The sequence below is a fragment of the Sprattus sprattus genome (genome assembly GCF_963457725.1).
Source record: "Sprattus sprattus genome assembly, chromosome: 8".
Taxonomy (NCBI): domain Eukaryota; kingdom Metazoa; phylum Chordata; class Actinopteri; order Clupeiformes; family Clupeidae; genus Sprattus; species Sprattus sprattus.
The window spans coordinates 25,866,150-25,938,238 of record NC_137927.1 but is presented as its reverse complement, the minus strand read 5'-3'; the positions used below and the strand labels follow the sequence as shown (position 1 = coordinate 25,938,238).

The 72,089-nt window shown below is 42.1% G+C and overlaps 3 protein-coding genes across 3 annotated transcripts; all 3 read left to right on the top strand.

Annotated features, from left to right (window-relative positions):
• Positions 1–14,013: 14,013 nt before the first annotated feature.
• Positions 14,014–18,605, top strand: LOC308369341 (intestinal mucin-like protein; the record flags this gene model as incomplete). Its single annotated transcript, XM_080843747.1, has 15 exons — positions 14,014–14,227; positions 14,518–14,701; positions 14,834–15,009; positions 15,106–15,175; positions 15,265–15,395; positions 15,573–15,607; positions 15,915–16,086; positions 16,363–16,461; positions 16,638–16,678; positions 16,824–16,946; positions 17,132–17,230; positions 17,495–17,623; positions 18,009–18,051; positions 18,169–18,280; positions 18,401–18,605. 15 exons carry the CDS (start codon positions 14,014–14,016, stop codon positions 18,603–18,605), a joined length of 1,833 nt encoding a protein of 610 aa, XP_080699873.1.
• Positions 18,606–54,690: 36,085 nt separating this feature from the next.
• LOC308369209 (malignant fibrous histiocytoma-amplified sequence 1) lies at positions 54,691–59,108 on the top strand (the record flags this gene model as incomplete). The annotated part of the gene is made up of 10 exons (XM_080843551.1): positions 54,691–54,706; positions 55,058–55,919; positions 56,033–56,330; positions 56,417–56,603; positions 56,731–56,912; positions 57,134–57,621; positions 57,731–57,885; positions 58,072–58,264; positions 58,889–58,956; positions 59,045–59,108. The coding sequence occupies 10 exons, from the start codon at positions 54,691–54,693 to the stop codon at positions 59,068–59,070; spliced, it is 2,475 nt and encodes an 824-aa protein (XP_080699677.1). The 3' UTR covers positions 59,071–59,108.
• A 1,385-nt stretch (positions 59,109–60,493) lies between these two features.
• On the top strand, positions 60,494–61,099 carry ascl1b (achaete-scute family bHLH transcription factor 1b; the record flags this gene model as incomplete). The annotated part of the gene is made up of 1 exon (XM_080843750.1): positions 60,494–61,099. The coding sequence occupies one exon, from the start codon at positions 60,494–60,496 to the stop codon at positions 61,097–61,099; it is 606 nt and encodes a 201-aa protein (XP_080699876.1).
• Positions 61,100–72,089: the final 10,990 nt, after the last annotated feature.

Here is a 72,089-nt window from a genome sequence, read left to right as displayed (position 1 = left end):
TATCTTTCCATAGCCAATGCATTTCCACAACCATCAGCTGCAAAAATGATACCAGAGGTGAGCGTCACCATACCAGTTCATATTGAATCTTTGTTATAAGGGCATTTAAGAGCATTAGAAAAGACAGGTTTTAGTCAAATAACATTTTATTGAACCCACAGCTTGCACCTGTACCTACCGTCATAAGGAGTACCACTACGGCGAAAGTATTTATAACACCACTGATGGAATGGGTAGCTGCTTAACAGCTGTTTGTGCAGAGAATGGGATTGTTGTCCGGACAATGCATCCTTGTCCCACAACCCCAAAGCCAACAACAGTGCCAACACCAACAGTGTTTAAATTCACCACCCCGCAACCAACAGCAGGTAAGAGCACATTTAAAATGATAGCTTGTTTAAATCTGGAGTCAAATTAAAATAGTAGCCCAGTAATACTTTATTTCTATTTCAAATCAACATTGTTTATTTTATATCAACAGAAACAACACAATATGTTCCACCAACTTCAACAACTAAGCCTAAGTATTGTGAAGTATGTACATGGTCACAATGGATAAATGTTGATTATCCATTATTTGGCCCTGGAGGAGGTGACACAGAATCCATTAGTAATATCATTAAGAAAGGTTACAAAATATGTGAAAACCCAATTAATATCAGTTGTCAAGCAGTGCGTTATCCACTCGTTCCTCTGTCAAAACTGGATCAAAAAGTTACCTGCAACACTGAAGTGGGATTAGTTTGTAAAAACATAGATCAAAGTCCAGACCCAATGTGCCTTGATTATGAGATCAAAGTTGAGTGTTGTAAGATGGAGCTATGCAAACCAACAACACCAACAACGACCACAAGTACACCTACGACCACAACAACAACATCCACTACATCTACGACCACCAAAACACCTTCAACACCCAGTAGCACTGTGACTGTACCAACATCACCAATGACTGCACCAACTCCCAAGCCATGCACTTGTGAATGGTCTGACTGGATTGATCTTGGAGCCCCAACACCTGGCCCTGATGGAGGAGACACTGAATCAATTTCACAACTCATCCATTCCAGACGTATCGGTTGTACACAGGCAACAAAAGTTGAGTGCAGAGCCAAACAGTATCCCACATTACCACTTTCGCAAGTGGGCCAGGATGTGACATGCAGTCCTTCTGTTGGACTTGTTTGCTTAAACAAAAACCAAGGGCTCCAAAAGATTTGCTTTGATTATGAAATTCGAGTACAATGTTGTGCACCATGTCCACCAACTACTTCAACGACGACGACAACCCCGACACCAACAACCACCACAACTACACCTACGACCACAACAACAACGTCCACAACATCTATGACCACCGAAACACCTTCAACACCCAGTAGCACTGTGACTGTACCAATATCACCAATGACTGCACCAACTCCCAAGCCATGCACTTGTGAATGGTCTGACTGGATTGATCTTGGAGCCCCAACACCTGGCCCTGATGGAGGAGACACTGAATCAATTTCACAACTCATCCATTCCAGACGTATCGGTTGTACACAGGCAACAAAAGTAGAGTGCAGAGCCAAGATGTATCCAACCTTACCCCTTTCTCAGGTGGGCCAAGATGTGATTTGCAGTCCATCTGTAGGACTTATTTGCTTAAACAAAAACCAGGGAAATAAGCAAGAGTGTTTTGATTATGAAATTCGAGCACAATGTTGTGGAGCATGTCCGACAACTACTACGACGACGACAACTCCAACACCAGCAACATCTACAACTACACCTACGACCACAACAACAATGTCCACTACATCTACGACCACCGAAACACCTTCAACACCCAGTAGCACAGTGACTGTACCAACATCACCAATGACTGCACCAACTCCCAAGCCATGCACTTGTGAATGGTCTGACTGGATTGATCTTGGAGCCCCAACACCTGGCCCTGATGGAGGAGACACTGAATCAATTTCACAACTCATCCATTCCAGACGTATCGGTTGTACACAGGCAACAAAAGTTGAGTGCAGAGCCAAACAGTATCCCACATTACCACTTTCGCAAGTGGGCCAGGATGTGACATGCAGTCCTTCTGTTGGACTTGTTTGCTTAAACAAAAACCAAGGGCTCCAAAAGATTTGCTTTGATTATGAAATTCGAGTACAATGTTGTGCACCATGTCCACCAACTACTTCAACGACGACGACAACCCCGACACCAACAACCACCACAACTACACCTACGACCACAACAACAACGTCCACAACATCTACGACCACCGAAACACCTGCAACACCCAGTAGCACTGTGACTGTACCAACATCACCAATGACTGCACCAACTCCCAAGCCATGCACTTGTGAATGGTCTGACTGGATTGATCTTGGAGCCCCAACACCTGGCCCTGATGGAGGAGACACTGAATCAATTTCACAACTCATCCATTCCAGACGTATCGGTTGTACACAGGCAACAAAAGTTGAGTGCAGAGCCAAACAGTATCCCACATTACCACTTTCGCAAGTGGGCCAGGATGTGACATGCAGTCCTTCTGTTGGACTTGTTTGCTTAAACAAAAACCAAGGGCTCCAAAAGATTTGCTTTGATTATGAAATTCGAGTACAATGTTGTGCACCATGTCCACCAACTACTTCAACGACGACGACAACCCCGACACCAACAACCACCACAACTACACCTACGACCACAACAACAACGTCCACAACATCTACGACCACCGAAACACCTGCAACACCCAGTAGCACTGTGACTGTACCAACATCACCAATGACTGCACCAACTCCCAAGCCATGCACTTGTGAATGGTCTGACTGGATTGATCTTGGAGCCCCAACACCTGGCCCTGATGGAGGAGACACTGAATCAATTTCACAACTCATCCATTCCAGACGTATCGGTTGTACACAGGCAACAAAAGTAGAGTGCAGAGCCAAGATGTATCCAACCTTACCCCTTTCTCAGGTGGGCCAAGATGTGATTTGCAGTCCATCTGTAGGACTTATTTGCTTAAACAAAAACCAGGGAAATAAGCAAGAGTGTTTTGATTATGAAATTCGAGCACAATGTTGTGGAGCATGTCCGACAACTACTACGACGACGACAACTCCAACACCAGCAACATCTACAACTACACCTACGACCACAACAACAATGTCCACTACATCTACGACCACCGAAACACCTTCAACACCCAGTAGCACAGTGACTGTACCAACATCACCAATGACTGCACCAACTCCCAAGCCATGCACTTGTGAATGGTCTGACTGGATTGATCTTGGAGCCCCAACACCTGGCCCTGATGGAGGAGACACTGAATCAATTTCACAACTCATCCATTCCAGACGTATCGGTTGTACACAGGCAACAAAAGTTGAGTGCAGAGCCAAACAGTATCCCACATTACCACTTTCGCAAGTGGGCCAGGATGTGACATGCAGTCCTTCTGTTGGACTTGTTTGCTTAAACAAAAACCAAGGGCTTCAAAAGATTTGCTTTGATTATGAAATTCGAGTACAATGTTGTGCACCATGTCCACCAACTACTTCAACGACGACGACAACCCCGACACCAACAACCACCACAACTACACCTACGACCACAACAACAACGTCCACAACATCTACGACCACCGAAACACCTTCAACACCCAGTAGCACAGTGACTGTACCAACATCACCAATGACTGCACCAACTCCCAAGCCATGCACTTGTGAATGGTCTGACTGGATTGATCTTGGAGCCCCAACACCTGGCCCTGATGGAGGAGACACTGAATCAATTTCACAACTCATCCATTCCAGACGTATCGGTTGTACACAGGCAACAAAAGTTGAGTGCAGAGCCAAACAGTATCCCGGTTTACCACTTTCGCAAGTGGGCCAGGATGTGACATGCAGTCCTTCTGTTGGACTTGTTTGCTTAAACAAAAACCAAGGGCTCCAAAAGATTTGCTTTGATTATGAAATTCGAGTACAATGTTGTGCACCATGTCCACCAACTACTTCAACGACGACGACGACGACGACAACTCCAACACCAGCAACATCTACAACTACACCTACGACCACAACAACAATGTCCACTACATCTACGACCACCGAAACACCTTCAACACCCAGTAGCACAGTGACTGTACCAACATCACCAATGACTGCACCAACTCCCAAGCCATGCACTTGTGAATGGTCTGACTGGATTGATCTTGGAGCCCCAACACCTGGCCCTGATGGAGGAGACACTGAATCAATTTCACAACTCATCCATTCCAGACGTATCGGTTGTACACAGGCAACAAAAGTTGAGTGCAGAGCCAAACAGTATCCCACATTACCACTTTCGCAAGTGGGCCAGGATGTAACATGCAGTCCTTCTGTTGGACTTGTTTGCTTAAACAAAAACCAAGGGCTTCAAAAGATTTGCTTTGATTATGAAATTCGAGTACAATGTTGTGCACCATGTCCACCAACTACTTCAACGACGACGACAACCCCGACACCAACAACCACCACAACTACACCTACGACCACAACAACAACGTCCACAACATCTACGACCACCGAAACACCTTCAACACCCAGTAGCACAGTGACTGTACCAACATCACCAATGACTGCACCAACTCCCAAGCCATGCACTTGTGAATGGTCTGACTGGATTGATCTTGGAGCCCCAACACCTGGCCCTGATGGAGGAGACACTGAATCAATTTCACAACTCATCCATTCCAGACGTATCGGTTGTACACAGGCAACAAAAGTAGAGTGCAGAGCCAAGATGTATCCAACCTTACCCCTTTCTCAGGTGGGCCAAGATGTGATTTGCAGTCCATCTGTAGGACTTATTTGCTTAAACAAAAACCAGGGAAATAAGCAAGAGTGTTTTGATTATGAAATTCGAGCACAATGTTGTGGAGCATGTCCGACAACTACTACGACGACGACAACTCCAACACCAGCAACATCTACAACTACACCTACGACCACAACAACAATGTCCACTACATCTACGACCACCGAAACACCTTCAACACCCAGTAGCACAGTGACTGTACCAACATCACCAATGACTGCACCAACTCCCAAGCCATGCACTTGTGAATGGTCTGACTGGATTGATCTTGGAGCCCCAACACCTGGCCCTGATGGAGGAGACACTGAATCAATTTCACAACTCATCCATTCCAGACGTATCGGTTGTACACAGGCAACAAAAGTTGAGTGCAGAGCCAAACAGTATCCCACATTACCACTTTCGCAAGTGGGCCAGGATGTGACATGCAGTCCTTCTGTTGGACTTGTTTGCTTAAACAAAAACCAAGGGCTCCAAAAGATTTGCTTTGATTATGAAATTCGAGTACAATGTTGTGCACCATGTCCACCAACTACTTCAACGACGACGACAACCCCGACACCAACAACCACCACAACTACACCTACGACTACAACAACAACGTCCACAACATCTACAACCACCGAAACACCTTCAACACCCAGTAGCACTGTGACTGTACCAACATCACCAATGACTGCACCAACTCCCAAGCCATGCACTTGTGAATGGTCTGACTGGATTGATCTTGGAGCCCCAACACCTGGCCCTGATGGAGGAGACACTGAATCAATTTCACAACTCATCCATTCCAGACGTATCGGTTGTACACAGGCAACAAAAGTTGAGTGCAGAGCCAAGATGTATCCAACCTTACCCCTTTCTCAGGTGGGCCAAGATGTGATTTGCAGTCCATCTGTAGGACTTATTTGCCTAAACAAAAAACAGGGAAATAAGCAAGAGTGTTTTGATTATGAAATTCGAGCACAATGTTGTGGAGCATGTCCGACAACTACTACGACGACGACAACTCCAACACCAACAACATCTACAACTACACCTACGACCACAACAACAATGTCCACTACATCTACGACCACCGAAACACCTTCAACACCCAGTAGCACAGTGACTGTACCAACATCACCAATGACTGCACCAACTCCCAAGCCATGCACTTGTGAATGGTCTGACTGGATTGATCTTGGAGCCCCAACACCTGGCCCTGATGGAGGAGACACTGAATCAATTTCACAACTCATCCATTCCAGACGTATCGGTTGTACACAGGCAACAAAAGTTGAGTGCAGAGCCAAACAGTATCCCACATTACCACTTTCGCAAGTGGGCCAGGATGTGACATGCAGTCCTTCTGTTGGACTTGTTTGCTTAAACAAAAACCAAGGGCTCCAAAAGATTTGCTTTGATTATGAAATTCGAGTACAATGTTGTGCACCATGTCCACCAACTACTTCAACGACGACGACAACCCCGACACCAACAACCACCACAACTACACCTACGACCACAACAACAACATCCACAACATCTACAACCACCGAAACACCTTCAACACCCAGTAGCACTGTGACTGTACCAACATCACCAATGACTGCACCAACTCCCAAGCCATGCACTTGTGAATGGTCTGACTGGATTGATCTTGGAGCCCCAACACCTGGCCCCGATGGAGGAGACACTGAATCAATTTCACAACTCATCCATTCCAGACGTATCGGTTGTACACAGGCAACAAAAGTTGAGTGCAGAGCCAAGATGTATCCAACCTTACCCCTTTCTCAGTTGGGCCAAGATGTGATTTGCAGTCCATCTGTAGGACTTATTTGCTTAAACAAAAACCAGGGAAATAAGCAAGAGTGTTTTGATTATGAAATTCGAGCACAATGTTGTGGAGCATGTCCGACAACTACTACGACGACGACAACTCCAACACCAGCAACATCTACAACTACACCTACGACCACAACAACAATGTCCACTACATCTACGACCACCGAAACACCTTCAACACCCAGTAGCACAGTGACTGTACCAACATCACCAATGACTGCACCAACTCCCAAGCCATGCACTTGTGAATGGTCTGACTGGATTGATCTTGAAGCCCCAACACCTGGCCCTGATGGAGGAGACACTGAATCAATTTCACAACTCATCCATTCCAGACGTATCGGTTGTACACAGGCAACAAAAGTTGAGTGCAGAGCCAAGATGTATCCAACCTTACCCCTTTCTCAGTTGGGCCAAGATGTGATTTGCAGTCCATCTGTAGGACTTATTTGCTTAAACAAAAACCAGGGAAATAAGCAAGAGTGTTTTGATTATGAAATTCGAGCACAATGTTGTGGAGCATGTCCGACAACTACTACGACGACGACAACTCCAACACCAGCAACATCTACAACTACACCTACGACCACAACAACAATGTCCACTACATCTACGACCACCGAAACACCTTCAACACCCAGTAGCACAGTGACTGTACCAACATCACCAATGACTGCACCAACTCCCAAGCCATGCACTTGTGAATGGTCTGACTGGATTGATCTTGGAGCCCCAACACCTGGCCCTGATGGAGGAGAAACTGAATCAATTTCACAACTCATCCATTCCAGACGTATCGGTTGTACACAGGCAACAAAAGTTGAGTGCAGAGCCAAACAGTATCCCACATTACCACTTTCGCAAGTGGGCCAGGATGTGACATGCAGTCCTTCTGTTGGACTTGTTTGCTTAAACAAAAACCAAGGGCTCCAAAAGATTTGCTTTGATTATGAAATTCGAGTACAATGTTGTGCGCCATGTCCACCAACTACTTCAACGACGACGACAACCCCGACACCAACAACCACCACAACTACACCTACGACCACAACAACAACGTCCACAACATCTACGACCACCGAAACACCTTCAACACCCAGTAGCACTGTGACTGTACCAACATCACCAATGACTGCACCAACTCCCAAGCCATGCACTTGTGAATGGTCTGACTGGATTGATCTTGGAGCCCCAACACCTGGCCCTGATGGAGGAGACACTGAATCAATTTCACAACTCATCCATTCCAGACGTATCGGTTGTACACAGGCAACAAAAGTAGAGTGCAGAGCCAAGATGTATCCAACCTTACCCCTTTCTCAGGTGGGCCAAGATGTGATTTGCAGTCCATCTGTAGGACTTATTTGCTTAAACAAAAACCAGGGAAATAAGCAAGAGTGTTTTGATTATGAAATTCGAGCACAATGTTGTGGAGCATGTCCGACAACTACTACGACGACGACAACTCCAACACCAGCAACATCTACAACTACACCTACGACCACAACAGCAACGTCCACTACATCTCCGACCACCAAAACACCTTCAACACCCAGTAGCACTGTGACTGTACCAACATCACCAATGACTGCACCAACTCCCAAGCCATGCACTTGTGAATGGTCTGACTGGATTGATCTTGGAGCCCCAACACCTGGCCCTGATGGAGGAGAAACTGAATCAATTTCACAACTCATCCATTCCAGACGTATCGGTTGTACACAGGCAACAAAAGTTGAGTGCAGAGCCAAACAGTATCCCACATTACCACTTTCGCAAGTGGGCCAGGATGTGACATGCAGTCCTTCTGTTGGACTTGTTTGCTTAAACAAAAACCAAGGGCTCCAAAAGATTTGCTTTGATTATGAAATTCGAGTACAATGTTGTGCACCATGTCCACCAACTACTTCAACGACGACGACAACCCCGACACCAACAACAACCACAACTACACCTACGACCACAACAACAACGTCCACAACATCTACGACCACCGAAACACCTTCAACACCCAGTAGCACTGTGACTGTACCAACATCACCAATGACTGCACCAACTCCCAAGCCATGCACTTGTGAATGGTCTGACTGGATTGATCTTGGAGCCCCAACACCTGGCCCTGATGGAGGAGACACTGAATCAATTTCACAACTCATCCATTCCAGACATATCGGTTGTACACAGGCAACAAAAGTAGAGTGCAGAGCCAAGATGTATCCAACCTTACCCCTTTCTCAGGTGGGCCAAGATGTGATTTGCAGTCCATCTGTAGGACTTATTTGCTTAAACAAAAACCAGGGAAATAAGCAAGAGTGTTTTGATTATGAAATTCGAGCACAATGTTGTGGAGCATGTCCGACAACTACTACGACGACGACAACTCCAACACCAGCAACATCTACAACTACACCTACGACCACAACAGCAACGTCCACTACATCTCCGACCACCAAAACACCTTCAACACCCAGTAGCACTGTGACTGTACCAACATCACCAATGACTGCACCAACTCCCAAGCCATGCACTTGTGAATGGTCTGACTGGATTGATCTTGGAGCCCCAACACCTGGCCCTGATGGAGGAGAAACTGAATCAATTTCACAACTCATCCATTCCAGACGTATCGGTTGTACACAGGCAACAAAAGTTGAGTGCAGAGCCAAACAGTATCCCACATTACCACTTTCGCAAGTGGGCCAGGATGTGACATGCAGTCCTTCTGTTGGACTTGTTTGCTTAAACAAAAACCAAGGGCTCCAAAAGATTTGCTTTGATTATGAAATTCGAGTACAATGTTGTGCACCATGTCCACCAACTACTTCAACGACGACGACAACCCCGACACCAACAACAACCACAACTACACCTACGACCACAACAACAACGTCCACAACATCTACGACCACCGAAACACCTTCAACACCCAGTAGCACTGTGACTGTACCAACATCACCAATGACTGCACCAACTCCCAAGCCATGCACTTGTGAATGGTCTGACTGGATTGATCTTGGAGCCCCAACACCTGGCCCTGATGGAGGAGACACTGAATCAATTTCACAACTCATCCATTCCAGACATATCGGTTGTACACAGGCAACAAAAGTAGAGTGCAGAGCCAAGATGTATCCAACCTTACCCCTTTCTCAGGTGGGCCAAGATGTGATTTGCAGTCCATCTGTAGGACTTATTTGCTTAAACAAAAACCAGGGAAATAAGCAAGAGTGTTTTGATTATGAAATTCGAGCACAATGTTGTGGAGCATGTCCGACAACTACTACGACGACGACAACTCCAACACCAGCAACATCTACAACTACACCTACGACCACAACAACAATGTCCACTACATCTACGACCACCGAAACACCTTCAACACCCAGTAGCACAGTGACTGTACCAACATCACCAATGACTGCACCAACTCCCAAGCCATGCACTTGTGAATGGTCTTACTGGATTGATCTTGGAGCCCCAACACCTGGCCCTGATGGAGGAGAAACTGAATCAATTTCACAACTCATCCATTCCAGACGTATCGGTTGTACACAGGCAACAAAAGTTGAGTGCAGAGCCAAACAGTATCCCACATTACCACTTTCGCAAGTGGGCCAGGATGTGACATGCAGTCCTTCTGTTGGACTTGTTTGCTTAAACAAAAACCAAGGGCTCCAAAAGATTTGCTTTGATTATGAAATTCGAGTACAATGTTGTGCACCATGTCCACCAACTACTTCAACGACGACGACAACCCCGACACCAACAACAACCACAACTACACCTACGACCACAACAACAACGTCCACAACATCTACGACCACCGAAACACCTTCAACACCCAGTAGCACTGTGACTGTACCAACATCACCAATGACTGCACCAACTCCCAAGCCATGCACTTGTGAATGGTCTGACTGGATTGATCTTGGAGCCCCAACACCTGGCCCTGATGGAGGAGACACTGAATCAATTTCACAACTCATCCATTCCAGACGTATCGGTTGTACACAGGCAACAAAAGTAGAGTGCAGAGCCAAGATGTATCCAACCTTACCCCTTTCTCAGGTGGGCCAAGATGTGATTTGCAGTCCATCTGTAGGACTTATTTGCTTAAACAAAAACCAGGGAAATAAGCAAGAGTGTTTTGATTATGAAATTCGAGCACAATGTTGTGGAGCATGTCCGACAACTACTACGACGACGACAACTCCAACACCAGCAACATCTACAACTACACCTACGACCACAACAGCAACGTCCACTACATCGCCGACCACCAAAACACCTTCAACACCCAGTAGCACAGTGACTGTACCAACATCACCAATGACTGCACCAACTCCCAAGCCATGCACTTGTGAATGGTCTGACTGGATTGATCTTGGAGCCCCAACACCTGGCCCTGATGGAGGAGAAACTGAATCAATTTCACAACTCATCCATTCCAGACGTATCGGTTGTACACAGGCAACAAAAGTTGAGTGCAGAGCCAAACAGTATCCCACATTACCACTTTCGCAAGTGGGCCAGGATGTGACATGCAGTCCTTCTGTTGGACTTGTTTGCTTAAACAAAAACCAAGGGCTCCAAAAGATTTGCTTTGATTATGAAATTCGAGTACAATGTTGTGCACCATGTCCACCAACTACTTCAACGACGACGACAACCCCGACACCAACAACCACCACAACTACACCTACGACCACAACAACAACGTCCACAACATCTACGACCACCGAAACACCTTTAACACCCAGTAGCACTGTGACTGTACCAACATCACCAATGACTGCACCAACTCCCAAGCCATGCACTTGTGAATGGTCTGACTGGATTGATCTTGGAGCCCCAACACCTGGCCCTGATGGAGGAGACACTGAATCAATTTCACAACTCATCCATTCCAGACGTATCGGTTGTACACAGGCAACAAAAGTAGAGTGCAGAGCCAAGATGTATCCAACCTTACCCCTTTCTCAGGTGGGCCAAGATGTGATTTGCAGTCCATCTGTAGGACTTATTTGCTTAAACAAAAACCAGGGAAATAAGCAAGAGTGTTTTGATTATGAAATTCGAGCACAATGTTGTGGAGCATGTCCGACAACTACTACGTCAACGACAACTCCAACACCAGCAACATCTACAACTACACCTACGACCACAACAGCAACGTCCACTACATCTCCGACCACCAAAACACCTTCAACACCCAGTAGCACTGTGACTGTACCAACATCACCAATGACTGCACCAACTCCCAAGCCATGCACTTGTGAATGGTCTGACTGGATTGATCTTGGAGCCCCAACACCTGGCCCTGATGGAGGAGAAACTGAATCAATTTCACAACTCATCCATTCCAGACGTATCGGTTGTACACAGGCAACAAAAGTTGAGTGCAGAGCCAAACAGTATCCCACATTACCACTTTCGCAAGTGGGCCAGGATGTGACATGCAGTCCTTCTGTTGGACTTGTTTGCTTAAACAAAAACCAAGGGCTCCAAAAGATTTGCTTTGATTATGAAATTCGAGTACAATGTTGTGCACCATGTCCACCAACTACTTCAACGACGACGACAACCCCGACACCAACAACCACCACAACTACACCTACGACCACAACAACGTCCACAACATCTACGACCACCGAAACACCTGCAACACCCAGTAGCACTGTGACTGTACCAACATCACCAATGACTGCACCAACTCCCAAGCCATGCACTTGTGAATGGTCTGACTGGATTGATCTTGGAGCCCCAACACCTGGCCCTGATGGAGGAGACACTGAATCAATTTCACAACTCATCCATTCCAGACGTATCGGTTGTACACAGGCAACAAAAGTAGAGTGCAGAGCCAAGATGTATCCAACCTTACCCCTTTCGCAAGTGGGCCAGGATGTGATTTGCAGTCCATCTGTAGGACTTATTTGCTTAAACAAAAACCAGGGAAATAAGCAAGAGTGTTTTGATTATGAAATTCGAGCACAATGTTGTGGAGCATGTCCGACAACTACTACGACGACGACAACTCCAACACCAGCAACATCTACAACTACACCTACGACCACAACAACAACATCCACAACTACACCTACGACCACAACATTGTCCACCACCTCTATAACCCACAGTACTGTCACTGCCTACCCTGCCTCAAATACAACTGTTTCATCAACCACATTTACTGTGCGTACCGGGTCTACCACCACAAACAAACCACATCCAAGTTGTAATGGTTGCGAAGATGTAAATGGAAAGCTTCACCCTCCAGGCAAGTGTCTCTAATGTTCATGTATTTTACACATAATGAGAGTATTACAGTAGAAATTCTTAAACCCAATGTACGTTTTTTTACACAGGTTCCGTTATTTATAATAATACCGATCATGATGGATGCAGATACTTTGCCCTTTGCACTAAAAACTGCACAATAGTGAAGGGCATCACATGTACCCCTACAAGTGCTCCACCCACAACTACTGCAACTCCTCCTACCACTGTTTCTTCAACACATGTACCCAAGCCCATTGACTGTGGTAGCAATAAGGTATTGTTAATGAACTCAGTCAAATAATTAATATGCTTGCTTTGTTTGGAATGTCAGTGGACTCAATGTCTACTTTTTTTTGCAGAATGGATCAAGTTGGAACTCTACCAAGCACCACTGTATGACTGAAAGATGTGACAATGGTGTTATTAGCCTGCACCCTAAGGAATGTCCACATGTACCTGAGCCTAATTGTCAGAACGGGTACCCTCCAGTATCTGTTCAAGATGAATCAGGGTGCTGTTACGTACAGGAATGTCAATGTGAGTATTTTTAATGCCAAAGACAAAAATTATTGGATTCATGATAATAATCAATACATCAGGAAAAAATGGGTTATGCAAAGTTTCTTTTGAAGCACTTAATATTACCTGTTTATTTGTTTATCAAAAACCAACACTGAACAACACTGACATGATCTACATTTCCTAATGAATCTTTCCAGGTCGCTGCATTGGGTTTGGAGATCCTCACTATGTGACCTTTGATGGAACTTACTACGGTTTCCAAGGAAACTGTTCATATGTCTTGGTTAAAGAGATTGATCCAAAATACAACTTCAGCATCATCATTGATAACGTGTACTGTGGTGCAGTAGATGGTCTTTCATGTCCTAAATCATTGACCATTCACTATAAATCTTTTGAAATCTACATGAGTCAAGAGGTTTCTCCAGGAAAAGTCACAAACTTGGTAACGAAATCTTTTTTATAATTCTTTCCAACAAATATCTGTTTTATGAAATGTAGATTGCCTTCATAATGGAAACGTCTGTTTTCTTTTTCGCACAGGTTTATGTCAATCACAAGCGCGTCTACCCAGCTTACAGTAACAATGACTTCCAAATCACAGACAATGGCATTGAAGCTTTACTGGTCATACCTGCCATTGGCGCACAGATAATGTTCTCTGGTCTCCAGTTCAGTATTGAACTCCCATGGAGTAAATTCCATGGCAATACCGAGGGACAATGTGGTAAAAATGAATTCTTATTATTGTTCCCAGAACATACTAACTATATTTTGTCATCTCTGGAAGAATACAATTACAGTACTCTACAGACAACAATTCAATATTTAACCTCAAACATTTAAACACAGGAATGTGAAAAACAAAATGTATGTATGACCATAACTGCAGGAACGACACAGTAAAAAACAGAATTATCATAGCATGGCATTACATTATTTTGTCAGTAGTTCTGTCAAAATGAAAAATAATTGGCCTCTGATAATACTCAAATATGTTTTTTTCATGTCTCACAGGAACATGTGACAACAATCGCAAAGATGACTGCCGCTTGCCAAATGGAACAATTGATTCATCTTGCCCAGATATGGCCCACCATTGGAGGGTTAATGATAGTAGCTGTCCAGAACCCCCACCACCACCCCCAACCCCCACCTGTAAACCTGAAACTTCATCCATCTGCAAAATCATTTCGAGCAAGTAAGAAAGTGATGAACAAGATGACACATAATGTCTGAACAAATTAAGTGATTTATTTCTAATGTATTTCTACTCAATTTAAAATAACTAAATAAGTGTGCTGTTGCTGACTACGAGATGTTTTCTTCTAAGGATCTTTGAAAGGTGCCATGAAGTTCTACCCCCTATCCCATTTGAGCTGGGATGTGAGTTTGATGTATGCCATATAGGTCCCCCTAGTGGATGTGCTAGCCTTCAGTCTTATGCTCAGCAGTGTGCATTGAATGGTGTTTGTATCGACTGGCGATCTGCCACAGATGGAGTGTGTGGTAAGAATGTTTATATTTTCTAATCTCAGAGTTAAAATGATAGCTTCACATTGGTGATATTGCATCATGTGGTTTGTTTTCTGTACCTTCTCACAGACTTCAAATGCAATGCACCCTTGGTGTACAAGGCCTGTGGTCCACAAGTTGAACCTACTTGTGATTTAAGGTATATTGAACTGATATGCCTAGAGCGTGTTTAAAATCTTTTCAAATACAAATGATATCATCTTATTCGATAAACATTTTTCCCAACAGGTATAATTTTAGATTCATTCAAGAGGAAACCCAATTCACTGCTTTATCATCCATGTTGTGGGAGGGATGCTATTGTCCTGAGAATACTCATTTGTTGAACCATGAATCTCATACGTGCCTTCCCAACTGCGGTGAGAAAGTCATACAAAATACCAAAAACATCTGATTAATTAAAAGCATTAGCAACTTGGATGCATCACTTGTACTATATTGTCTGTAGTGAAAAAAATGAACAGAGCACATTTTTAACTCACCATTTGCATGGAGGACGTTATTTCTCAACAAAAATGTCCTTCTTTTTTAATCAGATATTTGTCACCTACCAAATGGAAAATGGAAACAGGTAAGGAAATGTCTCCTTATTAGAGTACTTGTAAAGACCTTTGTCTGTAAACAGGAAAACAAATACTTTGACCAAAATGTCTGTAGGCATTAATTGTGAGGCGTCGATGCACGAATAATGTGTGCCTGGCAAAAATCTACATTTATTGTATGTACATGTGTTCCTGGTACACAATCCTACATGATGTCCAACATTTGTCCAACATAAAAAAAATTAACCGACAGGAAAATACATTTAGGCTACATAATTATTTAGTATATAAAGTGGGTATTCTTGTGTTCTAACACCTGCTTCATTGTCAAATCAGATCAATGAAAGTTGGGTCAGTGGCTGTGACCTTTGCAAGTGCGAGTCAAAAGATCCAGCTGCAGTCATCTGCGAACCGTTGCCCTGCCCAATTGAACCCCCAGTCAAATGTGATCAGGTTGGCCAGGTTACAGTGACTGAAACAGTGGGATGTTGTACAAAAGACAAATGTGGTAAGTAATCCCTGAGAGATGGAAGGGAGTGATTGCCAGTCACTACAAAACTTTACAAGTGAAATAGCCTTCATTTTTGCAGGTACAAATTGATTCGTGGATTCAATGTTAAATAAGCAAAATCATGTTATGTTTCTCCTTATCCAGTGAAAATGTACTCTTGGATTAACCACTGAAAACAATTAGTAAAAATAACAACAAATCCCAAACAACAAACAGCGAACACCTAAACACTAAGAGCATGATTAGAACAAGCCTGTATTTTTTTCATTACAGCATGTGATGTCACCAGTTGTCCAAGCCAGAAGCACTCTTGTCCAGTTGGCTACAGTCAAGAGACTGAAATGGGAGTGTGTTGCCCTAAGCACACCTGTGGTAAGCATTAATCTAAAGCACTAGGCACACCTGGGGTAAGCATAAATCTAGTGCCCTAGGCACACCTGGGGTAAGCATTAATCTAGTGCAAAACACTGGTCCTAAATGCTTTACTGCTCTATGGTTGACACAGAGTTAACTGCAAATCTTAATTGTGTTTTTGGTTAACTTTGCAGTTCCTAACCCTGTTTGTGTATTCAACAACACTCAATACTTGGTAAGAATGCACATGCAATCTCATTATTATGCAGTGATGGTTAACATCTAGCACAGAACTAATTGGTTGTGTCTTCATATTACTTGGTCATATACATAGAAATGTGTGATTTTTATATTCCGTTTTGTTTCCTTTCCTATTGCAGCCAGGCAACAGTGTGCCTATGAGATACTGTGAGAATTGTGTGTGTAGTGATAAACTGGAAAACGATGGCAAGCTTCATGCGATTGAATGTGAGCCTATCAAGTGTGACACTTACTGTCCACAGGTAAGCAGCTTTCACTTTGTCAAAAACAAGAAACAACAAAGTTGTTGGTAGAAATGTAAAAGTAGAAATGTAGAAATGTAAAGCAACAAACACACACAGACACCAAACAGTTCACATTTTTTGACATTTTCAAAATTGTTTTGGTTAACCTCCTGACTGGTTTTGATGCGTCTTCTTTCCCTTAGGGCTTCGAGCTACAGGAAATACCTGGACAGTGCTGTGGGAAGTGCGTGCAGACCAGTTGTGTGGTTGTATATTCAGGAAACCTCACACACACTATTCCTGTGAGTTCACAACCAAAACATTATTTCATACACAGCTATTTCATACAAAGCTGTGTATGTCACACATTGCATTGGAAGGACTCGCTGTCTTTATAGTAACTCTATGCATGAATTTACCACAGGTTTCAGATCAGAACTCCTTACCCCTACGTAAATGAAACAGCATTTCCACATTTAATTTCAGTTTCAGGCTTGTACTCAAGAACACCCTTTCACAGATAAAACAAAATACTCTGAGATATGGAATTTGTTGTTCTTTAACAGGTTAATGGTATCTGGACTCCACCTGACAACAAGTGTGTGAAGTTTGAGTGTTTGGAGATCGGAACCCAGTTCATCACAATTGAGGCCAGAACAGTTTGTCCTCTCTACAACCCTCAAGATTGTATTCCTGTAAGTGCGAAAAAATGGTTGCAAGAAACTTGACTATGTTGGTGCCATACACTATTTTGAAATTCTATTTAAATGTAGGTGAAGATAATCAATCACCATCAAGATAATCTTATTGTGAGATGGGGAAACTTACACACTATTACATAATAAAAAGGGTAATATGATCCTTCAATTTGCTGTTAGAAATGGCAAGTGTTATTGTCACCTCCTTCTTATCTGTAATTGTATGAGTTTTCCTATCCACAATGTAATTAGAGGGGAGAAAGCACACACTGTGCTATTTAGTTAGTATACGTGTACCGGCAGAGCTGTGATCCTAGGGTGTTGGTGTCACTTGAATTTAGCTTTGAACTTTTTTTTTATCATACTTTTGTGATCTGCACAGGGAACAGAGGTCCTTGCTCCTGATGGCTGCTGCCATACGTGTAGTAAGTTTGTCTCTTTATAGCAAATGTACAAATCCGATTTAAACCAACATTATTATGAAGTCATTTATTTGGCTTGTGAAAGCAATGCTTAAAAGTTGTCTGCCTCTTTTTCTATAGTAAGAAAATGCAACGTGACAAAGGAATCCACATACCTGCAGCATAATGGCTGCACATCCTCTAAGAAGGTTGACATGTCAACTTGTCAAGGTCTTTGTCAGACGTCCACCTGGTAAGTAGCAGAGCAGCAGAACAAAGCAGCACTTTCGAACGTTTTTGTAACATAACTTTCTTTAACATAAATCTACGACCAAGGCCTATAACACAACATATTCCCTTTGCTAACTTTCAGGTTCTCCTCGAAGACAAAAATGATTGAGCGCTCCTGTTCCTGTTGCCAGGAGCTTAACAGTAGCAAGAAGGAAGTTGAGATGGTCTGCCCTGATGGGTCAAAGTTCAATTATTCATATGACTACATTGAACTATGTGGCTGTCTTCAGTCACAATGCACCACAGTGGAAAAAGCAGTGATTAAAAAGCTTAGAAGAAGGCGTTAATGAGACAGTGCTAGATCTCACTTCTTATTACAAATCACTTTCTCTATTTATGTCTTATTTGGACTGCTAATATAATCTGTAGTTTTAGCCTTTTTATGGAAGAAGTAGGTGACTGCTTTTGTATCTTCCAAAATGTAATTTAAATAAACCTTAGCATGTATGCATTATCATGTCTTGTCATTATTATTTACCAGAAGTGTTGCAATATTTGATAATTTTGCATGTAAAGATGATAATACATATTAGTAGTTACTTGTAATGCACTGAAAAAAATGGAAACTCTCCCATTCCTTCACATTATTCAAATTATATTCGTCTCCTTGCTCTTCTGGTTGACATGTATCACCTTTGTGATAACGTAATGCAACCACCACAGTCAAACACAACCCTTCATACTTGCCCCAGAGGTCCCATATGTTGCCCTTCAAGATATGGAAAAGACTACATTTAAAATTCTTACTTTTGCCATAAATCAGGCTGTCCTCTACAGCAGTGGTTCTCAAACGTTTCACCGTGAGTACCACCTCAGAAAATATTTGGCTTTCCAAGTACCACCATTGTAACTATCATTGACCTTCGGTAGCATGCCGCGCGATAGGAACTAAGTGTTATTAACTCACTGTAATTCCTGATCAGGAGAATAAGCATGGCTCAGATAAATAACAAACTTACATTTTAGGGATCTAGTTGTTTTAATGATTTTTAAACATATTTAATGAATAATATCCTAGTCATAAAAAATGGGAATACTGCCTGAGTACCACCAAGAGGGAGCCACAGTTTGAGAACCACTGCTTTACAGCGATGACAAAATAAATATATTGACCAGAGTGTCGCCTAATTGGAGCTGAGTGGTTTCCCAGAGAGAAATAAACAACTCGCCACATGAAACAGAACTCTTCCACGATGATTTACTTCTGCCCTGCCAGCTCACATCTCTACATTGGAGTAGCTTGCCCAGAGTGCAAACCTCATTGCAGACCAATTCAATTACATTGTATTTATAAAGCGCCAAAACAATAAAATTGTCTCAAGGCGCTTTACAGAGCCCAGTGCCGGGTGGGGTGGTTGTGTGGCAGAAGGGGAAGGGAAACAACAAGTGGTATATGTACACAGCATGCATTTGGAAGATACATACGTATATAGAAACGTCATATGATATATATATCCACAGACCACAGTTTGTCTGCCTGGTGCTGCTCTGCTTACCTGTTGAATCAAGGCAAGAGAGAAAGAAAGGAAGCTTCGCTCATGGCTCTTTTACGTATTAGGAGGCTGAGGTCGTTTGATGTCTGCACTAAAAAGTCAGTCAGTGGTGGCAAGTGTCCACTTTTACGCAGTGGTCGTCTGGGGACGCAACACGACAGGCAAGAGCAGTGGGCAGCTGGACAAGCTGGTGGAAAAGGCTGGCTCAGTGCTTGGCATGAGGTTGGACTCAACGGGGACTCTGGTGGAAGGGTGCACACATGGAGCAAAGGGACAGGCTATCCTGGGCAATGTTACTCATCTTCACGACATCCTGGCAGGCCAGAGAAGCATCTGCAGCGGATAAATCATCACGCTGCGCTCCAGGACTGAGCGCTTTAAGAGATCCTTTGTCCCAACAGCCACCAGGCTTTACAACACCGCATTCAATGGCATTAGTGAATGTCCTCTCTCTCTTGGTCACTGCCCCCAGTAAATAAACACTACACTTTCACAGAGGAATCAACACAGTAACTAACCCAACTACAGTAACCTGAAAGTCATTTCACAACAAAATGGCAGTGTTAATCAAATGTATATCAAACAACCAAATAAATTAGGTCCATAACATGTACATTGATAATTAATAGTATTAAATAATACATTTCAAGCAATAACACCTATGTTCTTGTTGATGTATTGCCAAAATAAGGGTTGGGATTTAAAATATCTATGGCTCGGGCAATACAACAGCTAGAATTTGATCAAATTTGATGAGTTGATCACAGTTTAGCTACATGCCTCATATGTGAAACCACAGAGTATCAATATTCATATAATTCATAAGATCAAAACATTATGAAACTGACGTTTACAGAAACCTCTTTGAATCAAGTCCATTTAATCCGTATTTGCACAGTGTGTCACATCAGTCATCACAGCTTGTTTGATTTACGGCCCTACGGCATTGAATGCATCACGCATCCTGTATCCAGTTCACACCAAAGGGGATCTTGAGCTTCACCTGTTTACCAAGAGCTTGAGAAAAAATGAATTCATACATTAAAAGGGGTCAGCCCACAGGACTGTTTGACAAGAGAAGGACTATTTGTGCAACCTTAGGCCGATGGCATTTACAAACGTAATGGTAAAAGGTGTGTGCAATGCACACAGTCTCTGATTAGACCTTGAGCAATGGGTGGGGATGGTGATGCACTAATAACATCTTCATCATCATGAGAAACCAGAAACCTAGACAGTCATGTCAAGTTATGTCACCCTATGTGCGTATACCTACACAGCTTCCCCCTGCTCTCTCTAATAGCTCTCTGTGGGTATGAACCTTACAATGGCTTGATCTCTAGTGGCGTTCAAGTAAGGAGTCAATGATGAGATCAACAGTAAGTGGTTAATTAGTTAACTTATGCCATAAGGATGTTCTGCTGGATTATTTTGCTGCAAATGGGAAAGAAACAACAATGCACAATACACATGACTATCAGCACTCTGGAAGTTATTGACATGGAGTTTGGGATATTATGAGATGTTCATACATTATTGGAAAAGTGTGTGAAAGAGATACAAGTGATCATTTTTCTTTCTTTCTTTCTAATTTCTATTTAAACTTAAACTGTATTAGCCACTGAGGGGTTTCATTTCCATTTAGTTCACTCTATTGAAGTTTATAAAAGACACAATTCTCCAAATGTTTTTGCTCCTGAGTGGATGTTGTGTCCACTTCAGGATGCAGTTCCTGGACTGGTATGACTCACATTATTGGTCCCTCCTTTGGTCCAAAAGGGAAGAAAGCAGCAGGGTTTGCCTCTGTGGACACAAGATATTGTGTAATTTCAGGATAATGTATTATGAACTCATTACTCATGACTAAAGCAAGGTATTGGACTGGTATTTATAAATCATTTGATGTATCTAAAATACCTCACCCCAAGCATTGACTACAGTTCTTTTCAGCAATGCGGAGGAATTCCAAAGCGAAATTAATGTAGATTTTAATGACCTCTTGAGGGGAAAGAGTCTTAAGTCATTAGTTTAAGCATTGCATAGGGCTCTCTACTATCACACATACTACTCTGGTTCAGAAGTAAGAGTAAATTAACACATATGGTCAAAGAATTCCAGACAGCACTGCAATTTGCAATAACCAAATGTAGTCCCCACATAAAAAAAAAGTACTAGTATGCAGACAGAAAAGGATACCGTAAATATAATTTTCTTGGAAGTGTTTTCTCATTGTCTTAATTTCAGAGTATTGATGATCTAAATTGAGAGTGGACAGGTGGGGGGGGACTCTAAAACCTGCAAGGACGTCATCTGTGGAAAGTCACACAAAGTCCTGGGCCCAACCCTCATCCTGACATTCAGACATCCTGGTGTCAGTCCTCAAGGGCAGGTGGTATAAAACTGTCAGCACAGGTGAAGAACTCTCTGAATCTACCTGTGGCGTACCAGTCACACCACACAGGGGACACTATGGGGACTGAGGATATACTTACAGGGATACTATGGTTTACCATCTCCATCAGTCTATCCTCCTCACAAACAGGTAAGCCAAACATATGCCAAAAAGCAGTAACAGAAAACATTCAATTTAATTGGCAACATTAGTTTCATGAATTGTACTAATCAATTTCAAAATACACCAGATTCCGTGGCAGATAATTTTTGCTGTTATGTCCAGATAATTATAATTTGTTCCTGTTTCCTACATCTAATTTATCAAAAGGAAATAGTCTTTTATTTTAAAAAGTCTTATTTATTTTATTGTAGGTTTATAAAAATGTGCATAGTCAACCAGTCCTGGAAACATTTATTAACACAAAACCAAATACTGAGACCTTATTTACTTAATCATACAATCCCCAAGATCGCACCAGCAATGTACTTATTCTATAATAAAGTAGCATTTACTTGGTCATCTGGATCAGATTACAAGACTGTAAATACTGTACATGAAACTGTCTGTCTTTAAAAAATCCTTACCATTCATCCTATGATTGATCTTTCAGTTGGCCCAACCACAGTCAATATCATTCCTACAACAACAACACAGGTGTTCTATGGTAAGATTTTTTGGACCACATTTTTTTCATGGTTTGTAACAACGTCCTTATCAGGAGAGAGAAAAACTGTGGAAATCTCTGGTTCCTTATTTTATAGTTGCTCAAGGACACAACGAACTGGTCTGCAGTACATGGGGTAACTACCATTTCAAGACCTTCGATGGAGACGTATTCCAGCTCCCGTCCAGCTGCAACTACATCCTGACCTCTCAGTGTAAGAGCAGCTATGACGATTTCAACATCCAGATGAGAAGGGAGGTGGAGAATGGCCTGCCAACAATCGGCAAGATCACCATGATGCTTGAGGGTGTCAGGGTTGAACTTTCCAAAGGAGCCGTCAGCGTCTTGGACCAAACGTGAGTTGTGGGACTAAAATAGAAAAAATAAAATGGTTTAAAAGGAGAAAAAAAATGCTTTTATTTTTACGGACAACTAAACATTTGTTTTGAGGAGGCTAAATTCAGCATTGGTTTTATAATTTTTGCCAGGGTGACGCTGCCATATGGGAATTCAGGGATGTTCATCGAGAGAACATCTTCTTACATCACAGTAAAGGCAAAACTGGGACTGTTGCTCATGTGGAATGAAGACGATGCTCTTTTGGTAAGCCAACACAGCAATAAGGAGGAATAAACAGTACTAGGATATGCTTAAGGAGGCAGTCACATGCTCAATATCATGTCATAACTATTATAAATAGATTCTTAGACAAAATGATGGGGACCTAAATAAGGACCTCATTGACAGTCATGACTAACACCTTACTTTGGTTCCTTACAACAGGTTGAACTGGATGCAAAGTACAAAAATCAAACTTGTGGTCTCTGTGGCGACTTCAACGGAGTCCAGATTTACGACGAGTTCATGCTGAATGGTACAGTCCCATGAGGAAATCACTATTAAAGTAACCTATTTGTAACTCCATTCAATACAAAACCACATGTCAATGTGTTGCAGGAGAAACCGTGTCACCATCTGCCTATGGAAACATCTGGAAGATGGACGGGCCAACAGAAACATGTGAAGAACAGACTTTAAAGACAACAGAAAATTGTGGAGATGAGGTAAGAAGATAATGGTAGCACTCCATGGTGTATCAAAAATATGCCAAGGCCATGAGCATTCTCAGCACACTGGTATGTGGTATATTTGTGATACCCTATGGATTTCAAGTGTATTATTGCTTTGAAACATATTCATGATTGTGAAACTATTAAACATGCAGTAATCTAATCTAGTACATTTTTTTTAATCAAATTCAATGAATTGCTCCTCACTGTCCTCTGGCAGCTCTTTTTGCGTGTGCAGTCAAAAAAAACTTGTAAGCGGTGTTTGTACGCTGTTCTGACTCTGTAAATAGGAAACAAAAAAGCGCCTTGGACCAAGCCATACTCAAACCCAGCCAATGAACACATTGCTTCAGGAGCGTGTAATTTGAATGGGCTGTTGAACTCAAATATAAACAACCTTTGGTCATTATCATTGTATTGGATTATAATCGAGGAATGCACCTATAAAGCCAGTACACTTTTTGTTAAATTTCTCCTCAATGTCCTCTGTCCACGGTCCTCCTACCTGTTCTTTCTGATAAAATTAGATACCTATGAAAATATACTTTTCAATCACGGTGTCACTATAAGTAGTAATTCAAATGGAGGATCATGTACAACTATTGTCCACTAGAGGGTGCTCTAAATCAGTTTCCTAAAGCACTAAGGCTGGATGAAAAACTGAGTTTAGACTATAAATCACATCAAAGACTGTCATTTATGGCTGTTTTTCTCTCTTCATGTACAGAATTTTTGCAGAGACCTTTTTTCAAGTGAACCTTTCAGTGGCTGTCAGGATGTGGTGGCGGCGGATGCATTCATCAAAGTCTGTATGGAAGACCTGTGCCATTGCAACACATCCACATCCTTCTGCCTGTGCGGCACCCTGTCTGAATACTCCCGTCAGTGTGTGCATGCAGGAGGGAAGCCCGCTCAGTGGAGAACCGATGCCTTCTGTCGTAAGTGTTTCCATAGACAGTCGAACGGAAAACTCATTAGGTGAACACTAACACAAAATAGTTTTACACACCTTATTATTGCCCTGCACACAGACAATGCTAGATATCATTGTTTACCTTTTCAAAACTTGAGGGGCGTCTTGGGGGATATAATAAGCCTATAGGTTATTACATGCAATGTGCTGTTTTGCACACAATTTTGTTACGTTTCCTCTGGCTGAGACTGTGATTTCTCCAACAGCGAAGTCATGCCCTAACAACATGGTGCACCAGGAGTGCGGAAACCCATGCGTTGACACTTGCTCAGACCCTGAGAGAGGACAGGTGTGTGAGGAGCACTGTCTGGATGGATGCTTCTGCCCACCAGGTACGTTTCACAGTGTCACTATAAGTAGTAATTCAAATTCTAGATTTGACACCCCTCTCAATTCCTCTGTTCCTTCATCGGTGGCATAGGCTTTTCTCCTTACAGCCACCGACTTGTTTACTCTTCCAACTAAATGTCTTTGTCTGAAACATACATACATATATTATGCTCAATTGATTAGTATAAATGTAATGAACTGACCTTTTCTGATCAAGGTACTGTCTTGGATGATATCAACAAAACTGGATGTATACCACAAAGAGAGTGTCCATGTGTTCACAATGGAAAAACATACACACCTGGACAGAATTTCTCCAGTAGCTGTAAGGAATGGTAAGGATCACACTCAGCAATAATATGTGAAAGTAATACACCGTGTCCAGTATTTTCTAGAATTTTTCCAATGACTAAATATGACTAAAAATGAATAAACTTGAGATAGAATTTTTTTTTAAACTCTTTGTCCATAGATTCTTGAAACATATGACACGCACACAGTTTTTAGGATAAGACTTACCCTTTATTTGGAATATATGAGACTATGTACACTATATGAGACACACTTAAACATTTTCTAATGCTCTGGTGAAGAATGCTTAGAACTGAAATTACTGTCATATATTGTCATAAGAAGTAAAACACTTCAAAGTGTCACAAAAATCTTAAGGCTTTTAAACTGATCAATTAAGAAAGTCTAACATGGTCAGGTCAAGTGGGGCAGATACACCTCATCTGAAGGTCATTTCTGTCTTGTTTCTTACTGTATGCACAATAATAAGGAGCACACCGGTGTGCTATAAACTGTATTTATTAATACTGATGTGGGAGTAACTTCAAGTGGGACCTAGCTGTGTCACGTCCCACGCTGAACACACACACACTGAGGATGCGCAGTAAGAATGCAACATATAAATCGTGAAGCACACTAATTGGCCACCAGGAACATATGTGAATATTACAATTTCTTTTTCTAGCGTCTGTGCTGGTGGACAGTGGAGCTGTCAGGAGAATGACTGCCCTGGAACATGCACAGTGGAGGGCGGCTCTCACATCACCACTCTCGATGGAAAAGCCTACACTTTCCATGGCGACTGTTCATACATCCTTTCTAAGGTGAGCGTGGTCTGATCAAGGCAACACATTTGATCAATTTGATTAACTGTCTGTAGTTCTGAAAGAGTAACATTTGTTTGCTTTTGTTTTTTAATTTCCTTTAGCAATGCAATGGGGATAATTTCACGGTTCTTGGAGATCTGATGAAGTGTGGCTTAACTGACAGTGAAACCTGTCTAAAGGCTGTGACACTGGCTCTTTCTGGAGGATCCACTGTGAGTTTAAATTATAAATATAATTCATGCATATTAGTATTTCATTCAAATATATTAGGAATGAATAAAGAAGACTCAATAGTGGTATGCTAACTTATTCAAATGTGTGATCTGTGAATGTGTGTGAATGATGTTTAACGGCAGCAAGGATTTGCATTTAATGAGAATCAGATCAGAATCTCTTTATTCTCCAAATGTACAATGTACACAGGATTTCGACTTAGTGATACAGCGCAGTGAAACAACAAAATGGCATAGAAAAGCACACTAAAACGAAGTAACAGTGAGAGAAGAAGGAGAAACACAATAGAATAAACTAAACATAACTTACAATATATATACAGGTTAAGTAATAATCAATGCTACATATTGCACAGTCCTGGCAGGACGGCTGGGTCCATAAGTAGGGGTTGCACCGTCCCATACAGTGTGTGTGTGTGTGTGTGAAAGTGCATGTACGTGTGTACACGAGTGTCTGTGTGTGAGTGTGTGTGTGAAAGTGTATGTGCGTGCGTATGTGTGTGTGTGTGTGTGCCTGAGCTCTCTGAGCTGTTTGGCGAACCAGGGCTTGTGTTTTGAGGATTCCACGGAGGTAATCTGCTCAGGTGGCAAGTCTTGTGCGTCTCAGACAGGGGGCTTGAAACGACCTGTGAACATGACAGACAAGACGAGTCTGATTTGCACCCGATAAAAACTGATCCCAGGATTCTAGAGCAGTAACGGTTAAAGGAGCTTTTTGAAGTACATTTACTTGGTTGGTTGGTTGGTTGGTTAAAGATGCTACGTATCTGAATTAAGTTGACTTTTTTCTCATCTCCTACAGGTGGTAAAAGTGGACCAAAGTGGAAATGTTGATGTGAACAGGATATATACTCAGTTGCCACTGTATACAGGTGAGACCTTAAGGCGTGCAAAAAATAAAAGTTGTGATCAAGATGACTGGAGATCCTTTGAATGACAACACGTTTTCTCCCACTGATATTTTATAGGAGACCTGAGCATCTTCAAGCCCTCCTCATTTTACATTGTCATTCAGACCAACATTGGGCTTAGACTAGAGATCCAACTCGTGCCAATAATGCAGGTTTACATCACTGCCAAATCCACCTTCCAGGGGCAGACATGTGGTACGTGCATACACCTTTAAAACATCAATAAAGCATATATATCTTGACCAAAAGGCAGAAAGCTTATCTTTAACTATCTTTATCTTATTGTGTGTAATGACTTCTTGCAAAATGCAATCCCATTAGTCAAACACAAATCCAATTGAAAACAGTTGCCCTTGACTTGAAAGTCATGTTAAGAGATTATTTTAATTGATGTAAGGCTGCCTAATGTAAACCTAATGTATACTACGTTTACATCTCCTAACTATATGGCATCTCTGAATCAAATTTCAAAGGACTGTGTGGGAACTTCAACAACATACAAGCTGATGACTTCACAACAATCAGTGGGCTAAGAGAGGCCACTGCTGTGGACTTTGCCAACACCTGGAAGACAAGAGCTGGCTGCCCTGATATAAAGAGAAGATTTGAAAACCCCTGCAGTTTAAGTGTTGAAAATGGTATGTAGTTTGAAGAGAGGAGTTTGACCATTGTGTCCAAATTGGGCTGACACAACCAACCACGATCATTGCCTGTCCGGAACAAAGTGTGTCCAAAATGTGAGTTTGATATTTCATGTTTAACGGTCACGTCATGTAACCCTAAAACTGTTATCTAATCTGTATTTACAGAGCGATATGCCAAATACTGGTGCTCCATGCTGACAGATCCAGCAGGAGTGTTTTCTCCATGCCACTCGGAGATCAGCCCGGATATCTACAAATCAGTGAGTCTCTTAACGCTGCCAGCTAGCACCATACCCTTAGCTACCAACGTTATTTTTCAATAATTTGTGTCTTCTTATTCCTTATCCTACTTCAACAATCATGGCATGATTGTTGGCTACTCCGGCAGCGATATGAGCTCAATTAAAACAGCATTTTCTTTTCTTGTCTTGTGTTTCTGCTCCAGAACTGCATGTATGACAGCTGCAACTGTGAGAAGAGTGAGGACTGCATGTGTGCTGCCCTCTCCTCCTATGTGCATGCATGCGCAGCCAAAGGCATCCAGCTTACAGGCTGGAGAAACACGGCCTGCAGTGAGTACTAGAACAGTTTTTGGCAGGTCATTTTAAAATGATTAAGAGAATATTCTCAGTGCACTATTGCCAAACATGAACATAACATATAATCTGGGACCAGCATCCATTACAGATGTGACTTCTCTCTCTAGGCAAATACACAACCCACTGCCCAAGCACCACCGTTTACTCCTACAACATGATGAGCTGTGGCCGCACCTGCCGCTCCCTCAGTCAGAGCGACTACTCATGCTCCATTGCCCTTGTGCCGGTGGATGGCTGTGGTTGTAGGGAGGGCACCTACATGAACGAGCAAGGAGCGTGTGTGGCTGCCGCCAACTGCCCTTGCTATGATGCCAACACTGTGATACCATCTGGGGAGGTCATAAGTAAAGATGGAGCCACATGGTGGGTGTCTCGTTTCTATCATATAATTACTATTGTACTTAAACTGGATGCTTCTCTAGTCAATGCTTCCCTAAGGGGAGAAGGCACGTGGAAAGGTTTGAAATTGAAACGGGGGTAATATTTTTTGTTGATAATTAAGACTTCATTTGTTACTGTTTCAGCACATGCAAACAAGGACACCTGCAGTGCATTGGCAGACTGCAAGGTAAGCAGATACTTCACATTTATCTTTTTTTCATTGTCACAATGTTGATCTTCAGTGTAACCTTAATTTGTATTACTAATATAAGCTGCCTCTCTCCTCATGTGTATTATTATGTTTACTGACAACATACGCTTTAACATCAATATATTATAACAAATATTACTGATATCATATTTTAGTGGTCTCATCAGCATGCACAGCACCCATGGTGCACTTCAACTGCTCCAGTGCTGGCCCAGGAGCCAAAGGCTCCGAGTGCCAAAAGAGCTGTAACACTCTGGACATGGCCTGTGTGAGTGCCCTGCTTCATGTAGTCCAGTCTCCCAGTCTGAACAGAACAGCATATCTGAATATGAATCTGAACTTACGAGAAACAAGCCTTTTGTGATTCACTATTGTTGTGTCTGTACAGATAAGCACAGATTGTGTGTCAGGATGCATGTGTCCCTCTGGCCTGGTTTCCGATGGGAAAGGGGGATGCGTTAGCGAGGATGACTGTCCCTGCACCCATAATGGTGTCCCACACCAACCTGGAGAAACCATCAAGGTTGACTGCAATACCTGGTATGTTTATTTTACTTTTGTAAGAAATCGTATGCAAACGCGAAACAATGCTTATCATCATGACCTTGAGCAATGTCTGACATTCCTCTTCACATCTAAACAGCGTTTGTCAGGCCAGAAAATGGCAGTGCAGTACCAACCAGTGCCATGGCACCTGTGCCATCTATGGGGATGGACATTACATCACTTTTGATGAAAAACTCTTTGTGTTCAATGGAGGTTGTGAATACATTCTTGTCCAGGTTAATATCTTTATTTCTACAAGGGTCAAAGTTTGGAATTAGATTTTACAAAAACTTTAGATCCATAATCACAATACAACTTAGTCCTGGCTTCGCTATCTTTTGACATCTTTGTCAAATGATTTTTGTCCTTTCAGGATTTCTGTTCCAACAACAAAGACAATGGCACCTTCAGAGTCATCACTGAGAATATCCCATGTGGAACAACTGGCACCACCTGTTCAAAGGCCATCAAGATTTTCTTGGGTGTAAGGAATCTGGCCTCCTTCGCTAATAACAGAAAAAATTAACTGAAGTAGTGCAGGCATTCAATTACACTCTTTTGTTTTTACAGAGCACTGAGCTGATTCTCACAGACGGAAATTACCAGGTGGTCCAAAGAGGTGCAGGAGAGGAGATATCCTACAAGACCCGCATCATGGGCATTTATTTGGTTATTGAAGCCAGTAACGGTCTTATTCTCATATGGGACAAGAAAACAAGCATGTTCATAAAGCTCAGTCCAGAATTCAATGTAAGTCCATTTTTTTGAACTCCACAATTGTGTATGTTGTGCCTTTACAAGTAGATAATTTCACGAATTCGCCTGTATCAATATCAATCCTGACAGGGTCGTGTCTGTGGTCTGTGTGGAAACTATGATGGCAACGCCAACAATGACTTCACCACAAGAAGTCAAGAAGTTGTCATTGACGCCCTGACATTTGGTAACAGCTGGAAGTTTTCTTCAAGCTGTCCAGAATCAACGATTGCAGTCAGCCCATGTGCTAACAATCCTTATAGGCAGTCTTGGGCTCAGAGACAATGTAGCATCATCACAAGCAGCGTCTTCTCCTCCTGCCATTCCCAGGTAAGAACAGGACAGCTCAAGGGAGCCACTCTTGTCCATTATTAGCTGAGGTTGGTTCTGTCATAGAAATATGCGCTTACAGAATTTTTAGCATTACTTAAGGATTTTTTCATTTGTTAAGGTCTCAGTTTACATTTTACCCCCCAAAAAAGAATACTCTATTTTATTAGCACATTACACAATAAAACATATCTGACCAAAATATTGTGTATATAATCTTTTTTAAAGGTGGATCCCTCGAATTACTATGACGCTTGCGTAAGTGACTCTTGTGCCTGTGATAGTGGTGGAGACTGTGAGTGTTTCTGCACTGCTGTGGCAGCTTATGCAGCTGCCTGCAATGAAGCAGGAGCCTGTGTAGCCTGGAGAACCCCAAGGATATGCCGTAAGTCTCCCATCCCTTGGCAAAATAATCGTGTTGACCATTACGTTAAAATAAACCGTATCACCGGTAATATCAATGGAGCCTAAAAGTTTTCCTGAAGCTGCCTGAAAGTTATCCAAATATATACATATCATGAAGGATCAGCTAATGTCAATTCCAATTTTCACATGACTTAACTAATTCAGGAAAAAATATAATAAGAACTTTCCTATGTCACAAGAGGACGGAAAGGCACACATGTAACAAAATCACAGCAATTTAATTGGATGTTATGAATTAAGTAATTTCCCACTGACTTGTCCTCTCATTGCAGCTCTGTTCTGTGATTACTACAACGCACCGGGTGAGTGTGAGTGGCACTATAAACCCTGTGGAGCTCCATGCATGAAGACCTGCAGGAATCCCACAGGGCAGTGCTCTCAGCAGATACCAGCACTGGAAGGTAGGTCTCAAGAACAAGGGACAGCAGGGCCTCAATCTCACTGCTCACACTGCAAAAATGCTTTTCTAACCTAGTGTTATTACTCTTATATTGAGATGAAAAAATCTAGTTGGTCTTGTTTCTAGCTAAATTGTACTTACCTAGTGCTCTTTGGTAAGGTTATTTTTGCCTATTTCAAGCAAATATTACTTATTTTAAGAAATCTTAACAAGCCAAATTTGCTTAACGCACTGGCAGCCAAATTTGCTTGTTAAGATTTCTTAAAATAAGTAATATTTGCTTGAAATAGGCAAAAATAACCTTACCAAAGAGCACTAGGTAAGTACAATTTAGCTAGAAACAAGACCAACTAGATTTTTTCATCTCAATATAAGAGTAATAACACTAGGTTAGAAAAGCGTTTTTGCAGTGCAGTTTTACATGAATGTCCACACTATGCAGCATGTTCCAAAATGAGACTCAGTTTTATGTGTACTCTCCAGGTTGCTATCCTCAGTGCCCCTCTGATCAACCATACTTTGATGAAGACCACATGACTTGTGTGGAGAGAGAGGCGTGCGGCTGCTATGTTGGAGAGACAAAATACAGCATTGGGCAGAGTGTACCCAGCAATGACTCCTGTCTGACATGGTATGAAACAGTTTTCATGTATTTTAATGATATCAACCCATTCACACTGCCCTAAAAAAATAAAGTGCCAATAGCAGCAAATATTCCTCAAAATCTAAAGCATAAGATGACATTACTGCAACCAAACCTCATGTCCTAACACAATCCAAAGTTATTTAAAAAATACATTGCTTAAATGTCCTGGTGCTACATAACCAAATTAGAAACAACAGGGTTCTAATTCACTAATTACAACTCACTTCTTGCACACACATTACCAGGTATTGACCAACTATTTACCTTTGTAAAAGCCTTTTAAATAGATTATAGAAGGCTGTTCCAGAATGCATATTCCAGCTTAAACTCCTAGGTATCCAGGCCTTTTTCCTGAGTACAGTACAGTATTCCAATGGTACTTGATACAGCAAAACAAATTAGGTGATTACTATGGAAAACGTATAGATCTGATTTTGTTTTCTTCTGTACTTCCAGCTATTGTTCACCAACTGGGGTTCAGTGCCAGTATGATGTTAATGGTAAGGATACACATAAAAAAATAATTAAACAAGTTCAGACCTAAAACATTTTTTGTGTATTTATATGTATATGTATTTATATACATTTGTATCTTCTTTGCAGCATGCACTTGCACTTTTAACGGCAAGGAATACCACTATGGGTCAATTGTCTACAATACAACAGATGGTCTTGGTGGTTGTATAACAGCCATTTGTGGGGTAAACGGAACAATCAAAAGGGAACTTGAACCTTGTGAATTTACCACAACTTCAATCCCTACAACAACACCACTAAGATCAACAACTGCACCACTTACAACAGTGTTTGTCTTTACCACGACAGGTAAGAACTTATTTGTATAGATAAATAAAGATATCTTGAACAATAAAAAGAAAATGGATATGACATGAAAAGCATGACACATATTGATATAAATGCATCCTGTTCTTTTTGAAAAAGTTCCATCAATGACCACACCAGAAGGTATTACGTCAACTAAGCCACCAAAGGTTGAGACTACACCTGGTTCAACTACACTGCCAACAACTGCGTTAACAACACAAATTGCAGTAGACACGACTACAACCGGTAAACCATCAACTACAACTGAAACACCTGCCCCAGGCACTGAAACCACACCTGAAGTTGTGATTACATCTAAGCCGACTACTGGCACAACCACAACAAAAGCACCCACCACTACAGCTGAAGTTGAAACTACAACAGAGGAACTTGCCAAAACATCTACTAAACCACCAAGGGTTGAAACCACTGGGCCAACGACCTCATCCACAACTACAGTTGCAGTAGAGACAACCACAACAGAGAAACCATCAACATCAAGCTCAACTGCTGAGCCAAGCACAGAAACTTCAATTCCTGTTGTAGTAACATCAATTCCCACAACTGTTACCACAACAACAGGCAAGCCCACCACAACCGCTGTATTTGAGACCACAACAGAAGGTATTACGTCAACAAAGCCACCAAGGGTTGAGACAACAATTGGTTCGACCACACTGCCAACTACTTCCTCAACAACACAAATTGCAGTAGACACGACTACAACTGGTAAACCATCAACTACAACTGAAACACCTGCCCCAGTTACAGAAACCACACCTGAAGTTGTGATTACATCTAGGCCGACTACTGGCACAACCACAACAAAAGCACCCACCACTACAGCTGAAGTTGAAACTACAACAGAGGAACTTGCCAAAACATCTACTAAACCACCAAGGGTTGAAACCACTGGGCCAACAACTGCATCCACAACTACAGTTGCAGTAGAGACAACCACAACACAGAAACCATCAACATCAAGCTCAACTGCTGAGCCAAGCACAGAAACTTCAATTCCTGTTGTAGTAACATCAATTCCCACAACTGTTACCACAACAACAGGCAAGCCCACAACAACCGCTGTATTCGAGACCACAACAGAAGGTATTACGTCAACAAAGCCACCAAGGGTTGAGACAACAATTGGTTCGACCACACTGCCAGCTACTTCCTCAACAACACAAATTGCAGTAGACACGACTACAACCGGTAAACCATCAACTACAACTGAAACACCTGCCCCAGGCACAGAAACCACACCTGAAGTTGTGATAACATCTAGGCCGACTACTGCCACAACCACAACAAAAGCACCCACCACCACAGCTGAAGTTGAAACTACAACAGAGGAACTTGCCACAACATCTACTAAACCACCAAGGGTTGAAACCACTGGGCCAACGACCTCATCCACAACTACAGTTGCAGTAGAGACAACCACAACACAGAAACCATCAACATCAAGCTCAACTGCTGAGCCAAGCACAGAAACTTCAATTCCTGTTGTAGTAACATCAATTCCCACAACTGTTACCACAACAACAGGCAAGCCCACCACAACCACTGTATTTGAGACCACAACAGAAGGTATTACGTCAACTAAGCCACCAAGGGTTGAGACTACAATTGGTTCGACCACACTGCCAACTACTTCCTCAACAACACAAATTGCAGTAGACACGACTACAACCGGTAAACCATCAACTACAACTGAAACACCTGCCCCAGGCACAGAAACCACACCTGAAGTTGTGATTACATCTAGGCCGACTACTGCCACAACCACAACAAAAGCACCCACCACCACAGCTGAAGTTGAAACTACAACAGAGGAACTTGCCACAACATCTACTAAACCACCAAGGGTTGAAACCACTGGGCCAACGACCTCATCCACAACTACAGTTGCAGTAGAGACAACCACAACACAGAAACCATCAACATCAAGCTCAACTGCTGAGCCAAGCACAGAAACTTCAATTCCTGTTGTAGTAACATCAATTCCCACAACTGTTACCACAACAACAGGCAAGCCCACCACAACCGCTGTATTTGAGACCACAACAGAAGGTATTACGTCAACTAAGCCACCAAGGGTTGAGACTACAATTGGTTCGACCACACTGCCAACCACTTCCTCAACAACACAAATTGCAGTAGACACGACTACAACCGGCAAACCATCAACTTCTACAGAACTGACAACAGTAAAAACATCTCTTGAGCCAGTGACAGCTACTTTACCTGTGATAACACTGACAACTTCAATTACAGTAAGTCAATCTACAGAGGTTTCCACTACAGCACTGACAACATCAATTGGACCAATCACACAGACTCTGGCAAATATTACTGGCACAACACCACCAACAACAACAACATTCATACAGTCAACGAAAAAAGGTCCTGACGCAGAAACTTCAAGTCCTGTTGTAATAACATCAAAACCCACAACTGTTACCACAACAACAGCCAAGCCCACCACAGCCGCTGTATTTGAGACCACAACAGAAGGTATTACGTCAACTAAGCCACCAAGGGTTGAGACTACAATTGGTTCGACCACACTGCCAACCACTTCCTCAACAACACAAATTGCAGTAGACACAATTACAACCGGTAAACCATCAACTACAACTGAAACACCTGCCCCAGTTACAGAAACCACAGCTGAAGTTGTGATTACATCTAGGCCGACTACTGCCACAACCACAACAAAAGCACCCACCACCACAGCTGAGGTTGAAACTACAACAGAGGAACTTGCCACAACATCTACTAAACCACCAAGGGTTGAAACCACTGGGCCAACAACTGCATCCACAACTACAGTTGCAGTAGAGACAACCACAACAGAGAAACCATCAACATCAAGCTCAACTGCTGAGCCAAGCACAGAAACTTCAAGTCCTGTTGTAGTAACATCAATACCCACAACTGTTACCACAACAACAGCCAAGCCCACCACAACCGCTGTATTTGAGACCACAACAGAAGGTATTACGTCAACTAAGCCACCAAGGGTTGAGACTACAATTGGTTCGACCACACTGCCAACCACTTCCTCAACAACACAAATAGCAGTAGACACGACTACAACTGGTAAACCATCAACTACAACTGAAACACCTGCCCCAGGCACAGAAACCACAGCTGAAGTTGTGATTACATCTAGGCCGACTACTGCCACAACAACAACAAAAGCACCCACCACCACAGCTGAAGTTGAAACTACAACAGAGGAACTTGCAACAACATCTACTAAACCACCAAGGGTTGAAACCACTGGGCCAACGACTGCATCCACAACTACAATTAAAGTAGAGACAACCACAACAGAGAAACCATCAACATCAGGCTCAACTGCTGAGCTAAGCACAGAAACTTCAATTCCTGTTGTAGTAACATCAATACCCACAACTGTTACCACAACAACAGGCAAGCCCACCACAACCGCTGTATTTGAGACCACAACAGAAGGTATTACATCAACTAAGCCACCAAGGGTTGAGACTACAATTGGTTCGACCACACTGCCAACCACTTCCTCAACAAAACAAATTGCAGTAGACACGACTACAACTGGTAAACCATCAACTACAACTGAAACACCAGCTCCAGGCACAGAAACCACTGCTGAAGTTGTGATTACATCTAGGCCGACTACTGCCACAACAACAACAAAAGCACCCACCACCACAGCTGAAGTTGAAACTACAACAGAGGAACTTGCCACAACATCTACTAAACCACCAAGGGTTGAAACCACTGGGCCAACGACCTCATCCACAACTACAGTTGCAGTAGAGACAACCACAACAGAGAAACCATCAACATCAAGCTCAACTGCTGAGCCAAGCACAGAAACTTCAATTCCTGTTGTAGTAACATCAATTCCCACAACTGTTACCACAACAACAGGCAAGCCCACCACAACAGCTGTATTTGAGACCACAACAGAAGGTATTACGTCAACTAAGCCACCAAGGGTTGAGACTACAATTGGTTCGACCACACTGCCAACCACTTCCTCAACAACAAAAATTGCAGTAGACACGACTACAACCGGTAAACCATCAACTACAACTGAAACACCTATCCCAGTTACAGAAACCACGCCTGAAGTTGTGATTACATCTAGGCCGACTACTGCCACAACCACAACAAAAGCACCCACCACCACAGCTGAAGTTGAAACTACAACAGAGGAACTTGCCACAACATCTACTAAACCACCAAGGGTTGAAACCACTGGGCCAACAACTGCATCCACAACTACAGTTGCAGTAGAGACAACCACAACAGAGAAACCATCAACATCAAGCTCAACTGCTGAGCCAAGCACAGAAACTTCAATTCCTGTTGTAGTAACATCAATTCCCACAACTGTTACCACAACAACAGGCAAGCCCACCACAACCGCTGTATTTGAGACCACAACAGAAGGTATTACGTCAACTAAGCCACCAAGGGTTGAGACTACAATTGGTTCGACCACACTGCCAACCACTTCCTCAACAACACAAATTGCAGTAGACACGACTACAACTGGTAAACCATCAACTACAACTGAAACACCTGCCCCAGGCACAGAAACCACAGCTGAAGTTGTGATTACATCTAGGCCGACTACTGCCACAACTACAACAAAAGCACCCACCACCACAGCTGAAGTTGAAACTACAACAGAGGAACTTGCCACAACATCTACTAAACCACCAAGGGTTGAAACCACTGGGCCAACGACCTCATCCACAACTACAGTTGCAGTAGAGACAACCACAACAGAGAAACCATCAACATCAAGCTCAACTGCTGAGCCAAGCACAGAAACTTCAAGTCCTGTTGTAGTAACATCAATACCCACAACTGTTACCACAACAACAGGCAAGCCCACCACAACCGCTGTATTTGAGACCACAACAGAAGGTATTACGTCAACTAAGCCACCAAGGGTTGAGACTACAATTGGTTCGACCACTCTGCCAACCACTTCCTCAACAACACAAATTGCAGTAGACACGACTACAACAGTGCAACCATCAACTTCAACAGAACTTACCACAGTAAAAACGTCTCTTGAACCAGTGACAGCTACTTTGCCTGTGATAACACTGACATCTAGGCCGTCTACTGCCACAACCACAACAAAAGCACCCACCACCACAGCTGAAGTTGAAACTACAACAGAGGAACTTGCCACAACATCTACTAAACCACCAAGGGTTGAAACCACTGGGCCATCTACTGCATCCACAACAACAGTTGCAGTAGAGACAACCACAACAGAGAAACCATCAACATCAAGCTCAACTGCTGAGCCAAGCACAAAAACTTCAATTCCTGTTGTAGTGACATCAATACCCACAACTGTTACCAAAACAACAGGCAAGCCCACCACAACCGCTGTATTTGAGACCACAACAGAAGGTATTACGTCAACTAAGCCACCAAGGGTTGAGACTACAATTGGGTCGACCACACTGCCAACCACTTCCTCAACAACAAAAATTGCAGTAGACACGACTACAACCGGTAAACCATCAACTACAACTGAAACACCTGCCCCAGGCACAGAAACCACACCTGAAGTTGTGATTACATCTAGGCCGACTACTGCCACAACAACAACAAAAGCACCCACCACCACAGCTGAAGTTGAAACTACAACAGAGGAACTTGCAACAACATCTACTAAACCACCAAGGGTTGAAACCACTGGGCCAACAACTGCATCCACAACTACAGTTAAAGTAGAGACAACCACAACAGAGAAACCATCAACATCAGGCTCAACTGCTGAGCCAAGCACAGAAACTTCAATTCCTGTTGTAGTAACATCAATACCCACAACTGTTACCACAACAACAGGCAAGCCCACCACAACCGCTGTATTTGAGACCACAACAGAAGGTATTACATCAACTAAGCCACCAAGGGTTGAGACTACAATTGGTTCGACCACACTGCCAACCACTTCCTCAACAACACAAATTGCAGTAGACACGACTACAACTGGTAAACCATCAACTACAACTGAAACACCTGCTCCAGGCACAGAAACCACAGCTGAAGATGTGATTACATCTAGGCCGACTACTGCCACAACAACAACAAAAGCACCCACCACCACAGCTGAAGTTGAAACTACAACAGAGGAACTTGCCACAACATCTACTAAACCACCAAGGGTTGAAACCACTGGGCCAACGACCTCATCCACAACTACAGTTGCAGTAGAGACAACCACAACAGAGAAACCATCAACATCAAGCTCAACTGCTGAGCCAAGCACAGAAACTTCAATTCCTGTTGTAGTAACATCAATTCCCACAACTGTTACCACAACAACAGGCAAGCCCACCACAACAGCTGTATTTGAGACCACAACAGAAGGTATTACGTCAACTAAGCCACCAAGGGTTGAGACTACAATTGGTTCGACCACACTGCCAACCACTTCCTCAACAACAAAAATTGCAGTAGACACGACTACAACCGGTAAACCATCAACTACAACTGAAACACCTATCCCAGTTACAGAAACCACGCCTGAAGTTGTGATTACATCTAGGCCGACTACTGCCACAACCACAACAAAAGCACCCACCACCACAGCTGAAGTTGAAACTACAACAGAGGAACTTGCCACAACATCTACTAAACCACCAAGGGTTGAAACCACTGGGCCAACAACTGCATCAACAACTACAGTTGCAGTAGAGACAACCACAACAGAGAAACCATCAACATCAAGCTCAACTGCTGAGCCAAGCACAGAAACTTCAATTCCTGTTGTAGTAACATCAATTCCCACAACTGTTACCACAACAACAGGCAAGCCCACCACAACCGCTGTATTTGAGACCACAACAGAAGGTATTACGTCAACTAAGCCACCAAGGGTTGAGACTACAATTGGTTCGACCACACTGCCAACCACTTCCTCAACAACACAAATTGCAGTAGACACGACTACAACTGGTAAACCATCAACTACAACTGAAACACCTGCCCCAGGCACAGAAACCACAGCTGAAGTTGTGATTACATCTAGGCCGACTACTGCCACAACTACAACAAAAGCACCCACCACCACAGCTGAAGTTGAAACTACAACAGAGGAACTTGCCACAACATCTACTAAACCACCAAGGGTTGAAACCACTGGGCCAACGACCTCATCCACAACTACAGTTGCAGTAGAGACAACCACAACAGAGAAACCCTCAACATCAAGCTCAACTGCTGAGCCAAGCACAGAAACTTCAAGTCCTGTTGTAGTGACATCAATACCCACAACTGTTACCACAACAACAGGCAAGCCCACCACAACCGCTGTATTTGAGACCACAACAGAAGGTATTACGTCAACTAAGCCACCAAGGGTTGAGACTACAATTGGTTCGACCACTCTGCCAACCACTTCCTCAACAACACAAATTGCAGTAGACACGACTACAACAGTGCAACCATCAACTACAACAGAACTTACCACAGTAAAAACGTCTCTTGAACCAGTGACAGCTACTTTGCCTGTGATAACACTGACATCTAGGCCGTCTACTGCCACAACCACAACAAAAGCACCCACCACCACAGCTGAAGTTGAAACTACAACAGAGGAACTTGCCACAACATCTACTAAACCACCAAGGGTTGAAACCACTGGGCCATCTACTGCATCCACAACAACAGTTGCAGTAGAGACAACCACAACAGAGAAACCATCAACATCAAGCTCAACTGCTGAGCCAAGCACAAAAACTTCAATTCCTGTTGTAGTGACATCAATACCCACAACTGTTACCACAACAACAGGCAAGCCCACCACAACCGCTGTATTTGAGACCACAACAGAAGGTATTACGTCAACTAAGCCACCAAGGGTTGAGACTACAATTGGGTCGACCACACTGCCAACCACTTCCTCAACAACAAAAATTGCAGTAGACACGACTACAACCGGTAAACCATCAACTACAACTGAAACACCTGCCCCAGGCACAGAAACCACACCTGAAGTTGTGATTACATCTAGGCCGACTACTGCCACAACCACAACAAAAGCACCCACCACCACAGCTGAAGTTGAAACTACAACAGAGGAACTTGCCACAACATCTACTAAACCACCAAGGGTTGAAACCACTGGGCCAACTACTGCATCCACAACAACAGTTGCAGTAGAGACAACCACAACAGAGAAACCATCAACATCAAGCTCAACTGCTGAGCCAAGCACAGAAACTTCAAGTCCTGTTGTAGTGACATCAATACCCACAACTGTTACCACAACAACAGGCAAGCCCACCACAACCGCTGTATTTGAGACCACAACAGAAGGTATTACGTCAACTAAGCCACCAAGGGTTGAGACTACAATTGGTTCGACCACACTGCCAACCACTTCCTCAACAACACAAATTGCAGTAGACACGACTACAACCGGTAAACCATCAACTACAACACCTGCCCCAGGCACAGAAACCACCCCTGAAGTTGTGATTACATCTAGGCCGACTACTGCCACAACCACAACCAAAGCACCCACCACCACAGCTGAAGTTGAAACTACAACAGAGGAACTTGCCACAACATCTACTAAACCACCAAGGGTTGAAACTACTGGGCCAACAACTGCATCCACAACTACAGTGGCAGTAGAGACAACCACAACAGAGAAACCATCAACATCAAGCTCAACTGCTGAGCCAAGCACAGAAACTTCAAGTCCTGTTGTAGTGACATCAATACCCACAACTGTTACCACAACAACAGGCAAGCCCACCACAACCACTGTATTTGAGACCACAACAGAAGGTATTACATCAACTAAGCCACCAAGGGTTGAGACTACAATTGGTTCAACCACTCTGCCAACCACTTCCTCAACAACACAAATTGCAGTAGACACGACTACAACCGGTAAACCATCAACTACAACTGAAACACCTGCCCCAGGCACAGAAACTACACCTGAAGTTGTGATTACATCTAGGCCGACTACTGCCACAACCACAACCAAAGCACCCACCACCACAGCTGAAGTTGAAACTACAACAGAGGAACTTGCCACAACATCTACTAAACCACCAAGGGTTGAAACCACTGGGCCAACAACTGCATCCACAACTACAGTTGCAGTAGAGACAACCACAACAGAGAAACCCTCAACATCAAGCTCAACTGCTGAGCCAAGCAGAGAAACTTCAAGTCCTGTTGTAGTGACATCAATACCCACAACTGTTACCACAACAACAGGCAAGCCCACCACAACCGCTGTATTTGAGACCACAACAGAAGGTATTACGTCAACTAAGCCACCAAGGGTTGAGACTACAATTGGTTCAACCACTCTGCCAACCACTTCCTCAACAACACAAATTGCAGTAGACACAACTACAACCGGTAAACCATCAACTACAACTGAAACACCTGCCCCGGGCACAGAAACTACACCTGAAGTTGTGATTACATCTAGGCCGACTACTGCCACAACCACAACCAAAGCACCCACCACCACAGCTGAAGTTGAAACTACAACAGAGGAACTTGCCACAACATCTACTAAACCACCAAGGGTTGAAACTACTGGGCCAACAACTGCATCAACAACTACAGTTGCAGTAGAGACAACCACAACAGAGAAACCATCAACATCAAGCTCAACTGCTGAGCCAAGCACAGAAACTTCAAGTCCTGTTGTAGTGACATCGATACCCACAACTGTTACCACAACAACAGGCAAGCCCACCACAACCGCTGTATTTGAGACCACATCAGAAGGTATTACGTCAACTAAGCCACCAAGGGTTGAGACTACAATTGGTTCGACCACACTGCCAACCACTTCCTCAACAACACAAATTGCAGTAGACACAACTACAACCGGCAAACCATCAACTACAACTGAAACACCTGCCCCAGGCACAGAAACCACACCTGAAGTTGTGATTACATCTAGGCCGACTACTGCCACAACCACAACAAAAGCACCCACCACCACAGCTGAAGTTGAAACTACAACAGAGGAACTTGCCACAACATCTACTAAACCACCAAGGGTTGAAACCACTGGGCCAACGACTGCATCCACAACTACAGTTGCAGTAGAGACAACCACAACAGAGAAACCATCAACATCAAGCTCAACTGCTGAGCCAAGCACAGAAACTTCAAGTCCTGTTGTAGTGACATCAATACCCACAACTGTTACCACAACAACAGGCAAGCCCACCACAACCGCTGTATTTGAGACCACAACAGAAGGTATTACGTCAACTAAGCCACCAAGGGTTGAGACTACAATTGGTTCGACCACACTGCCAACCACTTCCTCAACAACACAAATTGCAGTAGACACAACTACAACCGGCAAACCATCAACTACAACTGAAACACCTGCCCCAGGCACAGAAACCACACCTGAAGTTGTGATTACATCTAGGCCGACTACTGCCACAACCACAACAAAAGCACCCACCACCACAGCTGAAGTTGAAACTACAACAGAGGAACTTGCCACAACATCTACTAAACCACCAAGGGTTGAAACTACTGGGCCAACGACTGCATCCACAACTACAGTTGCAGTAGAGACAACCACAACAGAGAAACCATCAACATCAAGCTCAACTGCTGAGCCAGGCACAGAAACTTCAATTCCTGTTGTAGTGACATCAATACCCACAACTGTTACCACAACAACAGGCAAGCCCACCACAACCGCTGTATTTGAGACCACAACAGAAGGTATTACGTCAACTAAGCCACCAAGGGTTGAGACTACAATTGGTTCAACCACTCTGCCAACCACTTCCTCAACAACACAAATTGCAGTAGACACAACTACAACCGGTAAACCATCAACTACAACTGAAACACCTGCCCCGGGCACAGAAACTACACCTGAAGTTGTGATTACATCTAGGCCGACTACTGCCACAACCACAACCAAAGCACCCACCACCACAGCTGAAGTTGAAACTACAACAGAGGAACTTGCCACAACATCTACTAAACCACCAAGGGTTGAAACTACTGGGCCAACAACTGCATCAACAACTACAGTTGCAGTAGAGACAACCACAACAGAGAAACCATCAACATCAAGCTCAACTGCTGAGCCAAGCACAGAAACTTCAAGTCCTGTTGTAGTGACATCGATACCCACAACTGTTACCACAACAACAGGCAAGCCCACCACAACCGCTGTATTTGAGACCACAACAGAAGGTATTACGTCAACTAAGCCACCAAGGGTTGAGACTACAATTGGTTCGACCACACTGCCAACCACTTCCTCAACAACACAAATTGCAGTAGACACAACTACAACCGGCAAACCATCAACTACAACTGAAACACCTGCCCCAGGCACAGAAACCACACCTGAAGTTGTGATTACATCTAGGCCGACTACTGCCACAACCACAACAAAAGCACCCACCACCACAGCTGAAGTTGAAACTACAACAGAGGAACTTGCCACAACATCTACTAAACCACCAAGGGTTGAAACCACTGGGCCAACGACTGCATCCACAACTACAGTTGCAGTAGAGACAACCACAACAGAGAAACCATCAACATCAAGCTCAACTGCTGAGCCAAGCACAGAAACTTCAAGTCCTGTTGTAGTGACATCAATACCCACAACTGTTACCACAACAACAGGCAAGCCCACCACAACCGCTGTATTTGAGACCACAACAGAAGGTATTACGTCAACTAAGCCACCAAGGGTTGAGACTACAATTGGTTCGACCACACTGCCAACCACTTCCTCAACAACACAAATTGCAGTAGACACAACTACAACCGGCAAACCATCAACTACAACTGAAACACCTGCCCCAGGCACAGAAACCACACCTGAAGTTGTGATTACATCTAGGCCGACTACTGCCACAACCACAACAAAAGCACCCACCACCACAGCTGAAGTTGAAACTACAACAGAGGAACTTGCCACAACATCTACTAAACCACCAAGGGTTGAAACTACTGGGCCAACGACTGCATCCACAACTACAGTTGCAGTAGAGACAACCACAACAGAGAAACCATCAACATCAAGCTCAACTGCTGAGCCAGGCACAGAAACTTCAATTCCTGTTGTAGTGACATCAATACCCACAACTGTTACCACAACAACAGGCAAGCCCACCACAACAGCTGTATTTGAGACCACAACAGAAGGTATTACGTCAACTAAGCCACCAAGGGTTGAGACTACAATTGGTTCGACCACACTGCCAACCACTTCCTCAACAACACAAATTGCAGTAGACACGACTACAACCGGTAAACCATCAACTACAACTGAAACACCTGCCCCAGGCACAGAAACCACACCTGAAGTTGTGATTACATCTAGGCCGACTACTGCCACAACCACAACAAAAGCACCCACCACCACAGCTGAAGTTGAAACTACAACAGAGGAACTTGCCACAACATCTACTAAACCACCAAGGGTTGAAACCACTGGGCCAACAACTGCATCCACAACTACAGTTGCAGTAGAGACTACAACAACAGAGAAACCAGCTACAACAACCAAACCAATAATGATAACATCTAAGCCAACTACTTTCACCACAACACAAGTACCAACGGTGACAACATCTTTCCATGTAGTCACAGGTACATCGTCCACAAAACCCTCCTCTGAGTCTCAAGGTGTTTTGACAACAGAATTCACAACAGTTAAAACCACCACAGCCAGAATTGCAGTAGACACAACTACAACAGGGCAACCATCAACTTCAACAGAACTGACAACAGTTAAAACATCTCTTGAACCAGTCACAGCTACTTTACCTGTGATTACACTGACCACAGCAGAGATAACAAGTGCATCTACAGAGGTTTTCACTACAGCACTGACAACATCAATTGGTCCTATTACACAGACTCTTGCAAACATTACTGGCACAACACCACCAGTGACAGTGCCAATTAAAGAGACAACCACAACCCTGGAACCATCAACAAAACCCACAACTGTAACAACTACAACCATAAAACCCACAACTACCATATTTGAGACTACAACAGAAGGACTTACATCTACTAAGCCACCAAAAATTGAGACAACTCTCGGGACAACAACAATCTCAACAACTTTGGAGACTTCCATTGCTCCAATGACTCAAACACTGCCTGATATCACTGGAACATTACCATCATTCACAACTGCATCCACCACATCGGGTCCTTGTTCCTGCATAGTCAATGGGACAAGTTATCCTCCAGGTAATTGCAAACAATATTCCAAAATTATCAATTTTGCAATCGTTTTATGGGGAAACTGTTTAGGTGTAACAGTTTCTTTTTTTCCTCTAAAAAGGGTCCAACATTTACAATGTGACGGATGGATCTGGATGGTGCTATACAGCCTACTGCAATGGAACGTGTGATGTGGTAAAGGAGTCCAAATCCTGTGGCTCCACTCCATCACCAACCACAGCTTCATCCACTACTGTTGTAAGGACCACAACAAGCCCAACAACAACTATTTACACAACATGGTCCACCACAACGTCTACATCAACCGCTCCTGTAACCACCACATTTGAGCCAGATTGCACCACACTTGTGCCACCAAGAAAGGTAAGACATAGGCATGCTGAATGGGTTAGACAGCTATATGATTTCAGTTCAAATTATAGACAAAACCTGATCAGTATGTTATATGTGGATATTTCAATTGTTTACCTTAACCTAAAATCCTTTTAAATACATCTGCAAATAAATAATATTTCCCCCTGAAATGCAATAACAGAATGGTGAATCCTGGGTGGTGAATAGTTGCACAAATGCAACATGTGACAATGGCAAGGTCGTGCAGAAATCAGTTCAGTGCAAAGAAGTTGAAAAACCAAACTGTGCGAATGGCAGAACTCCTAGGAAGGTTTTTGATGCAAATGGATGCTGCTTCACATATGTGTGCGAATGTAAGTTTTCAATCATTTACACAGCAGTAGACGTATAAATAACTGAATGAAACATTTCCACGATTTACATTCCTTTTATTTAACACAGGCTCTTGTAATGGATGGGGAGGATCTCACTATATGACATTTGATGGGCAAGATTACAACATTCAGGAAAATTGCTCTTATATTTTGGTCCAAGAAATCACGCCTAAAAACAACAACTTCAAGGTCGTCATAGATTACCATGACTGTGGCAGTGATGCGTCATTTTGTCCACAAACCCTGACAATATATTACAAATCTTATGAGGTTGTTATTACACAGAAGTCAACAGCAAATGGAATTGTCAATGCGGTAATTTCTTTACACTGATTTATTAATTTCCCCATGTTTATTCAATCCATTACAGACATTTGGTGTTTTAGAATATACTTCCAGTAATTAAAAGGAATAGCTTGACTGAAAGTCATAAAATGGATATCTTTGAAAATGTAGTTAAGGTCATTACACTAACCAGCAATTGAATACTTCTGTTGAATTTATTATTATTTTTTTTTTTTTTAAATGATGTACAGGTAATTCTTGACCAAAAGCGTGTCTACCCTGCTTTCAAAAATGCGGATTTCATCATCACAAGCACCGGCTTGGAGATGGCAGTGGAAATCCCTCTGATTCAGGCTCAAGTGACCTACACAGGATCTTCCTTTGGCATAGACCTAGCCTACTCTCTTTTCAAAAACAACACAGAAGGACAGTGTGGTGAGTATTTAGTTAATCATTATCTTGGTTGAACTGGAATACAATGTACATTTAAGGCATCTACTGAAGAAACCAACACCTGTGGTTTTATGCACACGATGTATTGGTCATGCTTACATGTTTGTTACTATCCATATTGCTTTCTAGGGACGTGTGATAACTCAAAAGAAAATGACTGCCGTTCACCTACTGGCCAAGTCAGGGATTGCTCCGTGACAGCACATACATGGCTCGTCCCCGATGAGGACTGTAAAACACCCCCACCGACACCTACAACCACCACAGCACCACCTAAAACCACTACTAAAGCTGTTTGCAATCCTATTATTTGTGATCTCCTAAACAGCAAGTGAGTAACACTGTTGAATCAAAAAGCAGTTTAACCTGAGGGAACCATTATAACACCATTCCTGTAGCTATGTATCTGATTAAACTGAATTCAGTTACATTAACCATAACCCTGTTGAATGTATTTGTGTGTGTCCATCACTATTTCCCTGTGCACAGAGATATTATTCCAATGGTGTGTCATTTCCACGGTGTATTTGCAGCTGATACAATATGGTATTAGTTCACTAGGTTTATATCCTACCATCTCCATTCACACACAATCTCTTTGTCGCATCAGAGTGTTTGAGGAGTGCCGGAAAGTGGTACCTCTTGACGCTTATGTGAAAGGCTGTGCATGGGACGTATGCAACTCAGCAACATCTGGCTGTTCCAGTCTCCAGGCTTTCGCCTCTGCCTGTGCCAAAGAGGGGATTTGTGTGGACTGGAGGTCCGCTACCAATGGAGAGTGTGGTAAAGTCCCACAAGTTTCTTTTACACAACCATATAAACATGCTTATTCCACACTGCTTACTTAATCGCCTACTCATAGTAGGTTCACAAATAGACCAGCTGTCATGAAGACTTGTGAGCAATAAATAATATTTCATCAAGTAGATATGGACAATATTTAACGAGAGGTTAGATGTGGTCTGAAATGAAACAAATTGTAATGTCGTGTGTACTTTGTTGCAGCGTATGAATGCCCAGCAACAAAGGTTTACAAGCCTTGCGGTCCATCAGTGGCTCCAACCTGCAACTCCAAGTAAAGAAACCATTTCTAGCCATTTTGCACCATTAAATGTGTTTCCAGTTTTACACCCACAGCCTGATCCATATTGACTTCCTTCAGAAGTGCAGTGAATGTGAATGATTTCTGTTATTGTATCCCTCAGCTACAACATAAAGTACATGGACCTAAGCAACAGCACAACTGCTATGAAGGAGGGATGCTTCTGTCCGGAAGGGTCAACGCTATTCAGCACCTACTCTGATGTCTGTGTCACCTCTTGTGGTACGTCTTACATGCAAATATATGCAGCATATAATATAGGGAATTTGCCTGAAAATTATGAATATTTGCAATGAACTTGGAATGCAAACACGGGTAACTCTGACTAATTGGTGTGTTCTTCCTTTAGACTGTACTGGCCCAGACGGCAACCCGAAAATGGTACGATGAGTTGTTTGAGTTGTTTGAATCAGAACTCTAAAAAAACCTGCAGAGTAACTGTGAAGAAAACTTGAAATTGAAGAGCCACCATAAGTGAGCCTTAATGGTCTTAATGTGGTCTTAATGTGGTCTTAATGTGCTTGTAGGTGAACGAGACTTGGCAGTCTAAATGCGAGCAATGTACATGTGAAGGAGACACATTGAGTGTCCAGTGTGAGCCAATCACATGTCCTCCGCCAAGCCTTGTCACTTGTGACAAGCCTGGATATGAGCTTGTCAATAAGAGTGACGGCTGCTGTAATAGCCAGAAGTGTGGTGAGTGCATACCAGACGCTTACATGTTTAAGACTATGGTGTCAGATACAAATGTATTGGCTGCCTGAGAAAACACAAAATTTGAAACAAAGAAAACACAACAGCTCTAAGCTAGTGACTGATAATGAATAGTTCTTAAAGCAGTGTGTTGGATTTGTTTCCACGTGCAGAGCCCAAAGCTGTCTGTGTCTACGATAACAAAGAGTACCAGGTAAGAATTAAGTAGTTGTCTGTACAGCTCCATCATAAAAACAATGATGTGTGTGAAATCCGGTAACATGTGGCTTGAATTGTCCTCTTCTGCCCACTCACCTTTTAGCCTGGTTCCGCTGTTCCCTCAAAAGACCTCTGTGAGACATGTGTCTGTGGATCAGCCGTGGACCCCAACACCCAGCTGCATGCCATTGAATGTTTCGCCATTCTTTGCGCGATATCCTGTCCAGAGGTTTGTAAAACAAATAGATATTTAAACATTTCATGATTAATACTACTAAGATTATCAGTTAAGATGACTGAGTTATTGTTCCTTTATAAGGAGAGACTTCCACCGTAAATACAAATGATTACACTCCTAAAACATTAAATTACTTTAAGTTATATCTCACTTCACTTTCAGCTCTTATCTAGAATGCCCCTTTTGGGGTTGTCATTATCCTTAAACACTGCCTTGATAAAAGCACACTCATAACCCAGTGGCATCTGATGCGTGTTGACTATGGATCAGCTCTGTATTCTGGGTGAATATCACTTCCATTTTTCAGAACCATGAGTACCAGCCAATTCCTGGACAGTGTTGTGGAAAATGCGTACAGACAAGCTGCGTGGTTTTACTACCAGGCAACACTACACAAAGCATTCCGGTACAAGCCTTGCCCTTTGGCACATCACAATGAAAATGGCTGGACTAAATTCTCTTCAGAAGTCTAAACACATTCTGTCCCTTATGACAGGTTAATACAACATGGTCGCCTGCTGATGACAAATGTGTCACATACACATGTGAAAGTCATGATGGATCACTTGAGGCTGTGACCTCCAAAAAGGTGTGCCCTGCCTTCAACCCGGACAACTGCGTCCCAGTAAGTATCTCCCCATGGTGCCATCCAGTGACTAATGATGGTATTGTAATTTCAAGAACCAGGCAGATACAGACCGCATCTACAGTTTAAGAAACAGTATTCAACAATGTGCTACTTTTTGAAGCATGTTTTTATAGGCTATAACTACTACTGTTGTTATCTAAAAAAAAATATTTCCATGGCATAATGTCATGTGAAGGAAAGGTAAAACACAACTGCTGTTCCAACTAGCCGGCAAGGCTATGCACTATGCAGTTTTGTGGTCCAGGTGGGAAAATGTAAAAAAAAAAAAAAAAAACACTACATGTTTTAATTTAAGACATGAAATAAACATTGTTTTTATCATTTTTAGGACATGAAATAAACATTGTGTTTTTCCTTTAGGACAGCTATAAACATGTGTTTATCATTAAAGGCATAAAATAAACATTGTGTTTTGCCTACAGGGAACAGAGACCACGGATGCAGATGGCTGCTGCAAGACCTGTAAGTGCAGACATCTTCATATTTTTTACTCATCACTCATTAACTTATCTATCTACTAACTTAACAGGGAAGTGTTAAAAAAAAACACATTGATAGGTACAGGAGACTGTATTATCGGATTGTATTATCAAATGTAACTACCAAGATGGGATAACAGTTTTCTATGTGCTAGGAGGACCATCCTGATTACCTTTTAAATGTCCACAGGCACGCAGCGCAGCAGCTGTGAGGTGCAGAAGAACAGCACCAAACTGACCTACCTTGGATGTACCAGCTCAGAGAACGTAGAGATCTCCTCCTGTGCCGGCTCCTGTGGAACATCATCCATGTAAGTATCAGAACAAGTCAGAAGGTTCCAGAATCCCTTCAAAGTATTTAAAGGACAGAAACCGTACTTTTGTCATATATCGTGCTGAGGCATCAGCCTCGTTAAGGCTGTTTTTGTCCAGAGTGCAAACGTTGAATGTATTGTATGACAGTAAGTCAGTGTAACATTTCTAAATCATGTGCCCCTTTATGGTGCGTTTGTCTCCACAGATACTCGGCAGAGTCCAACACCTTGAAGCATTCCTGCTCATGTTGTCAGGAGAAAGCTACTCAAGAGAGGAAGGTGTTGCTGACCTGTCCTGATGGCAAACAGGTCACACACTCATACATCTACATTCAGACGTGCGAGTGCCATGTCACAGACTGTGATGCAGGCTCCACTTCCTCTCTAAAACAGCGTAGAAGGAGAAGATAAATGATAACTATGTAATGTTCTGTCGGTTTTCAGGGGGAATGTTTTTTAAATCATTATTACATGGTAGTATAAATGTGTATGTTTAGCCCCTGAAGCATCTTGATGTTTCTATATAAAGTCTTTTTTCTTTTGGCTTTTGCCTTTTCTTTATCAATAAACATATTGCAACTCAAAACAAACAATGTTGTGTGTGACTTCACTCTGAAAGTAATATAGTATTTTAGTCCTTCATCTCATCAATGATAAACAAAAACAACACTACTGACACTGACATGGCAGCCGTTTCTCCTAACAACAGTTCATGGAGAGAAAATGCTGCACCCGTATTTCAGGAGAATCTTAAACGACAATATTCTAGAGGTCAAACAAGTAAGGTTTATAGACAGGGGCTTTCTTGGTATGGTAACTACTAAAGGCTTGGAATGTAGCCTAATATTGGTTAACGCAGAAGAAGACATGAGGTGGAAAAAAATATAAACCTCTCATTTGCTTCCTACTTTCAGTCTTAGGATATAATGAGGCCTTTTGTGAAAACTGGACGAGACAATATAGGCTCAAAATCAGGATAGGACTGGTAGCCAACATTTGTAAACTGTTTGTGATTTTGTAAAACATGACCACAGAGTAATGTGGCAGTGGCAGAATTTAATTTCTTTATTGATTTGAGTACCAAAAGGCAATTTATGCTTACCAGCATGGGCTCATGTACCTGAACTAGGGAGAGGCTTTGATCTTCAAAACCATACTAGGAGAGCAAACGCCTAGAGCTAGCCTAGGTACGCCGCTACACCAGTAAGTCTATCTTGTTTGTCTGGTGTTGACTAATGTAAGCTTACAATGTAATAATGGTGGACCCACAATGTGAGGGTAGATCAAAAAAGTCTAACACAAACAAAAAAAAACCCCACATAAACAAGATAACGCTATTTGTATTGTTAAATAGATAATTAAAACACGAGAACTTATGCTAGACTCATTCCAGCCTACATTGCACATGTTGCAGCATTTTAAATCATATGATATTTCAGGTTAAAATTTGTTACAAAAAGGCAAATGTACATACAGTGATGATGAAGAAAACTCTCTGCAGTCTTTTATCATCGTGAATGTTGGATTGGAGCAGAGAAATACGGCTTTTTTTCAGTAGACTACTTCGATGTCTGTCTATACTTCTCCACAATCCAAGTCGATAGGCAGTGCAGAGCGGTAGAGAAAAAAAGTGTTCTAGTTCCATGGAGCGGCTAAAAACGTAAAAAATAAAAGTAAATTTCAAGGTTTAAATTTGGTTTGGTAGATTTTTCAACGTTTTGCACGACATTTTCCAGTTGAGCAGCTTACTAGATAAGTACCGTGTAGGCTATATTGCGTATGCAAATTGTGTATTTTTAGCAGACTCATCTTGCAAATAAACACAACAAATGAGAAAGTGGACTGTTAAATACACAACATTTAGGCGTTTGTTTATTATGATTTATTTAAATAATATATTTTAAATATCCACTTCGCTCAAGAAAGTTGCATTTTATACCATGGGCCTTATTGCTTCTTATGTTTGATTATTTACAAGATGTTAAATATGGTGGCATTTGTTTTTTTTTTTTGAAAGGATGGTTATCTGAATATTATTTTTTGTCATGTTTTGGTTAATGAAGTGGTGCAGACTGTTGTTGTAGCTGATGGACAGCAGGAGGCAGCAAACACAAGTGCTGAATGCCTAAACCAAAAAGAAGGATCACCTCGGAAATCACATGATGTAAAATGAAACAAGGACACTTACTGCCAAGGAAATGAAAGTGAATGCTTTCCTTCTTTTCTACATTTGATATAATACAGCAGAGTTACACAAATGATTGGTTGCACTTGTGGCATTGTGGTTTGAGAGTATATGGTGTTAAAGGTACAGTGGTACTGTAGCATTACTGTATAACAATTTGACATTTTTTGAGGTATGTTTTTATAAGCAACTACTTTTTATATGATCTTCAAATTAATTTTGATGGTATATGGTCATACCTAGATATACACTCATGTCACTTCCACTAGCAGTCCGGGTTATGCTCTATGTAGTTCTGTAGTCCTGGACAGAACACACGGCCCAAATGAAAGACAAGTCTCACTGACACTGGCAAAAATATTGGCAATAAAGGACTGTATAAGCTAACTTTCATCATTCATTTTGTAGGTTGGTTTTAGGTACATTGCTTTCTATGAATGCTTTAATGTCTAACATCTAATTTTATCTCATTAAAAGAACAGCAAATGCAAGGTGTGGTATGAGTAAATGAAGCGAAAATTAAAACAAATCATGTCTTAATTTGTCAATAAATTCAATTTGTTTGGAAATTAAATTCTGGCAGAATTCAGTGAAATGAGCACAATATATAACACACCTCCCCCTCACAAAAACCCATTTGAAGAGTTTGACGTGTACAAGTGTGATGATTCACAGGACAGTGTCATGGAAAGGGTTACAATTCCATTCCACTCCACAAAGCCACACCCCTTGAGCTAAGCAGGAAGAACTGAAACTAAAAGAGTTCAATACATCTGATACAGGAAGTAACTGATACCGGTATTCAAGTTTGTCAAGATGTCATTCTCAAATGGTAAGTGCTTTTCTTGTATATGTACAAGCTTTTTGTTACATGTTAACTGTAGATTAACACAATTTGACATCTCAGCTGTGACTATAAAGCAAGTTGTTCTAAAGAGCTGTATCAGTGGATGATTCGTTAGCACACTGAGAGTACCTCGCTCAGTCTTTCTCTTTTTTATTGGGTTATTCACAATATGGTCAAACAGAAAGCTCCATTCATACAAGACCACTCTCCGTAAGTGCATTGGTTTAAGGGCATGTAATGTTTAACTTATTTGTTGTCAGTGCGATTTTCAAAGTTTACCTTGATGAATGTTATTGTACACTGTTTAGAGCATTCATTGTTAAACCTATTACGCAGGTCCTAACCAACAGACCACTAGAGACTTTGCTGGGAGGAAACTGAAAACACTTCCCAAATCAATTTTGGATAACAATCCAAACAACATCTCAAAGGTCGACCTACAGCGAAACAGGCTGAAACAGGTCAGTGGGATAGCTCAGCTGGTTAACCTTACAGACCTGAATCTGTCGAGAAATGAAATATTGGATTTTCCTGAGGAGATCCGACAACTCCACCACTTAAAGAAATTGTACATCAATCAAAACAACATCAAGTGCATCCCTGACAATGTTTTCCCCAGTCTTCAACAACTTCAGTTTCTCAAGTTGAGTACCAACCGCTTAACGGAGCTTCCATCCGACATCAACCAGTGTCTAAGCCTCTCTTACCTGAATGTGTCCAACAACTACTTGAAGGATCTGCAAGCTCTGGTGGGTCTTCCAAACCTTCAGGATTTGTATGTGGAAAAGAACAAACTGACAGATCTTCCTGAGGAGCTGTTTGTGAATCTGACCATGTTCAAAGCCACTGGCAATCCACTGAGGAAGCCCCCTGGGGAAGTGTGTGTCGGCGGCTTGAAGGACATTCGCTCATATTTCACAATGTTGAGGGACAGCTCTTCCACTGTCAAGACCATCAAGACAATGTTCCTTGGATCATCGATGGCAGGAAAGTCCACGCTCTGTCGTAGTTTCCATGAATCCCGTCCTGTTGAAGTAGACGAAGCTGACAGGACAGTGGGCATTGAGATCACAGAAGTAGAGAGAGGAGGTGTCCGTTTCCTTTTCTGGGATTTCGCTGGACAAGAGGAGTACTACATTACACACCATGTGTTCATCACTCCACAGGCATTCGTCATCCTTGCAATTGATTTATCCAGGTATTTGTAACATCTGGCTTTTGTTCTGAATTTTCATAAACCATAAAAGCTAAAGTTTGGTCTTATTTTTGTTTAACAGTTAACATAATTTAACATAAGCTTTGATATTTCAGCTATGACTCCACAGATCCCCAGTCTTTCAAGGACCATGTGAGCTTCTGGATCAGCAATATACAGCTGAGAGTCCCTGATTCTGTGGTTTTGCCTGTGGGAACTCACATTGACCAGTGTCCAGATCAAATGGATATTGATCGTAAGAAAAGGGATATTGATAGCAAGCTGCAGAGCATGTTATCTGAAAGGATAAAAGCTTTAGAGCTTCGTAAAGAGGAACTCCAGGATTCAGACGACCCCTCACTTTTCTCAGACCAGATGGATGACCTTAGTAGACTCACAGACTACAACCTGAAGGTAAAAATAAGGTTTATTCTTGAGATGCTTTATCATTTTGTATGCATATTTCACATTATTGTATGTTCAATTGTATTGCTGTGTAGGTACTTGGCCTTCTACTTGTTGACTGCACCAAGCCTGAACATATTCAGATGTTTCAAGATCACACTCTGACGCAAGTCACAGACAAGGAAAACTTTCCAAGCATTGAGAGGATACTTCCAGGGATCTACCAAGAAGTAGAGGAACAGATGCAAGATCTCCTCAGAAAAGAGGACATACCTCAGCATGGTTTGTTTATTTTTGTTTGTTTGTCAAGATGATACAAATGACAAAGATGATGGCTTATTAATGTCTTTTCTCTGATCAACTGAAATGGATTTTTGAAAATGTAGACCTTGTTAACATTTGTCTGCAGGAAGAGTGAATTTGTCTGACCTGCTAGAGATATTTAGCAGTCAAAAGGATCTGGATCCACAAAACTTCAAATGCATTCTTCGGTACCTCCACCAGATTGGGGTGATTGTTTGGTATGAGGAGATCAAGCCTCTAAAGGAAGATGTGTTTGTGAAGCCATCTGTCCTTATTACACTGTTCAAGGTCAGTACAGACATTTTCAAAGATATTCATCACTACAATTTAAAAAACCAACAGTTTTTTTGTATAATATCCTTAACATGTATACCAAAGTGTCCTGATCATTTTAATATGTACAAAAAAAAAAAACATTTAGCATTAGCACCCATTTGCTTATCTAGTCGTAACCCTTGGAAACATCTTTATATTGGCTTTTATAACAAATACATTTTACTTGATCACAGGCTATCATAAGGCATGACTTGGTAAAGCAAATTAGAGAGATCCCAATCCATCAGCTGCGTCGCAACAAGATTCTGAACAAGGACAGGGAGACCTGGGTGAGTGACTATGAGGAGAAGGCCACCCTCCACAACGTGGCCATATCAATCCTTGTGCGGAAAGAGCTGGAAAAGTTGGAGATTGATGATGTAGACTCTGTTGTAGGCGATGGGAAAAGGCCAGGGATTCTCCTCAGCCTCCTTCAGCACTTTGAAGTGTGTCTACCGTCTAAAATAACAAGCCCCCTCAATCCGGAAGCTCCAGAGTTTCACCCCAGCAAAACATGGGTCGCTTCTAAACCCTATGTGTACGACCCCGACACCGCCTGTATGTTCCCAAGCTACTTAAAGAACAACGATATAGTTCTGAAAATGTGGGGGGAGGACAAGCTAAGTGACCTCAATGTACACATATACTTCACCTCAGAGATTCCCTATGGATTTTTCCACAGGTGAGGAGGCCCAAAGGAGTGCCAAATATCCTTCATGTTTTATGACAGCAGCTATGATTATGCAGTATGCTGCGTTTAAGTGTGATTCAACCTTGTCCTGTATTTGCAGGCTCATCATCAAGACCGGTCCACGTTATCCCAGTCACTGGCCGGGGAAAGACCACTGTTGTTTCAGATCTGGCAATAATCTGACCCTAATCAAAGCCAAAACTGTGAATGAGGACCAATACATTGAGATCCGCTGCAGAGAAGACAATGATATTGGTAGAATATGTTTCTTCATTCATCATTGCCTATGGCAGATGATATATGTAGAAATGCATGCAATTTTTTTTTAGCAAACTCACTTTGCTTACTTTGGCTAGTTGACTTTCCACATACTGTATGTATGTATTTATTACATTTTTGTTATTAATGTAAGTTAAATTGAATTACAAATGTACCTTGCAGAAATAAAGAAGTCATGGCAGATGATCCGGGAGATCATGTTTAAGATTGATCAGTTGGCCCAGGAATGGCCTGGTCTATGCCAGCTTGTCCACAGTCCCTGTAAAGAGCGTGGATGTGCTGCATTCTTTAAGTGGAGAGATTGGAAAGATTGGATGAAGGATCGGAAGTCCTCTGGATCTAGCAACAGTGGCAGGTATTGAGACCCATAACATTGATAAAACGTTGCAGAGTAACAGGTTACTTAATGATAGTTCAGTTTAAATTCTTCTTATCACAAGTGTATATATATTAGATGGAATACATTTAAAATATATTTAACATTTCATCTTTATCTATGCCTTCTCTTGTTTTGTTCAGCAATTCAACTTTCAGGACTGACATGCTTGGCTTTTTACTAGCATTGTTTTATGAACTTTAGGCCACAAATTATATCTATATAAACCTATCCACTCATATGAACGCCAGTTTACAACGCCACTGGAAATTACTAAATTGAATTGGACTTCAGCCCAGGCAATACGTTTTGTATTGCGCTAGGATAAGATTTCATGGCATGCCAAAAAGGACAGTTTTGGTCATAGTTGGAAGGACTGTTGATTCTCACCATTACATTATTTCATTACATCATTATTTTTCCCAATGTTAATAAAGAACATATAACAAGTGAAGTAGTAATGAACAGTGTTTCCTGTAGGAAGGTGACACGTAGAGAGGAAACAGCTCAAAGATCACTTGCCTCCACATGTATTTATTTGGTTACAGAACAAAACAACAGTGTTAATATAATTGCAATGTCATTATCTGTGCCTTTTGTCAGCACACAAGAGGAAAAAATGACATGTAGAAATGGACATACACGGCGGACTGAGCTGATATATCCAAGAGGTACAGTACTGTAGGTTACTTTGATCAATGGTGGCATTCAGTAAGACTGTTGACGACTATTTAATGTTATTCATGTGTATATTTGTAGGACTCTTCAACTCTGACTCTACATGATGGAAAACCAGGCTGCTTGAGCATCTGCATGATCTGGGGTGATCTTAGGTATATTCAGAAATCTGAACACTGAATACTACAGTAAATGAAAAGCCAATCACACATTCTGTCTCAAATGTGTATGATGTGCCTGTAATGTGTATAATGTAATGTGACCCTGTAATGTACTCTTTGTATAATATACCACTGAAAATAACAGAAAGTATAGAAGGCAACATTATTGTTATTAAATGTCGTTTACATAAAGGAAAATTATGTAGGTTGGGTGTGAATCTATGGCTACATTGTGTAGTTTTTTGTTACCACTGGGGTGTGCTATAGACTCTTGTCTTTATACACATAAAATCGTCTTGGATGGAGGAAGAGAATTTGGAAATTCAACTGTTAACGTAAAAGCACTCAAGTGTATCTATTACCTTATAAAGAACGTACGTTAAGGAAGTGTCAATTCTGGACTTTCAGTATTAACACCTTGCTGTTAAATGGTGTTTTGGTATTCTGTGTTCATCTTGCAGGAATCTCATTTGGACAAATGTTTTATCAAAAACTAGCTCAGGCACGACTGTGCCACATAACTGCTGGTGGCCTTCCAACTTAAAACCAGTAGGCGGCTACTGAGTAATCTTAAACCAGACAAATAACTTCCAAATTCAGTTTTACTTTATTTTTTTATGGTGGTTTATTAAATGAGTGTATGGTTTGTGACAATACGTACTATAACAATTTACTTCGCTCTCTTGCTACAAGATTCTAGTCTGACTGTCTGATGTCACCTGATATTTCCGACGACTGAAATGTCATTAAACAACTTTAAGGGTGTCTGTACATGAATGCGTTTTACTCTTAACGCACCCCTGAACGTACATTACTGAGAAAGTCATGCCTATGTTGCGTCATGCAAAACAATTAAACAGATATTTTACAGAGGAAAAGTTTGGTCCTCTATTTCGAAGAATATATCAACTGCACGTCTAGCCTGTGTAATTCTGTGTCCAGTGTGTCATTGTGTTCAGCGCAGTATTTGAAGCGGTCAATGGTTTTGGAAATGGGAACCTCAGAATGTAAATTAGCACAGCTCGTGCCCGCTGTGGGTGAAAGAGCCGAATTGTTTATTGAGATCCCAGAGCCACGCGCCTGGCTCGCGAGGCTAGTGTGCAGTTGAATCACACAGCGGGGCGGGATCTCCCCCCTTGGGGAGCGTGCAACACCAAAAGGGGTGGGGTGTCAGGCGCGTGTAGAAAAAAGGGACTGCGCACGACATCCCGTTTAAAATTTGACGTGGATCAGGTACTTGCCAGTCCAGAAAACAAATTCCCGCAGACACGCGAAAGACACGAGCGCTCTCTATTGCCATACGCCTACCATTCATCTGACTTGGACTGGGAACCAACTCTCTTCTCTTCTTTATCATCCTTGCGCTTTAATGTTCTTACCTGCCATGGAGAGTACCATCATCACCACCACCAAGCAAACAACTACCTACCGATTTGCTCTGTCGGAAAATCGCACGTTCGCTCCGTTGTCAAATACTGCGAAAGACTTTTGTGCAACTGTCCATGAAGCAAAAGAGTGCAAGTCCATAGTGCTGAAAAGACAGCGCTCAAGCAGCCCTGAACTCTTGAGGTGCAAGCGAAGACTCACTTTTAACGGGTTCGGTTACACCATTCCACAGCAACCGCCAGTTGCTGTATCCAGACGAAACGAGCGTGAAAGAAACCGGGTGAAGCAAGTCAACATGGGCTTCCAGACTTTACGGCAGCATGTCCCCAACGGAGCCGCAAACAAGAAGATGAGCAAAGTTGAAACCTTGCGGTCAGCAGTGGAATACATCCGAGCCCTTCAGCATCTTTTGGATGAGAACGATGCCGTTTCTGCAGCCTTTCAGTGTGGGTTGCAGTCGCCTCCCTTGTCCAATGCATACTCAGCGGATCCGGAGTCGCCTCATTCAACATATTCATCCGATGACGGGAGCAATGACCATCTTAGTTCCGAGGAACAGGAGTTGCTCGATTTCACAACTTGGTTTTGATAAATACTAGGTAAGTCTAAATAACCTCTTATCCTTCTTTCTTCTCTTTCCAGAAGCTATTAAGAGTTCACCTTATATCATTTGCAGACATTAATCAAATGTTCTCTCTTGCAGACAAAGACACCCAAAGATTCAGACGAAGACCCATTGAGTTTGGCCACCTTTACTTAACTTCTATACTGAGCACTGAGGATACAACGGTTTCCTGAGCAAACGAGCCAACCTGTAGCCCACACGATAAACAACCAAAAAAAGTCCAATAGGCCGGCACGCGCATCATCAGGCTTCAAACCTAGCAGAATGTTTTGCGTTTTTTCTTCAAGAGGGGAAACAGGAACTTAACGTTACTAGACTTTTTGTTCTGCGACTGCACCAGGTAAAGGTGACCTGACTGACACCCGCAGATGAAACGATACACCTGAACTGGAAGTGGAAGTTTGTGAGGACTTCTGCTTTCTGCAAGTACCAACAGCGTGTCATTGATGGATTTTCCTCTTTTGAATGAGTAATTACCACTAAGGCCTTAGTCCAGTGTGGATGAGAATCTGTTTAAGTGAACATGACCTGTGATAGCTTTTTTTAACCCTCAGATGTACATTTCATCATTGTAAATATCTACACTATTTTCATATTATGTGCATATGCAATGTTTATATAGAGAAATGTTATTTTACATACAATAAAGAATATTTTATTTATTACATTTCATGAAATTGTGGCATTCTGTCATCTCAACTAGTATGTGTAAACCACAACAACTGTTCTTCAGATGGCAGCCTAAACCTACACAATATATTGGGATGGTTTTGCTATGGACGCACTATTATTGTCATGAACCAGAGGACATGATACATTCTCCTGCTCAGGTGTATCCACTTAACCAAAAAATATTTCACTAAACTCAACATTTAACACCAGTTGCATGTAGAAAAATTAGTAAAACATTTAAGGCCAATGAATAAGTATGTAAACAGTGGGAAACAAAATGTACACCCTGTTAACAGTGCAAACTCATTCTGAAGGAAGGTACAGAAAATATGAACTTAATCAAAATAATGACTCCTTTCTATCTAGTAGGATTTGGTTATGTTAATGTTTTAAATAGTTGTTCGACTTCTTTTGTGAAGAAAAAAAAACATGCTTCTATGGCAAATGTAACTGTGACTAACAGTTTTTGCCTGAAATATTATTTGCATGTTGATATTGGACTGGTATACTGTTATAATCTTCCACAGAACTGTACAACAATGCAGATTTATTCCATTATTACAATTCTTTTATTGTGTTTTGATCATAAAAGATGTTCTTCATAAAGCATTAGTATGCATGCGTCCCAAACAGTTATACCGTTGCAATAGGCTAAAGGTAAACAGTGTGAAAATGTCAGTGACTGAAATTACCTTATTATTAGTGATTTAATTTCACCCAATTAAATGTAGCCTGTAATCAAAGCATTTGATGAAAAAAGATGATCCCTGCAAGAGAGAAAAAAAATGTCTAGACCCTAATACTTCAAAGATGACACTTCACCTCCTTGTTCAGAGCATTCTAAACTCTGGGGCCCCACTGGGCTTGTTTTAGTCCGCTGGGGTACAATCATTTGCATGGGCTATTGTGCCCCAGAACTCTGTGAGCAACGCCGGGCCCTTGGCCATTTACTTCCATTGGGGCTAGCTGTGGCCGAACGTGAATGGTCTCTGCTCCAAAGTATTACAAAGGCGCTTTTGTGCAGTGGCCACACCATATTCATCATGTAATGCCTTTAAGACAAATCTGATTGGACGTCTCTGGCACTTTGATGTCGCTCCAAAGTGCGAGTGGCCCGCTGATGGCTAACTTCAGTCTTTATTGCCTATTCTTACCATTGAAATAGGGGGGACCCATTCTCTGCAAGACTAAATTCATAATAAATTCTCCTGTTGTACAAAAACAAGCTAGATGATTGACACTGCTTTACAGCGGGTCACACAAAGCCCTGATTTGTGCGGAATAATAAATGAATAGGCTGAGCGTGGACTTCATTCAGACAAATTTAATCTCCCTCTCTCTCCCTCCCCTACGGCCCTCTTTATGCTTCTCTTCCTTTCACCTTCTCTTCCACTAGATCTTTATTGGGAATGGTCCTGATTTACAGGAGAATTCTTCTCTAATAGAATCACTAATTGGGATGTGTTAAACTGAGAAGTGATGAGGCTTTTTCTGTGATACCGATCTGATTTTACAATACTGGCTGTTCGTTAATTAATTAGACAAAGATGCTTCCAGTGATACAGTGAGGGTCTCTACAAACCTGCTATTTGATGAAACAGGATAGAATTATTAGGCATGAGTTGGATTTGATTCTTCACGTATTTTATTTTAAACATACTTGTTCAGACAAAGCAGGTAGCTTCATTTTAAAGTGTAGTGGAGATATGTGAGTTACATTTTGGGTTACCCTTTGTGTAAAATCCTAGACTTTGCCATATATCTTTCTTTGGCATTATTTATATGTTTGAGGAAGTCCATCAAATATAGTGAAAACCATACTGGGGTATGTCATTAAATCAGTGCTGAGCATTTTCCTTCCTGGTCTAGATGGAAATTTGATAATCCACATAGAAATAGTCCTTGGGTTATTTTGCTTATCATTTTGTGTTCAGTAACATGTGTTGCACATGAAGTTTTACAGGCAAACTACAACACCTCATGGTAAAACTTTATGCTGCAAGGGGAGGTTCAAAGGCAGTGCAGAAGAAAATCGTGCTGAGATTTAAATGCAACCAAATATAACACATGAACACCAAGAGGTACACTTGGAAAGTGAACTCTGACCACTTTCATCAAAAACAAAGTGTTTTTTTTTTAACTGTGCTTTGACGCTTGCTTTCAGACCACCTTATTTCATTAGCTTTTGACCTCTTAAGTTAATTATTTTGATAGAGAAAAAGAGGCATGGTCTGTATTTCATGATCCTGAGTGACATGTCAGTTAAAAAAAATGGTCACACAATTGTTAACACAGCCATTCAGGCCAAACAGGGAAATAAAGGAGAGCAACTGAAAGAGGAAGACTGAAAGTAGCATTTACTAGCCGAGCCAATCTTGCAAGCTTGTTTGTATAGCAGTCTACCATAGGCTTTATCCAGAATACTCATACCATTATATGTACACAATGATGTGTAGAGGCCCTCTGGGCCCGGTAAAAGTCCAGATTCACCCATTCAGATCTATCCATCTAGCTGTTGAAGGCCTGGTGTTTTGACTGTAAACACCGAACATACTCCGTTATTTCATTACTGTCATTTCAACTTCTTTTTCGACCGTTAGTCTATCAAGGCAAAATGACAAGTCTTGAATACCTCAAGATGTAGCTGGCAGTTCTTGCTCATTTCATTTTCCTTTCATTGTCTGAAGTATAGGATGGGGATTACATTCAAGTTGCTGGCTATCGGTGCTTGTGGATTTAAAGATGTCTAATCCTATGTGATTTCAAAGGGTCCGGTAGAGAGTGTTGGCACTGCCATGGTGCTAGTGAAACAAATGCAAATTGAGCTCAGAGAGGGATCTGAAAATACCTTGAAGCAGCCCGTTTGTTTTCTCTCTACAGGTTATTTGATTTTATAAAGATTGACAGTCACTTTGAAAAATATTCTGTATTGAACACACAATAACTGCAATGCATTGTTTGAGGTGTGACACAAAAAAAAACACTGGAAAATATCCCCAATATTTGGATGTTCGTTTAAAAAACAACAAACAAACAGACCTGTGGTAGTTTGTCTTGTCATAGGAATGTTGCATTCTTTGTCTCTTTATCAGTTTAATCTTACTGGGACACCTCTGAAACATGCTCCAACATTTTATTTCTGCCATCTCTTGTTTTCAGTCAACATTGGCATGGTCCCTGATAACTGCCTTTTCTTTTATTTCACTTCTGTATTGATAAACATTGCTTTGCAGGCCCTTGGAATAATACATTTATAGTGCATATTTATAGGAAATCACATCATGTAGCTTCTCTTGCTTATATTTGTATTCAGTTGTACTTATTGACATAGATTAGGTATGACATCACCATTTAGGTATGGTAGAACAACTCTTCTAAAGTTGTTAATTCATTCTTTCATTATAATTGCATGTACAAAAATCTATTTGTTCAACACTCGATCCTTCCGCAAAATCAGTGCCATTCAATTCGTTTGGGCTGAATCACAATAGAATAAAGATCTTACTCTATTTCTACATACACTGTTTCCTTTCACTCTGAATATGTAAATACTGCTTTCATGCTCACTCTACTCTCAGTCTGGTGTTTCGAGCTTCGAGTTCTTGGGGGTGGTATGAATGTATGGCCCTGCAGGTGGGGACACACAAGGCCAAGGGGGATTTCTTTCACCCCAGTCCCTCTTTTTTGGGGACAAACCCACCATGAAGTGTTTGTCAGCATGTTCTACACAGGGCTCTCTCCCTTCTATTTGAGCTGCTCCTCACATACCAGGAGGAAGAGGAAAGTCCACATAGAATCAGCGGGTCGCCGTATAGGCTTAGAATGCCACAGTCCATTGAAATGCATTTAAATAATCTCACATAGTGCTGTAGCAGTAGCTCTATGTTAGGGGTTGTGTAGAAGTTAAGCAGTGGTTCTATGTTAGGGGTTGTGTAGAAGTAAGCAGTGGTTCTATGTTAGGGGCTGTGTAGAAGTTGAGCAGTAGTTCTATGTTGGGGGATGTGTAGAAGTTGAGCAGTAGCTCTATGTTAGGGGTTGTGTAGAAGTAAGCAGTGGTTCTATGTTAGGGGATGTCTAGAAGTAAGCAGTGGTTCTATGTTAGGGGTTGTGTAGAAGTAAGCAGTGGTTCTATGTTAGGGGATGTCTAGAAGTAAGCAGTGGTTCTATGTTAGGGGTTGTGTAGAAGTAAGCAGTGGTTCTATGTTAGGGGATGTCTAGAAGTAAGCAGTGGTTCTATGTTGGGGTTGTGTAGAAGTTGAGCAGTGGTTCTATTTACGTCTGAGGAATGCATGTTGAGACTTTTGCCCCTGGCTTTGTTTACACTTGTGACAAGAACCAAACCGTCTTTTTAACTGCCCCTTGAACATGTTATGGTTTATACACGGGCTATGAAGTGATGCATACCCAACGGTGGTCAAAAAAACAGCTTCAAGTTTTTTTTTTTTTAGTTCCTTGTCTCAAAGCACTTGAGGTACAGATAATGACCTAAAATACCTTTGCCTTCTGTCTTTATACATTGTGCTCTTATATATGGTTGCGCACTGCTTACTTGGCTTTTCTTTTTTTGCATTACATTGGCTTTTCAGTTATTAATTTGGGTTCAGAATCATTTTTATTGTATGATAGGACAGCTTGGAAACTCTGAACAAAGCTGCTGTGATTGTTGGTGTGAATGATTGCCACTGCTTCTTTCTAATTCCAGTTTGACAGCTCTTATCCTTGGAAGCTAATTGTTTTCCAAAACAGCAGTGGAGTACATACTGATTCGTTTTTAGAAGTTGTGCTTAGACAGTTGTGCTGCACATTAAACAGTATTTTCACATCTGAATAAACCTTTGGATCTAAGGTGAGTTTCATTGCTATATCGTATGACGTTTATTTGTTTTGGTAATGTTTCTGACATTTCTTAAATAGTCTCTAAACCCAGTTTATTTTGGACCAGCTCATTCTCTTTAAGGCCTGTGTTTATTTATTGCAGTTACTTCACCCAAATGCTGGCTCCCCGTGGAGCTCCAACAAGCCCAAACATGCAGCGTTATAACCTTACACAAAGGTGTTTAACCGCCGACACCAATATGTCTGATTCACTTGAAATGTTCTTTTTTTCAGGGACACTCAACAAAGTTTGAGTTGACTTTGAAACACCTACGCGTGTTGGAAATTCAATGTACAGTGAACCGGGGGCGGGAAACAAGTTTCTTATTTGAAACGGGAGTTTCATCTAAATTTCTGTAACTGTAAACCACGCAATTTTGACCCTGGACAGCTTGGCATGAAATAACTTGCATCTGAGGAGAAGAGGCCGTGTCTATATCATATTAATCGGACAGTGATGGAGATCACTTACAACAGAAGGGGAGAAGAACAGACAGTGCTTTCAGGTTATCCCTGCCCCAAGGCTGATGGTAGAGGTGTTGTTGGGAGTTGAGAATACAGACTTATTAGCTCTTTGCCTTGTAAGCTTGTAGACCTTGGCTCACAGACCATAGTTTTTGTCTTGGCAGATGGTGCATATAGCTTCAGGAAAATGGCCACCCCTGAGTGGGCTGTCATTCATCTTTAGAATGGTGGCAGGCATACTGCTCTACACACACGCCAACTTCAGTAGGTGGAGAGTGGAGTTTGAGAGCACAGATCCTGGCAGGGGCCTTGGAGCCTAGACCCATGCATATGCTCCCTCAAATACACCCTGGGCCCAATGCTCTCCTCCACTCACCGCCTCTCTCCTTTTGGCTGCACTTTGGGTCCTCCCCAGTGGCTGGGCTGCTTTCTTGTGACCTCTCTCTCTCTCTCTCTCTCTTTCTCCCTCTCTCTCTCTCTCTTTCTCCCTCTCTCTCTCTCTCTTTCTCCCTCTCTCTCTCCATTCATGGTCTAATCGCTTACACAAAGGAATCAGCTTGGGCCCCTCACACCCTTTGACAGCGCAGGGAAATCACATCCTGTCAAAAGGAGACCTAAGAAGGAATCTCTGCATGATAATATTTTGGAGCAAAAGAACCATCTGTCAGTTGTTGCACTGCAAGCCTACGCACGACGAGGGAACAGCAGTGAAGGAATGAAAGTGAACGCTTTCCCCAATTTTGTTTCAAAATGAGGTGGGTGAAAGATTTTAATTCTTTAATTCAGTTTAGTTCTCTTGGGCTGAAGAGAGTAAATGCAGTATAGTATTTCGCACTGAAACTGCACATAGGCGGAGTAGTATCAAGTTCATGCTTCAAGAACATGCTCACTCATTCTCCGTTGATCAAACACATTCTACCTCTTTCTCACTGTTTCACATTCCATCTTTTTTTCGTCCACTGTGGCCTAGACACCATGCAGTCTGGAAGCTGTCCACACACCCTCCGTTCTTCAGGCCTGGCAGAGTCCCTGAGTAATGTCTATTGTGTGTCCCCATTGATCCCTGACTAGCCATATTGTGGCTCTGTAGGATATCAAAAGGACAAAGGCAGTGTGCTGCATTGTCCCGCACTCCAAAATGAAGAAGTCCATCCTCCTACAGGGACCAGGGCCCAGAGAAGTCACCAGCGAGGGGCCCAGAGGCAAGAGAGCTGGGGGAAGGGGGAAGGGGGTGGTTAATTATTAATTCACTCTTTCATGTCCCATATCAGTTATTACAAAGGAAATAAAGCTTGATGATTGATGTACAGATGTTAGAGCAACTTGTATGTCAACAGAGATGAGGAACATACAGGCAGTCAGATAAAGTTTGATGACCACCAAATGAAACGAGCAGTTGTTCTCCTTTGATGTGGGGAAGAAGAAAATAAAAAAGTAATTTCAAATGTTTAAATGTTTTGCCATTAGAGGGCAGGCAAAATTTGTAACACTTTACTGTATTTTTCTATTCAGTGCTTTATGTTTCGACCATAGCTTGAAACAAGTACTATCACATCTGTAACAATACATATTCTGTAAATGATTGAAGGGTGAAGACCACATTTTGTATTTATTTAATAAGCACTGTATATAAATGCGTGAAAAGCATTTAGGTTAGCCACTATTCCTCTTAATGTCTTTGGCTGGAAGTCCTGGGAGTAGTGCTTCACTTGATTTTCCAGTCGTCATTCCATGGGATGAAGTCTATGGGGCTTTTACTGCCAGTGTATTATTATGCGCCAGTTAACAACACCCAATTAAACCAAATACTTTACAAGCACTTGAGACAACATGCCAACCTGTTTGCCATCTGCTAGATAATTACAGTGCACAACCTCCCATTAGAGTTATTCATTTACACTGAATATTTTACAACATACTACCTGTAGTGCCAAGCATAATATACAGACCATAAACAACAATAAGGTTTCCCCATAAATATGGAAAGATATATGTCAGGGAGGGTGGGGGGGGGGGGGTAGTCTGTTTGTGCTTGTACTGTGGCATAAACAACCAAGATGAATTAATTGATGGACAGACAGAATCATTGCTATTTTTATCTTTTATCTAGCAGGCGGACACGTTACTCCAGGAGCTCTTTCCTCCAAACCTGAAGACAGTTCTCTGTCGTATCCTCCCTCTCTCTCTCTCCCTCTCTCTCCCTCTCTCTCTCTCTCTCTCTCTCTTTCTCTTTCTCTCTAATGAACCTGCTTTTGCCGCAAGCCTAATCCCTCCATTCAGCTAGAGGGTCATTTAGTGCAGATGCACCTTGAGTCCTTTCCAAAGTTTAATTAAACATTCCCCCATCGCAGCGCCACCAGCCCTCTCTGGTGGGCCCTCGGCACAATTAAAGCAAGGAGAGCATTCAGTGCATTGTGATGCCTAATGGCTTCCTTGTTTACTTTAAATCCAAGCCCTGCTTATTGTTGCTGTGCCGTGGAGAGGGTGGTAGGGTGCCTCACTGTCAGACATTGTGGATGCACATAATGAGGCTTGCATGCAACAGCACCTTAGAACAAAGCTGAATTAGAGCTCATATCCTAAGCATTGAACCACAGGAACACACATACTTCTTCTCTTCAGTGAGGTAAAACCATTGTCATCGCTCCAACATTAATGGAAAACATAAGTGGGCATAAACTCCATGGTGCTTAGAAAATCAGACAATGGTTTAGTGGGTTGGATAAATTGGAGAAAAGGTTGAGTGGTTTTCCAAATTTATATCGGACCTCTGAAAGGTGCTGGAAAAATTAAAATAGAGCAAGTTAGCATAACTGAGATTCAGTCTCATGGATGATACCCCGTGTAGAATTTTGAATGTACCTCATAGTGTGTCATTTGTGTGATCTTTAAAACGGTTCAGTCCTATGTGGCACTTGTTGGCAGCTGATGGAATGTTTCAGGTTAAGTCACTATGCCACCAGTGAAAATGATCATTAATAGCAGTTTTTCCATGGTCTCAATTAAAAGGATTGTATTACTAGACTGATTTCTGAAAGATACATGTCAGTTATGCTATGGCATTACGTTGCCAGATTTGAGCAAACCTGCATGGGAAAGCTTTCACCTTCTGGTCACCGACTACACAAAAGCAACAATAACTATCATGGCTGCGATAAATTCAAACCTCACTAATCCCTCTGTTATCAGCTAAATGCTGGACCACTCGCACAATCCCAAAGACTCGGGAAGAAAAGTAAAGTGCAGCTGGAAAATACTATCCACATCTTGCACAATAATGGTAATCAGGTCTCCCTCCATTGATAATTTGTCTTATCTCTGCAGGGCAGCAGTGCTGTGCACAAAAAGACATGGCCACTTTCAGTGTGACCCAGAAAGAGCTGGTGCCATTTGATGGGGTTTTCTATGGGTCACTAGATTTCATCTGCATTGTTAGCCTCACTATTATTCCCCCTAACTAGATTCGGCGTGTTTGTTTTTTGAGGAACGCTTTGCAATTGTAATGGCCAAATACCCCAGCTCCGTCGCTGAGGTCCAGGGCCTGACTGCATGAACCTTTAGTGCCATATGGGCCAACTTGACAATTAAATTACTTTTGCCTTGGTCCCATTCTCCTCTTAAAGAAATTAAAGCAGTCCCTGTGACTCTCCCTCCTGGGGGGTCAGAGAGGCCAGGGGCAGAGGGGAATTCCATAGGTGCTAATTAGTAAATGAGATAACTTTGGCTCATCTATCAAAAGTTGCCAAGGGTGAAATTTAAAGCAGTAGGCAAAGGTTGCTCGGCATATTGGTTCAAAGAAAAGTCTACCCACAAAGTTTCAAAGAGAAAGGTAATCCAATAACTCCTTTCATGAGGTCCATTGAAAAAAAGGAGCTTCACGATTTTATTTTTTTCTCAAGAAAGTTTATGTGGAATACTAGGACATTATTGAGGTATAGAGTGCATATCATTCTGAATACTTCATGCTAATTGTACAGCATTTAATTTAAAATCCAAGAAAAAAGCTGAAAGCCTTTGCTTTTGTAGAAATGTGACTTTAGTTGGCCTTCAGATCCAAATGTGAAAGGTGAATGACTGGGAGCCATGGGTGGCCAATTAGAAGCCAAGGGGGCGGAGTTGGGGGGTCTATAATGCAGTTTGTCTGTTTGCCTCTCTACCCTCTCATGGTCCTGTTAGTTTGGTCCTATTTTCTAGTCTGTTTGGTTTTATTATCTGGTTACTACCCATATTCAAACTTTCAAGCTTTCCCCAATGTCCCAACATTACAGACCTGCAACGCATGAACAGTATTAGTTGTAATATGTTTTGATTTCCATTTTGGATTTTTTTTTCTAGAATTAATGTACAGATGTACAGATCCAAACCCACCTATGTGACTCTGGGACATCATACATAAAACAGTGAAATTTCCATCGGCGGAGACTTGGCTCAGCTCTCAAAATAATATTGGTTTCACTTCAGTTCACTTACAAACCCTTGCAGCCAGAAATATTTTGCATAGCCACGGATATTTAGTTCTATTAGAAGAATGTTGCTGTCTGGACCTCATGACAGCTATAGCTATTGTGGATGAGCGAAATGTATTAGGTGGATTGAAAGAGCCAGCAAAGTCAGTATCAGAGGGGGGAAGGGCCAGAGCTTTGTTCAAGATGCTGGTAGGTTTGACTTTGAGGGACTGCGTTTTTAAAGAGAAACAAAGCAGGCACTAGATGATCTCAGCCAAGAAGAAAGCATCCAATTAACATGAACAAAAAACCCCAATTACTCAGGATTCAGGAGCCTTGATCTTTGGCGAAGACACCAAAGGCAAACCAGTGGTCACAAGAGGGCCATGTAAATGGAAGATTCATTTTTCATTGCTTTGCATTTTGCCAGGTTTCCTTCAAGTGGAGCAGAATTATTATCCATGGGTTAATAATAATAAAAGCTTTATTGGTTGTTA